This window comes from Anomaloglossus baeobatrachus, chromosome 4, assembly GCF_048569485.1.
Source record: "Anomaloglossus baeobatrachus isolate aAnoBae1 chromosome 4, aAnoBae1.hap1, whole genome shotgun sequence".
Classification (NCBI taxonomy): Eukaryota; Metazoa; Chordata; class Amphibia; order Anura; family Aromobatidae; genus Anomaloglossus; species Anomaloglossus baeobatrachus.
Window position 1 is genome coordinate 706392659 of NC_134356.1, and position 72089 is coordinate 706464747.

At 49.5% G+C, this 72089-nt stretch overlaps 1 protein-coding gene across 1 annotated transcript; it reads right to left on the reverse strand.

The window, feature by feature from the left end:
• Nucleotides 1-31178: 31178 nt before the first annotated feature.
• CLDN7 (claudin 7) lies at nucleotides 31179-42989 on the reverse strand. Its single transcript, XM_075346781.1, has 4 exons — nucleotides 42710-42989; nucleotides 32434-32598; nucleotides 32264-32348; nucleotides 31179-31734 (listed from the first exon to the last, which is right to left on the reverse strand). The coding sequence occupies exons 1-4, from the start codon at nucleotides 42930-42932 to the stop codon at nucleotides 31560-31562; spliced, it is 648 nt and encodes a 215-aa protein (XP_075202896.1). The 5' UTR covers nucleotides 42933-42989; the 3' UTR covers nucleotides 31179-31559.
• Nucleotides 42990-72089: the final 29100 nt, after the last annotated feature.

Sequence of the window (72089 nt, forward strand, 5' to 3'; positions counted from 1 at the left end):
AATGTCAGGAGGAAGAGCGGAAGATTCTGGGTACAAGTAACTGAGCAGCTCTCAATGTCAGGAGGAAGAGCGGAGGATTCTGGGTACAAGTAACTGAGCAGCAGCTCAATGTCAGGAGGAAGAGCGGAGGATTCTGGGTACAAGTAACTGAGCAGCAGCTCAATGTCAGGAGGAAGAGCGGAGGATTCTGGGTACAAGTAACTGAGCAGCAGCTCAATGTCAGGAGGAAGAGCGGAGGATTCTGGGTACAAGTAACTGAGCAGCAGCTCAATGTCAGGAGGAAGAGCGGAGGATTCTGGGTACAAGTAACTGAGCAGCAGCTCAATGTCAGGAGGAAGAGCGGAAGATTCTGGGTACAAGTAACCGAGCAGCAGCTCTCAATGTCAGGAGGAAGAGCGGAGGATTCTGGGTACAAGTAACCGAGCAGCAGCTCTCAATGTCAGGAGGAAGAGCGGAGGATTCTGGGTACAAGTAACTGAGCAGCAGCTCTCAATGTCAGGAGGAAGAGCGGAGGATTCTGGGTACAAGTAACTGAGCAGCAGCTCTCAATGTCAGGAGGAAGAGCGGGGGATTCTGGGTACAAGTAACTGAGCAGCAGCTCTCAATGTCAGGAGGAAGAGCCGAGGATTCTGGGTACAAGTAACTGAGCAGCAGCACTCAATGTCAGGAGGAAGAGCGGAGGATTCTGGGTACAAGTAACTGAGCAGCAGCTCTCAATGTCAGGAGGAAGAGCGGAGGATTCTGGGTACAAGTAACTGAGCAGCAGCACTCAATGTCAGGAGGAAGAGCGGAGGATTCTGGGTACAAGTAACTGAGCAGCAGCACTCAATGTCAGGAGGAAGAGCGGGGGATTCTGGGTACAAGTAACTGAGCAGCAGCACTCAATGTCAGGAGGAAGAGCGGAGGATTCTGGGTACAAGTAACTGAGCAGCAGCTCTCAATGTCAGGAGGAAGAGCGGAGGATTCTGGGTACAAGTAACCGAGCAGCAGCACTCAATGTCAGGAGGAAGAGCGGGGGATTCTGGGTACAAGTAACTGAGCAGCAGCTCTCAATGTCAGGAGGAAGAGCGGGGGATTCTGGGTACAAGTAACTGAGCAGCAGCTCTCAATGTCAGGAGGAAGAGCGGGGGATTCTGGGTACAAGTAACTGAGCAGCAGCTCTAAATGTCAGGAGGAAGAGCGGAAGATTCTGGGTACAAGTAACTGAGCAGCAGCTCAATGTCAGGAGGAAGAGCGGGGGATTCTGGGTACAAGTAACCGAGCAGCAGCTCAATGTCAGGAGGAAGAGCGGAGGATTCTGGGTACAAGTAACCGAGCAGCAGCTCAATGTCAGGAGGAAGAGCGGGGGATTCTGGGTACAAGTAACCGAGCAGCAGCTCAATGTCAGGAGGAAGAGCGGAGGATTCTGGGTACAAGTAACTGAGCAGCAGCTCTCAATGTCAGGAGGAAGAGCGGGGGATTCTGGGTACAAGTAACTGAGCAGCAGCTCTCAATGTCAGGAGGAAGAGCGGAGGATTCTGGGTACAAGTAACTGAGCAACAGCACTCAATGTCAGGAGGAAGAGCGGGGGATTCTGGGTACAAGTAACCGAGCAGCAGCTCAATGTCAGGAGGAAGAGCGGGGGATTCTGGGTACAAGTAACTGAGCAGCAGCTCTCAATGTCAGGAGGAAGAGCGGAGGATTCTGGGTACAAGTAACCGAGCAGCAGCTCTCAATGTCAGGAGGAAGAGCGGAGGATTCTGGGTACAAGTAACTGAGCAGCAGCTCTCAATGTCAGGAGGAAGAGCGGAGGATTCTGGGTACAAGTAACTGAGCAGCAGCTCTCAATGTCAGGAGGAAGAGCGGGGGATTCTGGGTACAAGTAACTGAGCAGCAGCTCTCAATGTCAGGAGGAAGAGCGGGGGATTCTGGGTACAAGTAACTGAGCAGCAGCTCTCAATGTCAGGAGGAAGAGCGGGGGATTCTGGGTACAAGTAACTGAGCAGCAGCTCTCAATGTCAGGAGGAAGAGCGGGGGATTCTGGGTACAAGTAACTGAGTAGCAGCTCTAAATGTCAGGAGGAAGAGCGGGGGATTCTGGGTACAAGTAACCGAGCAGCAGCTCTCAATGTCAGGAGGAAGAGCGGAGGATTCTGGGTACAAGTAACTGAGCAGCAGCTCTCAATGTCAGGAGGAAGAGCGGAGGATTCTGGGTACAAGTAACCGAGCAGCAGCTCTCAATGTCAGGAGGAAGAGCGGGGGATTCTGGGTACAAGTAACTGAGTAGCAGCTCTCAATGTCAGGAGGAAGAGCGGAGGATTCTGGGTACAAGTAACTGAGCAGCAGCTCTCAATGTCAGGAGGAAGAGCGGAGGATTCTGGGTACAAGTAACTGAGCAGCAGCTCTCAATGTCAGGAGGAAGAGCGGAGGATTCTGGGTACAAGTAACTGAGTAGCAGCTCTCAATGTCAGGAGGAAGAGCGGAGGATTCTGGGTACAAGTAACTGAGCAGCAGCTCAATGTCAGGAGGAAGAGCGGGGGATTCTGGGTACAAGTAACCGAGCAGCAGCTCTCAATGTCAGGAGGAAGAGCGGAGGATTCTGGGTACAAGTAACTGAGCAGCAGCTCTCAATGTCAGGAGGAAGAGCGGAGGATTCTGGGTACAAGTAACTGAGCAGCAGCTCTCAATGTCAGGAGGAAGAGCGGAGGATTCTGGGTACAAGTAACTGAGTAGCAGCTCTCAATGTCAGGAGGAAGAGCGGAGGATTCTGGGTACAAGTAACTGAGCAGCAGCTCTCAATGTCAGGAGGAAGAGCGGAGGATTCTGGGTACAAGTAACTGAGCAGCAGCTCTCAATGTCAGGAGGAAGAGCGGGGGATTCTGGGTACAAGTAACTGAGCAGCAGCTCTCAATGTCAGGAGGAAGAGCGGAGGATTCTGGGTACAAGTAACCGAGCAGCAGCTCTCAATGTCAGGAGGAAGAGCGGAGGATTCTGGGTACAAGTAACTGAGCAGCAGCACTCAATGTCAGGAGGAAGAGCGGAGGATTCTGGGTACAAGTAACTGAGCAGCAGCTCTCAATGTCAGGAGGAAGAGCGGAGGATTCTGGGTACAAGTAACTGAGTAGCAGCTCTCAATGTCAGGAGGAAGAGCGGAGGATTCTGGGTACAAGTAACTGAGCAGCAGCTCAATGTCAGGAGGAAGAGCGGGGGATTCTGGGTACAAGTAACCGAGCAGCAGCTCTCAATGTCAGGAGGAAGAGCAGAGGATTCTGGGTACAAGTAACTGAGCAGCAGCTCAATGTCAGGAGGAAGAGCAGGGGATTCTGGGTACAAGTAACTGAGCAGCAGCTCTCAATGTCAGGAGGAAGAGCGGAGGATTCTGGGTACAAGTAACTGAGCAGCAGCTCTCAATGTCAGGAGGAAGAGCGGGGGATTCTGGGTACAAGTAACTGAGCAGCAGCTCTCAATGTCAGGAGGAAGAGCGGAGGATTCTGGGTACAAGTAACCGAGCAGCAGCTCAATGTCAGGAGGAAGAGCGGAGGATTCTGGGTACAAGTAACTGAGCAGCAGCTCTCAATGTCAGGAGGAAGAGCGGAGGATTCTGGGTACAAGTAACTGAGCAGCAGCTCTCAATGTCAGGAGGAAGAGCGGGGGATTCTGGGTACAAGTAACCGAGCAGCAGCTCTCAATGTCAGGAGGAAGAGCGGGGGATTCTGGGTACAAGTAACCGAGCAGCAGCTCTCAATGTCAGGAGGAAGAGCGGAGGATTCTGGGTACAAGTAACTGAGCAGCAGCTCTCAATGTCAGGAGGAAGAGCAGGGGATTCTGGGTACAAGTAACTGAGCAGCAGCTCTCAATGTCAGGAGGAAGAGCGGAGGATTCTGGGTACAAGTAACCGAGCAGCAGCTCAATGTCAGGAGGAAGAGCGGAGGATTCTGGGTACAAGTAACTGAGCAGCAGCTCTCAATGTCAGGAGGAAGAGCGGAGGATTCTGGGTACAAGTAACTGAGCAGCAGCTCTCAATGTCAGGAGGAAGAGCGGGGGATTCTGGGTACAAGTAACCGAGCAGCAGCTCTCAATGTCAGGAGGAAGAGCGGAGGATTCTGGGTACAAGTAACTGAGCAGCAGCTCTCAATGTCAGGAGGAAGAGCGGAGGATTCTGGGTACAAGTAACCGAGCAGCAGCTCTCAATGTCAGGAGGAAGAGCGGAGGATTCTGGGTACAAGTAACTGAGCAGCAGCTCTCAATGTCAGGAGGAAGAGCGGAGGACTCTGGGTACAAGTAACTGAGCAGCAGCTCTCAATGTCAGGAGGAAGAGCGGGGGATTCTGGGTACAAGTAACTGAGCAGCAGCACTCAATGTCAGGAGGAAGAGCGGGGGATTCTGGGTACAAGTAACCGAGCAGCAGCTCTCAATGTCAGGAGGAAGAGCGGGGGATTCTGGGTACAAGTAACTGAGCAGCAGCTCTCAATGTCAGGAGGAAGAGCGGAGGACTCTGGGTACAAGTAACTGAGCAGCAGCTCTCAATGTCAGGAGGGAGAGCGGAGGATTCTGGGTACAAGTAACTGAGCAGCAGCTCTCAATGTCAGGAGGAAGAGCGGAGGATTCTGGGTACAAGTAACTGAGCAGCAGCTCTCAATGTCAGGAGGAAGAGCGGGGGATTCTGGGTACAAGTAACCGAGCAGCAGCTCTCAATGTCAGGAGGAAGAGCGGGGGATTCTGGGTACAAGTAACCGAGCAGCAGCTCTCAATGTCAGGAGGAAGAGCGGAGGACTCTGGGTACAAGTAACCGAGCAGCAGCTCTCAATGTCAGGAGGAAGAGCGGGGGATTCTGGGTACAAGTAACTGAGCAGCAGCTCTCAATGTCAGGAGGAAGAGCGGGGGATTCTGGGTACAAGTAACCGAGCAGCAGCACTCAATGTCAGGAGGAAGAGCGGGGGATTCTGGGTACAAGTAACTGAGCAGCAGCACTCAATGTCAGGAGGAAGAGCGGAGGATTCTGGGTACAAGTAACTGAGCAGCAGCTCTCAATGTCAGGAGGAAGAGCGGAGGATTCTGGGTACAAGTAACCGAGCAGCAGCTCTCAATGTCAGGAGGAAGAGCGGAGGATTCTGGGTACAAGTAACCGAGCAGCAGCTCTCAATGTCAGGAGGAAGAGCGGAGGATTCTGGGTACAAGTAACTGAGCAGCAGCTCTCAATGTCAGGAGGAAGAGCAGGGGATTCTGGGTACAAGTAACTGAGCAGCAGCTCTCAATGTCAGGGGGAAGAGCGGAGGATTCTGGGTACAAGTAACTGAGCAGCAGCTCTCAATGTCAGGGGGAAGAGCGGGGGATTCTGGGTACAAGTAACTGAGCAGCAGCACTCAATGTCAGGAGGAAGAGCGGGGGATTCTGGGTACAAGTAACCGAGCAGCAGCAGCTCTCAATGTCAGGAGGAAGAGCGGAGGATTCTGGGTACAAGTAACCGAGCAGCAGCTCTCAATGTCAGGAGGAAGAGCGGAGGATTCTGGGTACAAGTAACCGAGCAGCAGCACTCAATGTCAGGAGGAAGAGCGGAGGATTCTGGGTACAAGTAACTGAGCAGCAGCTCTCAATGTCAGGAGGAAGAGCAGGGGATTCTGGGTACAAGTAACTGAGCAGCAGCTCTCAATGTCAGGAGGAAGAGCGGGGGATTCTGGGTACAAGTAACTGAGCAGCAGCTCTCAATGTCAGGAGGAAGAGCGGGGGATTCTGGGTACAAGTAACTGAGCAGCAGCTCTCAATGTCAGGAGGAAGAGCGGGGGATTCTGGGTACAAGTAACTGAGCAGCAGCTCTCAATGTCAGGAGGAAGAGCGGAGGATTCTGGGTACAAGTAACTGAGCAGCAGCTCTCAATGTCAGGAGGAAGAGCGGAGGATTCTGGGTACAAGTAACTGAGCAGCAGCTCTCAATGTCAGGAGGAAGAGCGGGGGATTCTGGGTACAAGTAACTGAGCAGCAGCTCTCAATGTCAGGAGGAAGAGCGGAGGATTCTGGGTACAAGTAACTGAGCAGCAGCTCTCAATGTCAGGAGGAAGAGCGGAGGATTCTGGGTACAAGTAACTGAGCAGCAGCTCTCAATGTCAGGAGGAAGAGCGGGGGATTCTGGGTACAAGTAACTGAGCAGCAGCTCTCAATGTCAGGAGGAAGAGCGGGGGATTCTGGGTACAAGTAACTGAGCAGCAGCTCTCAATGTCAGGAGGAAGAGCGGAGGATTCTGGGTACAAGTAACTGAGCAGCAGCACTCAATGTCAGGAGGAAGAGCGGGGGATTCTGGGTACAAGTAACTGAGCAGCAGCTCTCAATGTCAGGAGGAAGAGCGGGGGATTCTGGGTACAAGTAACCGAGCAGCAGCTCTCAATGTCAGGAGGAAGAGCGGGGGATTCTGGGTACAAGTAACTGAGCAGCAGCTCTCAATGTCAGGAGGAAGAGCGGGGGATTCTGGGTACAAGTAACTGAGCAGCAGCTCTCAATGTCAGGAGGAAGAGCGGGGGATTCTGGGTACAAGTAACCGAGCAGCAGCACTCAATGTCAGGAGGAAGAGCGGAGGATTCTGGGTACAAGTAACCGAGCAGCAGCTCAATGTCAGGAGGAAGAGCGGGGGATTCTGGGTACAAGTAACTGAGCAGCAGCACTCAATGTCAGGAGGAAGAGCGGAGGATTCTGGGTACAAGTAACTGAGCAGCAGCACTCAATGTCAGGAGGAAGAGCGGAGGATTCTGGGTACAAGTAACTGAGCAGCAGCTCTCAATGTCAGGAGGAAGAGCGGGGGATTCTGGGTACAAGTAACTGAGCAGCAGCTCTCAATGTCAGGAGGAAGAGCGGAGGATTCTGGGTACAAGTAACTGAGCAGCAGCTCTCAATGTCAGGAGGAAGAGCGGAGGATTCTGGGTACAAGTAACCGAGCAGCAGCACTCAATGTCAGGAGGAAGAGCGGAGGATTCTGGGTACAAGTAACTGAGCAGCAGCACTCAATGTCAGGAGGAAGAGCGGAGGATTCTGGGTACAAGTAACTGAGCAGCAGCTCTCAATGTCAGGAGGAAGAGCGGAGGATTCTGGGTACAAGTAACTGAGCAGCAGCACTCAATGTCAGGAGGAAGAGCGGGGGATTCTGGGTACAAGTAACTGAGCAGCAGCTCTCAATGTCAGGAGGAAGAGCGGGGGATTCTGGGTACAAGTAACTGAGCAGCAGCTCTCAATGTCAGGAGGAAGAGCGGAGGATTCTGGGTACAAGTAACTGAGCAGCAGCACTCAATGTCAGGAGGAAGAGCGGGGGATTCTGGGTACAAGTAACTGAGCAGCAGCTCTCAATGTCAGGAGGAAGAGCGGGGGATTCTGGGTACAAGTAACTGAGCAGCAGCTCTCAATGTCAGGAGGAAGAGCGGAGGATTCTGGGTACAAGTAACTGAGCAGCAGCTCTCAATGTCAGGAGGAAGAGCGGGGGATTCTGGGTACAAGTAACTGAGCAGCAGCACTCAATGTCAGGAGGAAGAGCGGGGGATTCTGGGTACAAGTAACTGATCAGCACTCAATGTCAGGAGGAAGAGCGGGGGATTCTGGGTACAAGTAACTGAGCAGAAGCTCTCAATGTCAGGAGGAAGAGCGGAGGATTCTGGGTACAAGTAACTGAGCAGCAGCTCTCAATGTCAGGAGGAAGAGCGGGGGATTCTGGGTACAAGTAACCGAGCAGCAGCTCTCAATGTCAGGAGGAAGAGCGGAGGATTCTGGGTACAAGTAACTGAGCAGCAGCTCTCAATGTCAGGAGGAAGAGCGGAGGATTCTGGGTACAAGTAACTGAGCAGCAGCTCTCAATGTCAGGAGGAAGAGCGGGGGATTCTGGGTACAAGTAACTGAGCAGCAGCTCTCAATGTCAGGAGGAAGAGCGGGGGATTCTGGGTACAAGTAACTGAGCAGCAGCTCTCAATGTCAGGAGGAAGAGTGGAGGATTCTGGGTACAAGTAACCGAGCAGCAGTTCTCAATGTCAGGAGGAAGAGCGGGGGATTCTGGGTACAAGTAACTGAGCAGCAGCTCTCAATGTCAGGAGGAAGAGCGGGGGATTCTGGGTACAAGTAACTGAGCAGCAGCTCTCAATGTCAGGAGGAAGAGCGGAGGATTCTGGGTACAAGTAACTGAGCAGCAGCCCTCAATGTCAGGAGGAAGAGCGGAGGATTCTGGGTACAAGTAACCGAGCAGCAGCTCTCAATGTCAGGAGGAAGAGCGGGGGATTCTGGGTACAAGTAACTGAGCAGCAGCTCTCAATGTCAGGAGGAAGAGCGGAGGATTCTGGGTACAAGTAACTGAGCAGCAGCTCTCAATGTCAGGAGGAAGAGCGGAGGATTCTGGGTACAAGTAACTGAGCAGCAGCTCTCAATGTCAGGAGGAAGAGCGGAGGATTCTGGGTACAAGTAACTGAGCAGCAGCACTCAATGTCAGGAGGAAGAGCGGAGGATTCTGGGTACAAGTAACTGAGCAGCAGCTCAATGTCAGGAGGAAGAGCGGAGGATTCTGGGTACAAGTAACTGAGCAGCAGCTCTCAATGTCAGGAGGAAGAGCGGAGGATTCTGGGTACAAGTAACCGAGCAGCAGCTCTCAATGTCAGGAGGAAGAGCGGAGGATTCTGGGTACAAGTAACTGAGCAGCAGCTCTCAATGTCAGGAGGAAGAGCGGAGGATTCTGGGTACAAGTAACTGAGCAGCAGCTCTCAATGTCAGGAGGAAGAGCGGAGGATTCTGGGTACAAGTAACCGAGCAGCAGCTCAATGTCAGGAGGAAGAGCGGAGGATTCTGGGTACAAGTAACCGAGCAGCAGCACTCAATGTCAGGAGGAAGAGCGGAGGATTCTGGGTACAAGTAACTGAGCAGCAGCTCTCAATGTCAGGAGGAAGAGCGGAGGATTCTGGGTACAAGTAACTGAGCAGCAGCACTCAATGTCAGGAGGAAGAGCGGGGGATTCTGGGTACAAGTAACTGAGCAGCAGCTCTCAATGTCAGGAGGAAGAGCGGAGGATTCTGGGTACAAGTAACTGAGCAGCAGCTCTCAATGTCAGGAGGAAGAGCGGAGGATTCTGGGTACAAGTAACTGAGCAGCAGCTCTCAATGTCAGGAGGAAGAGCGGAGGATTCTGGGTACAAGTAACTGAGCAGCAGCACTCAATGTCAGGAGGAAGAGCGGGGGATTCTGGGTACAAGTAACTGAGCAGCAGCTCTCAATGTCAGGAGGAAGAGCGGGGGATTCTGGGTACAAGTAACCGAGCAGCAGCTCTCAATGTCAGGAGGAAGAGCGGGGGATTCTGGGTACAAGTAACTGAGCAGCAGCTCTCAATGTCAGGAGGAAGAGCGGGGGATTCTGGGTACAAGTAACTGAGCAGCAGCTCTCAATGTCAGGAGGAAGAGCGGGGGATTCTGGGTACAAGTAACCGAGCAGCAGCTCTCAATGTCAGGAGGAAGAGCGGGGGATTCTGGGTACAAGTAACCGAGCAGCAGCTCTCAATGTCAGGAGGAAGAGCGGAGGATTCTGGGTACAAGTAACTGAGCAGCAGCTCAATGTCAGGAGGAAGAGCGGAGGATTCTGGGTACAAGTAACTGAGCAGCAGCTCTCAATGTCAGGAGGAAGAGCGGGGGATTCTGGGTACAAGTAACTGAGCAGCAGCTCTCAATGTCAGGAGGAAGAGCGGAGGATTCTGGGTACAAGTAACTGAGCAGCAGCTCTCAATGTCAGGAGGAAGAGCGGAGGATTCTGGGTACAAGTAACTGAGCAGCAGCTCAATGTCAGGAGAGAGAGCGGGGGATTCTGGGTACAAGTAACTGAGCAGCAGCTCTCAATGTCAGGAGGAAGAGCGGAGGATTCTGGGTACAAGTAACTGAGCAGCAGCTCAATGTCAGGAGGAAGAGCGGGGGATTCTGGGTACAAGTAACTGAGCAGCAGCTCTCAATGTCAGGAGGAAGAGCGGGGGATTCTGGGTACAAGTAACCGAGCAGCAGCTCTCAATGTCAGGAGGAAGAGCGGAGGATTCTGGGTACAAGTAACCGAGCAGCAGCTCAATGTTAGGAGGAAGAGCGGGGGATTCTGGGTACAAGTAACTGAGCAGCAGCTCTCAATGTCAGGAGGAAGAGCGGAGGATTCTGGGTACAAGTAACTGAGCAGCAGCTCTCAATGTCAGGAGGAAGAGCGGGGGATTCTGGGTACAAGTAACTGAGCAGCAGCATCAATGTCAGGAGGAAGAGCGGAGGATTCTGGGTACAAGTAACTGAGCAGCAGCTCTCAATGTCAGGAGGAAGAGCGGGGGATTCTGGGTACAAGTAACCGAGCAGCAGCTCTCAATGTCAGGAGGAAGAGCGGGGGATTCTGGGTACAAGTAACTGAGCAGCACTCAATGTCAGGAGGAAGAGCGGAGGATTCTGGGTACAAGTAACTGAGCAGCAGCACTCAATGTCAGGAGGAAGAGCGGGGGATTCTGGGTACAAGTAACCGAGCAGCAGCACTCAATGTCAGGAGGAAGAGCGGAGGATTCTGGGTACAAGTAACCGAGCAGCAGTCAATGTCAGGAGGGAGAGCGGAGGATTCTGGGTACAAGTAACTGAGCAGCAGCTCAATGTCAGGAGGAAGAGCGGAGGATTCTGGGTACAAGTAACTGAGCAGCAGCTCTCAATGTCAGGAGGAAGAGCGGAGGATTCTGGGTACAAGTAACTGAGCAGCAGCTCAATGTCAGGAGGAAGAGCGGGGGATTCTGGGTACAAGTAACCGAGCAGCAGCTCTCAATGTCAGGAGGAAGAGCGGGGGATTCTGGGTACAAGTAACTGAGCAGCAGCTCTCAATGTCAGGAGGAAGAGCGGGGGATTCTGGGTACAAGTAACTGAGCAGCAGCTCTCAATGTCAGGAGGAAGAGCGGAGGATTCTGGGTACAAGTAACTGAGCAGCAGCTCTCAATGTCAGGAGGAAGAGCGGAGGATTCTGGGTACAAGTAACTGAGCAGCAGCTCTCAATGTCAGGAGGAAGAGCGGGGGATTCTGGGTACAAGTAACTGAGCAGCAGCACTCAATGTCAGGAGGAAGAGCGGAGGATTCTGGGTACAAGTAACTGAGCAGCAGCTCTCAATGTCAGGAGAGAGAGCGGAGGATTCTGGGTACAAGTAACTGAGCAGCAGCTCTCAATGTCAGGAGGAAGAGCGGGGGATTCTGGGTACAAGTAACTGAGCAGCAGCCCTCAATGTCAGGAGGAAGAGCGGGGGATTCTAGGTACAAGTAACTAAGCAGCAGCTCAATGTCAGGAGGAAGAGCGGAGGATTCTGGGTACAAGTAACTGAGCAGCAGCTCTCAATGTCAGGAGGAAGAGCGGAGGATTCTGGGTACAAGTAACTGAGCAGCAGCTCTCAATGTCAGGAGGAAGAGCGGAGGATTCTGGGTACAAGTAACTGAGCAGCAGCTCTCAATGTCAGGAGGAAGAGCGGAGGATTCTGGGTACAAGTAACTGAGCAGCAGCTAAATGTCAGGAGGAAGAGCGGAGGATTCTGGGTACAAGTAACTGAGCAGCAGCTCTCAATGTCAGGAGGAAGGGCGGGGGATTCTGGGTACAAGTAACCGAGCAGCAGCTCAATGTCAGGAGGAAGAGCGGAGGATTCTGGGTACAAGTAACTGAGCAGCAGCTCTCAATGTCAGGAGGGAGAGCGGGGGATTCTGGGTACAAGTAACTGAGCAGCAGCTCTCAATGTCAGGAGGAAGAGCAGGGGATTCTGGGTACAAGTAACCGAGCAGCAGCTCTCAATGTCAGGAGGAAGAGCGGAGGATTCTGGGTACAAGTAACCGAGCAACAGCTCTCAATGTCAGGAGGAAGAGCGGAGGATTCTGGGTACAAGTAACTGAGCAGCAGCTCTCAATGTCAGGAGGAAGAGCGGAGGATTCTGGGTACAAGTAACTGAGCAGCAGCACTCAATGTCAGGAGGAAGAGCGGGGGATTCTGGGTACAAGTAACTGAGCAGCAGCACTCAATGTCAAAAGGAAGAGCGGAGGATTCTGGGTACAAGTAACTGAGCAGCAGCTCTCAATGTCAGGAGGAAGAGCGGGGGATTCTGGGTACAAGTAACTGAGCAGCAGCTCAATGTCAGGAGGAAGAGCGGAGGATTCTGGGTACAAGTAACTGAGCAGCAGCTCTCAATGTCAGGAGGAAGAGCGGAGGATTCTGGGTACAAGTAACTGAGCAGCAGCTCTCAATGTCAGGAGAGAGAGCGGAGGATTCTGGGTACAAGTAACTGAGCAGCAGCTCTCAATGTCAGGAGGAAGAGCGGAGGATTCTGGGTACAAGTAACTGAGCAGCAGCTCTCAATGTCAGGAGGAAGAGCGGAGGATTCTGGGTACAAGTAACCGAGCAGCAGCACTCAATGTCAGGAGGAAGAGCGGAGGATTCTGGGTACAAGTAACCGAGCAGCAGCTCAATGTCAGGAGGAAGAGCGGAGGATTCTGGGTACAAGTAACTGAGCAGCAGCTCAATGTCAGGAGGAACAGCGGAGGATTCTGGGTACAAGTAACCGAGCAGCAGCTCTCAATGTCAGGAGGAAGAGCGGAGGATTCTGGGTACAAGTAACCGAGCAACAGCACTCAATGTCAGGAGGAAGAGCGGAGGATTCTGGGTACAAGTAACTGAGCAGCAGCTCAATGTCAGGAGGAAGAGCGGGGGATTCTGGGTACAAGTAACTGAGCAGCAGCTCTCAATGTCAGGAGGAAGAGCGGGGGATTCTGGGTACAAGTAACTGAGCAGCAGCTCTCAATGTCAGGAGGAAGAGCGGAGGATTCTGGGTACAAGTAACTGAGCAGCAGCTCTCAATGTCAGGAGGAAGAGCGGAGGATTCTGGGTACAAGTAACTGAGCAGCAGCTCTCAATGTCAGGAGGAAGAGCGGGGGATTCTGGGTACAAGTAACTGAGCAGCAGCTCTCAATGTCAGGAGGAAGAGCGGAGGATTCTGGGTACAAGTAACTGAGCAGCAGCTCAATGTCAGGAGGAAGAGCGGAGGATTCTGGGTACAAGTAACTGAGCAGCAGCTCTCAATGTCAGGAGGAAGAGTGGAGGATTCTGGGTACAAGTAACCGAGCAGCAGCACTCAATGTCAGGAGGAAGAGTGGGGGATTCTGGGTACAAGTAACTGAGCAGCAGCTCTCAATGTCAGGAGAGAGAGCGGGGGATTCTGGGTACAAGTAACCGAGCAGCAGCTCTCAATGTCAGGAGGAAGAGCGGGGGATTCTGGGTACAAGTAACTGAGCAGCAGCTCTCAATGTCAGGAGGAAGAGCGGAGGATTCTGGGTACAAGTAACTGAGCAGCACTCAATGTCAGGAGGAAGAGCGGAGGATTCTGGGTACAAGTAACCGAGCAGCAGCTCTCAATGTCAGGAGGAAGAGCGGAGGATTCTGGGTACAAGTAACTGAGCAGCAGCTCAATGTCAGGAGGAAGAGCGGAGGATTCTGGGTACAAGTAACTGAGCAGCAGCACTCAATGTCAGGAGGAAGAGCGGGGGATTCTGGGTACAAGTAACCGAGCAGCAGCTCTCAATGTCAGGAGGAAGAGCGGGGGATTCTGGGTACAAGTAACCGAGCAGCAGCTCTCAATGTCAGGAGGAAGAGCGGAGGATTCTGGGTACAAGTAACTGAGCAGCAGCTCTCAATGTCAGGAGGAAGAGCGGAGGATTCTGGGTACAAGTAACTGAGCAGCAGCTCTCAATGTCAGGAGGAAGAGCGGAGGATTCTGGGTACAAGTAACTGAGCAGCAGCTCTCAATGTCAGGAGGAAGAGCGGAGGATTCTGGGTACAAGTAACTGAGCAGCAGCTCTCAATGTCAGGAGGAAGAGCGGAGGATTCTGGGTACAAGTAACTGAGCAGCAGCTCTCAATGTCAGGAGGAAGAGCGGAGGATTCTGGGTACAAGTAACTGAGCAGCAGCTCTCAATGTCAGGAGGAAGAGCGGAGGATTCTGGGTACAAGTAACTGAGCAGCAGCTCTCAATGTCAGGAGGAAGAGCGGAGGATTCTGGGTACAAGTAACCGAGCAGCAGCTCAATGTCAGGAGGAAGAGCGGGGGATTCTGGGTACAAGTAACCGAGCAGCAGCTCTCAATGTCAGGAGGAAGAGCGGAGGATTCTGGGTACAAGTAACTGAGCAGCAGCACTCAATGTCAGGAGGAAGAGCGGAGGATTCTGGGTACAAGTAACTGAGCAGCAGCTCTCAATGTCAGGAGGAAGAGCAGGGGATTCTGGGTACAAGTAACCGAGCAGCAGCTCTCAATGTCAGGAGGAAGAGCGGAGGATTCTGGGTACAAGTAACCGAGCAGCAGCTCTCAATGTCAGGAGGAAGAGCGGAGGATTCTGGGTACAAGTAACCGAGCAGCAGCTCAATGTCAGGAGGAAGAGCGGGGGATTCTGGGTACAAGTAACTGAGCAGCAGCTCTCAATGTCAGGAGGAAGAGCGGAGGATTCTGGGTACAAGTAACTGAGCAGCAGCTCTCAATGTCAGGAGGAAGAGCGGAGGATTCTGGGTACAAGTAACCGAGCAGCAGCTCTCAATGTCAGGAGGAAGAGCGGAGGATTCTGGGTACAAGTAACCGAGCAGCAGCACTCAATGTCAGGAGGAAGAGCGGAGGATTCTGGGTACAAGTAACTGAGCAGCAGCTCTCAATGTCAGGAGGAAGAGCGGAGGATTCTGGGTACAAGTAACTGAGCAGCAGCTCTCAATGTCAGGAGGAAGAGCGGGGGATTCTGGGTACAAGTAACTGAGCAGCAGCTCTCAATGTCAGGAGGAAGAGCGGAGGATTCTGGGTACAAGTAACTGAGCAGCAGCTCTCAATGTCAGGAGGAAGAGCGGGGGATTCTGGGTACAAGTAACTGAGCAGCAGCACTCAATGTCAGGAGGAAGAGCGGAGGATTCTGGGTACAAGTAACCGAGCAGCAGCTCTCAATGTCAGGAGGAAGAGCGGAGGATTCTGGGTACAAGTAACCGAGCAGCAGCTCTCAATGTCAGGAGGAAGAGCGGAGGATTCTGGGTACAAGTAACTGAGCAGCAGCACTCAATGTCAGGAGAGAGAGCGGGGGATTCTGGGTACAAGTAACTGAGCAGCAGCTCAATGTCAGGAGGAAGAGCGGAGGATTCTGGGTACAAGTAACTGAGCAGCAGCTCTCAATGTCAGGAGGAAGAGCGGAGGATTCTGGGTACAAGTAACCGAGCAGCAGCTCAATGTCAGGAGGAAGAGCGGGGGATTCTGGGTACAAGTAACTGAGCAGCAGCTTTCAATGTCAGGAGGAAGAGCGGAGGATTCTGGGTACAAGTAACTGAGCAGCAGCTCAATGTCAGGAGGAAGAGCGGAGGATTCTGGGTACAAGTAACTGAGCAGCAGCTCTCAATGTCAGGAGGAAGAGCGGAGGATTCTGGGTACAAGTAACCGAGCAGCAGCTCAATGTCAGGAGGAAGAGCGGGGGATTCTGGGTACAAGTAACCGAGCAGCAGCTCAATGTCAGGAGGAAGAGCGGGGGATTCTGGGTACAAGTAACTGAGCAGCAGCTCTCAATGTCAGGAGGAAGAGCGGAGGATTCTGGGTACAAGTAACCGAGCAGCAGCTCAATGTCAGGAGGAAGAGCGGGGGATTCTGGGTACAAGTAACCGAGCAGCAGCTCAATGTCAGGAGGAAGAGCGGAGGATTCTGGGTACAAGTAACAGAGCAGCAGCTCTCAATGTCAGGAGGAAGAGCGGAGGATTCTGGGTACAAGTAACTGAGCAGCAGCTCTCAATGTCAGGAGGAAGAGCGGAGGATTCTGGGTACAAGTAACCGAGCAGCAGCTCTCAATGTCAGGAGGAAGAGCGGGGGATTCTGGGTACAAGTAACCGAGCAGCAGCACTCAATGTCAGGAGGAAGAGCGGGGGATTCTGGGTACAAGTAACTGAGCAGCAGCTCAATGTCAGGAGGAAGAGCGGGGGATTCTGGGTACAAGTAACCGAGCAGCAGCTCTCAATGTCAGGAGGAAGAGCGGGGGATTCTGGGTACAAGTAACCGAGCAGCAGCTCTCAATGTCAGGAGGAAGAGCGGAGGAATCTGGGTACAAGTAACTGAGGAGCAGCTCTCAATGTCAGGAGGAAGAGCGGAGGATTCTGGGTACAAGTAACTGAGCAGCAGCTCAATGTCAGGAGGAAGAGCAGGGGATTCTGGGTACAAGTAACTGAGCAGCAGCTCTCAATGTCAGGAGGAAGAGCGGGGGATTCTGGGTACAAGTAACTGAGCAGCAGCTCAATGTCAGGAGGAAGAGCGGAGGATTCTGGGTACAAGTAACTGAGCAGCAGCTCTCAATGTCAGGAGGAAGAGCGGAGGATTCTGGGTACAAGTAACTGAGCAGCAGCTCTCAATGTCAGGAGGAAGAGCGGAGGATTCTGGGTACAAGTAACTGAGCAGCAGCTCTCAATGTCAGGAGGAAGAGCGGAGGATTCTGGGTACAAGTAACTGAGCAGCAGCTCTCAATGTCAGGAGGAAGAGCGGAGGATTCTGGGTACAAGTAACTGAGCAGCAGCTCTCAATGTCAGGAGGAAGAGCGGAGGATTCTGGGTACAAGTAACTGAGCAGCAGCTCTCAATGTCAGGAGGAAGAGCGGAGGATTCTGGGTACAAGTAACCGAGCAGCAGCTCAATGTCAGGAGGAAGAGCGGAGGATTCTGGGTACAAGTAACTGAGCAGCAGCTCTCAATGTCAGGAGGAAGAGCGGAGGATTCTGGGTACAAGTAACCGAGCAGCAGCTCAATGTCAGGAGGAAGAGCGGGGGATTCTGGGTACAAGTAACCGAGCAGCAGCTCTCAATGTCAGGAGGAAGAGCGGAGGATTCTGGGTACAAGTAACTGAGCAGCAGCACTCAATGTCAGGAGGAAGAGCGGAGGATTCTGGGTACAAGTAACTGAGCAGCAGCTCTCAATGTCAGGAGGAAGAGCAGGGGATTCTGGGTACAAGTAACCGAGCAGCAGCTCTCAATGTCAGGAGGAAGAGCGGAGGATTCTGGGTACAAGTAACCGAGCAGCAGCTCTCAATGTCAGGAGGAAGAGCGGAGGATTCTGGGTACAAGTAACCGAGCAGCAGCTCAATGTCAGGAGGAAGAGCGGGGGATTCTGGGTACAAGTAACTGAGCAGCAGCTCTCAATGTCAGGAGGAAGAGCGGAGGATTCTGGGTACAAGTAACTGAGCAGCAGCTCTCAATGTCAGGAGGAAGAGCGGAGGATTCTGGGTACAAGTAACCGAGCAGCAGCTCTCAATGTCAGGAGGAAGAGCGGAGGATTCTGGGTACAAGTAACCGAGCAGCAGCACTCAATGTCAGGAGGAAGAGCGGAGGATTCTGGGTACAAGTAACTGAGCAGCAGCTCTCAATGTCAGGAGGAAGAGCGGAGGATTCTGGGTACAAGTAACTGAGCAGCAGCTCTCAATGTCAGGAGGAAGAGCGGGGGATTCTGGGTACAAGTAACTGAGCAGCAGCTCTCAATGTCAGGAGGAAGAGCGGAGGATTCTGGGTACAAGTAACTGAGCAGCAGCTCTCAATGTCAGGAGGAAGAGCGGGGGATTCTGGGTACAAGTAACTGAGCAGCAGCACTCAATGTCAGGAGGAAGAGCGGAGGATTCTGGGTACAAGTAACCGAGCAGCAGCTCTCAATGTCAGGAGGAAGAGCGGAGGATTCTGGGTACAAGTAACCGAGCAGCAGCTCTCAATGTCAGGAGGAAGAGCGGAGGATTCTGGGTACAAGTAACTGAGCAGCAGCACTCAATGTCAGGAGAGAGAGCGGGGGATTCTGGGTACAAGTAACTGAGCAGCAGCTCAATGTCAGGAGGAAGAGCGGAGGATTCTGGGTACAAGTAACTGAGCAGCAGCTCTCAATGTCAGGAGGAAGAGCGGAGGATTCTGGGTACAAGTAACCGAGCAGCAGCTCAATGTCAGGAGGAAGAGCGGGGGATTCTGGGTACAAGTAACTGAGCAGCAGCTTTCAATGTCAGGAGGAAGAGCGGAGGATTCTGGGTACAAGTAACTGAGCAGCAGCTCAATGTCAGGAGGAAGAGCGGAGGATTCTGGGTACAAGTAACTGAGCAGCAGCTCTCAATGTCAGGAGGAAGAGCGGAGGATTCTGGGTACAAGTAACCGAGCAGCAGCTCAATGTCAGGAGGAAGAGCGGGGGATTCTGGGTACAAGTAACCGAGCAGCAGCTCAATGTCAGGAGGAAGAGCGGGGGATTCTGGGTACAAGTAACTGAGCAGCAGCTCTCAATGTCAGGAGGAAGAGCGGAGGATTCTGGGTACAAGTAACCGAGCAGCAGCTCAATGTCAGGAGGAAGAGCGGGGGATTCTGGGTACAAGTAACCGAGCAGCAGCTCAATGTCAGGAGGAAGAGCGGAGGATTCTGGGTACAAGTAACAGAGCAGCAGCTCAATGTCAGGAGGAAGAGCGGAGGATTCTGGGTACAAGTAACTGAGCAGCAGCTCTCAATGTCAGGAGGAAGAGCGGAGGATTCTGGGTACAAGTAACCGAGCAGCAGCTCTCAATGTCAGGAGGAAGAGCGGGGGATTCTGGGTACAAGTAACCGAGCAGCAGCTCAATGTCAGGAGGAAGAGCGGGGGATTCTGGGTACAAGTAACCGAGCAGCAGCTCAATGTCAGGAGGAAGAGCGGGGGATTCTGGGTACAAGTAACCGAGCAGCAGCTCTCAATGTCAGGAGGAAGAGCGGGGGATTCTGGGTACAAGTAACCGAGCAGCAGCTCTCAATGTCAGGAGGAAGAGCGGAGGAATCTGGGTACAAGTAACTGAGGAGCAGCTCTCAATGTCAGGAGGAAGAGCGGAGGATTCTGGGTACAAGTAACTGAGCAGCAGCTCAATGTCAGGAGGAAGAGCAGGGGATTCTGGGTACAAGTAACCGAGCAGCAGCTCTCAATGTCAGGAGGAAGAGCGGAGGATTCTGGGTACAAGTAACTGAGCAGCAGCTCTCAATGTCAGGAGGAAGAGCGGGGGATTCTGGGTACAAGTAACTGAGCAGCAGCTCTCAATGTCAGGAGGAAGAGCGGGGGATTCTGGGTACAAGTAACTGAGCAGCAGCTCAATGTCAGGAGGAAGAGCGGAGGATTCTGGGTACAAGTAACTGAGCAGCAGCTCTCAATGTCAGGAGGAAGAGCGGAGGATTCTGGGTACAAGTAACTGAGTAGCAGCTCTCAATGTCAGGAGGAAGAGCGGGGGATTCTGGGTACAAGTAACTGAGCAGCAGCTCTCAATGTCAGGAGGAAGAGCGGAGGATTCTGGGTACAAGTAACTGAGCAGCAGCTCTCAATGTCAGGAGGAAGAGCGGAGGATTCTGGGTACAAGTAACTGAGCAGCAGCTCAATGTCAGGAGGAAGAGCGGAGGATTCTGGGTACAAGTAACTGAGCAGCAGCTCTCAATGTCAGGAGGAAGAGCGGGGGATTCTGGGTACAAGTAACTGAGCAGCAGCTCTCAATGTCAGGAGGAAGAGCGGAGGATTCTGGGTACAAGTAACTGAGCAGCAGCTCTCAATGTCAGGAGGAAGAGCGGAGGATTCTGGGTACAAGTAACTGAGCAGAAGCTCTCAATGTCAGGAGGAAGAGCGGAGGATTCTGGGTACAAGTAACTGAGCAGCAGCTCTCAATGTCAGGAGGAAGAGCGGAGGACTCTGGGTACAAGTAACCGAGCAGCAGCACTCAATGTCAAGAGGAAGAGCGGAGGATTCTGGGTACAAGTAACTGAGCAGCAGCTCTCAATGTCAGGAGGAAGAGCGGAGGATTCTGGGTACAAGTAACTGAGCAGCAGCTCTCAATGTCAGGAGGAAGAGCGGAGGATTCTGGGTACAAGTAACTGAGCAGCAGCTCTCAATGTCAGGAGGAAGAGCGGAGGATTCTGGGTACAAGTAACTGAGCAGAAGCTCAATGTCAAGAGGAAGAGCGGAGGATTCTGGGTACAAGTAACTGAGCAGCAGCTCTCAATGTCAGGAGGAAGAGCGGAGGATTCTGGGTACAAGTAACTGAGCAGCAGCTCTCAATGTCAGGAGGAAGAGCGGAGGATTCTGGGTACAAGTAACTGAGCAGCAGCTCTCAATGTCAGGAGGAAGAGCGGAGGATTCTGGGTACAAGTAACTGAGCAGCAGCTCTCAATGTCAGGAGGAAGAGCGGAGGATTCTGGGTACAAGTAACTGATCAGCACTCAATGTCAGGAGGAAGAGCGGGGGATTCTGGGTACAAGTAACCGAGCAGCAGCACTCAATGTCAGGAGGAAGAGCGGAGGATTCTGGGTACAAGTAACTGAGCAGCAGCATCAATGTCAGGAGGAAGAGCGGAGGATTCTGGGTACAAGTAACCGAGCAGCAGCTCAATGTCAGGAGGAAGAGCGGAGGATTCTGGGTACAAGTAACTGAGCAGCAGCTCTCAATGTCAGGAGGAAGAGCGGGGGATTCTGGGTACAAGTAACTGAGCAGCAGCTCTCAATGTCAGGAGGAAGAGCGGAGGATTCTGGGTACAAGTAACCGAGCAGCAGCACTCAATGTCAGGAGGAAGAGCGGAGGATTCTGGGTACAAGTAACCGAGCAGCAGCTCTCAATGTCAGGAGGAAGAGCGGAGGATTCTGGGTACAAGTAACTGAGCAGCAGCTCAATGTCAGGAGGAAGAGCGGAGGATTCTGGGTACAAGTAACTGAGCAGCAGCTCTCAATGTCAGGAGGAAGAGCGGGGGATTCTGGGTACAAGTAACTGAGCAGCAGCTCTCAATGTCAGGAGGAAGAGCGGAGGATTCTGTGTACAAGTAACTGAGCAGCAGCTCTCAATGTCAGGAGGAAGAGCGGGGGATTCTGGGTACAAGTAACTGAGCAGCAGCTCTCAATGTCAGGAGGAAGAGCGGGGGATTCTGGGTACAAGTAACTGAGCAGCAGCTCTCAATGTCAGGAGAGAGAGCGGAGGATTCTGGGTACAAGTAACTGAGCAGCAGCTCAATGTCAGGAGGAAGAGCGGAGGATTCTGGGTACAAGTAACCGAGCAGCAGCTCTCAATGTCAGGAGGAAGAGCGGAGGATTCTGGGTACAAGTAACCGAGCAGCAGCTCTCAATGTCAGGAGGAAGAGCGGGGGATTCTGGGTACAAGTAACCGAGCAGCAGCTCTCAATGTCAGGAGGAAGAGCGGGGGATTCTGGGTACAAGTAACTGAGCAGCAGCTCAATGTCAGGAGGAAGAGCGGAGGATTCTGGGTACAAGTAACCGAGCAGCAGCTCAATGTCAGGAGGAAGAGCGGAGGATTCTGGGTACAAGTAACTGAGCAGCAGCTCTCAATGTCAGGAGGAAGAGCGGAGGATTCTGGGTACAAGTAACTGAGCAGCAGCTCTCAATGTCAGGAGGAAGAGCGGAGGATTCTGGGTACAAGTAACTGAGCAGCAGCATCAATGTCAGGAGGGAGAGCGGAGGATTCTGGGTACAAGTAACTGAGCAGCAGCTCTCAATGTCAGGAGGAAGAGCGGAGGATTCTGGGTACAAGTAACTGAGCAGCAGCATCAATGTCAGGAGGGAGAGCGGAGGATTCTGGGTACAAGTAACTGAGCAGCAGCTCTCAATGTCAGGAGGAAGAGCGGAGGATTCTGGGTACAAGTAACCGAGCAGCAGCACTCAATGTCAGGAGGAAGAGCGGGGGATTCTGGGTACAAGTAACCGAGCAGCAGCTCTCAATGTCAGGAGGAAGAGCGGAGGATTCTGGGTACAAGTAACTGAGCAGCAGCTCTCAATGTCAGGAGGAAGAGCGGAGGATTCTGGGTACAAGTAACCGAGCAGCAGCACTCAATGTCAGGAGGAAGAGCGGGGGATTCTGGGTACAAGTAACTGAGCAGCAGCTCTCAATGTCAGGAGGAAGAGCGGAGGATTCTGGGTACAAGTAACTGAGCAGCAGCTCTCAATGTCAGGAGGAAGAGCGGGGGATTCTGGGTACAAGTAACTGAGCAGCAGCTCTCAATGTCAGGAGGAAGAGCGGAGGATTCTGGGTACAAGTAACTGAGCAGCAGCTCTCAATGTCAGGAGGAAGAGCGGAGGATTCTGGGTACAAGTAACTGAGCAGCAGCACTCAATGTCAGGAGGAAGAGCGGAGGATTCTGGGTACAAGTAACCGAGCAGCAGCTCAATGTCAGGAGGAAGAGTGGGGGATTCTGGGTACAAGTAACAGAGCAGCAGCGGCTCAATGTCAGGAGGAAGAGCGGAGGATTCTGGGTACAAGTAACTGAGCAGCAGCTCTCAATGTCAGGAGGAAGAGCGGAGGATTCTGGGTACAAGTAACTGAGCAGCAGCTCTCAATGTCAGGAGGAAGAGCGGGGGATTCTGGGTACAAGTAACCGAGCAGCAGCACTCAATGTCAGGAGGAAGAGCGGAGGATTCTGGGTACAAGTAACTGAGCAGCACTCAATGTCAGGAGGAAGAGCGGGGGATTCTGGGTACAAGTAACTGAGCAGCAGCTCTCAATGTCAGGAGGAAGAGCGGAGGATTCTGGGTACAAGTAACTGAGCAGCAGCTCAATGTCAGGAGGAAGAGCGGAGGATTCTGGGTACAAGTAACTGAGCAGCAGCTCTCAATGTCAGGAGGAAGAGCGGAGGATTCTGGGTACAAGTAACTGAGCAGCAGCTCTCAATGTCAGGAGGAAGAGCGGAGGATTCTGGGTACAAGTAACTGAGCAGCAGCTCTCAATGTCAGGAGGAAGAGCGGAGGATTCTGGGTACAAGTAACCGAGCAGCAGCTCAATGTCAGGAGGAAGAGCGGGGGATTCTGGGTACAAGTAACTGAGCAGCAGCTCTCAATGTCAGGAGGAAGAGCGGGGGATTCTGGGTACAAGTAACTGAGCAGCAGCTCTCAATGTCAGGAGGAAGAGCGGGGGATTCTGGGTACAAGTAACCGAGCAGCAGCTCTCAATGTCAGGAGGAAGAGCAGAGGATTCTGGGTACAAGTAACTGAGCAGCAGCTCTCAATGTCAGGAGGAAGAGCGGAGGATTCTGGGTACAAGTAACTGAGCAGCAGCTCAATGTCAGGAGGAAGAGCGGGGGATTCTGGGTACAAGTAACCGAGCAGCAGCTCTCAATGTCAGGAGGAAGAGCAGAGGATTCTGGGTACAAGTAACTGAGCAGCAGCTCAATGTCAGGAGGAAGAGCGGAGGATTCTGGGTACAAGTAACTGAGCAGCAGCTCTCAATGTCAGGAGGAAGAGCGGAGGATTCTGGGTACAAGTAACTGAGCAGCAGCACTCAATGTCAGGAGGAAGAGCGGGGGATTCTGGGTACAAGTAACCGAGCAGCAGCTCTCAATGTCAGGAGGAAGAGCGGAGGATTCTGGGTACAAGTAACTGAGCAGCAGCTCTCAATGTCAGGGGGAAGAGCGGAGGATTCTGGGTACAAGTAACTGAGCAGCAGCACTCAATGTCAGGAGGAAGAGCGGAGGATTCTGGGTACAAGTAACCGAGCAGCAGCTCAATGTCAGGAGGAAGAGCGGGGGATTCTGGGTACAAGTAACCGAGCAGCAGCTCTCAATGTCAGGAGGAAGAGCGGAGGATTCTGGGTACAAGTAACCGAGCAGCAGCTCTCAATGTCAGGAGGAAGAGCGGGGGATTCTGGGTACAAGTAACTGAGCAGCAGCTCTCAATGTCAGGAGGAAGAGCGGGGGATTCTGGGTACAAGTAACCGAGCAGCTCTCAATGTCAGGAGGAAGAGCGGGGGATTCTGGGTACAAGTAACCGAGCAGCAGCTCAATGTCAGGAGGAAGAGCGGAGGATTCTGGGTACAAGTAACTGAGCAGCAGCTCTCAATGTCAGGAGGAAGAGCGGAGGATTCTGGGTACAAGTAACTGAGCAGCAGCTCAATGTCAGGAGGAAGAGCGGAGGATTCTGGGTACAAGTAACTGAGCAGCAGCTCTCAATGTCAGGCAGCAGCTGCTAAAGGGAGGAGAAAAATGAAAAAAAAAAAAGAAATCTTTATTTTTATATAGCGCTAACATATTCCACAGCGCTTTACATACATCAGGAACTCTGTCCCTATTGGGGCTCAATCTAAATTCCCTATGTCTTTGGAGTGTGGGAGGAAACCGGAGAAAACCCACGCAAACACAGGGAGAACATACAAACTCCTCGCAGATGTTGTCCTTTGTGGGATTTGAACCCAGGAACCCAGCGCTGCAAGACTGCAGTGCTCACCACTGAGCCACCACAAGACTACAGTGCTCACCACTGAGCCACCACAAGACTGCAGTGCTCACCACTGAGCCACCACAAGACTGCAGTGCTCACCACTGAGCCACCACAAGACTGCAGTGCTCACCACTGAGCCACCACAAGACTGCAGTGCTCACCACTGAGCCACCACAAGACTGAAGTGCTCACCACTGAGCCACCACAAGACTGCAGTGCTCACCACTGAGCCACCACAAGACTGCAGTGCTCACCACTGAGCCACCACAAGACTGCAGTGCTCACCACTGAGCCACCACAAGACTGCAGTGCTAACCACTGAGCCACCACAAGACTGCAGTGCTAACCACTGAGCCACCCTGAGATCATGAGATCCCAGTGTATTGTGACTAGATCACTGGTAAGGCCACATCTTGAATATGGGATCCAGTTTTGGGCTCCATATTATAAAAAGGACCTTAAAGGGTGCTTTACACGCTGTGACATCACTACCGCTTTATCGTCCATGTCACGTTGTTAGTGACGCACATCCGGCGCCGGTAGCGACATCGCAGCGTGTAACACTAATAAGCGACGATCAACGATGGCAAAATCGTTCCAAAACGGTGATTGTTGACACGTCATTTATTTCCTTAAATCGCTGCGGTCACCGGTACGATGTTGTTCCTCGTTCCTGCAGCTCCGCACATCGCTGTGTGACACCGCAGGAGCGACGACCATCTCCTTACCTGCCTCCACCGGCTATGCGGAAGGAAGGAGGTGGGCAGCATGTTACGTCCCGCTCATCTCCGCCCCTCCTCTGCTATTGGGCGGCCGCTTAGTGACGCTGAACGCACCTCCCCCTTGAGGGAGGGATTGTTCGGCGGTCACAGCGACGTCGCCGAGCAGGTATGTATGACGCTGCCGTAGTGATAATGTTCACAACGGCATTGACCACCAAATGACGGGGGCGGGTGCAATCGCTAGTGATGTCGCAGCGTGTAGAGCGCCCTTAAGAAGTTAGTGAGTTAAAGGAAACAACTAATTACTACGGGTAACGGAGGCCGCCCGTGCGATGGGAGGTGGAAAGACATCGCCAAAGATCTCATATGTATAAATACACGTGTGGTCAATATAAAGGACGGCGCAGGACTTATTCCTTCCAAAGACAATACTAAGGACCAGGGGCAGTCACTGCGGGGGAAGACAATACTAAGGACCAGGGGCACTCACTGCGGGGGAAGACAATACTAAGGACCAGGGGCAGTCACTGCGGGGGAAGACAATACTAAGGACCAGGGGCAGTCACTGCGGGGGAAGACAATACTAAGGACCAGGGGCAGTCACTGCGGGGGAAGACAATACTAAGGACCAGGGGCAGTCACTGCGGGGGAAGACAATACTAAGGACCAGGGGCAGTCACTGCGGGGGGAAGACAATACTAAGGACCAGGGGCACTCACTGCGGGGGAAGACAATACTAAGGACCAGGGGGCAGTCACTGCGGGGAAAGACAATACTAAGGACCAGGGGCACTCACTGCGGGGGAAGACAATACTAAGGACCAGGGGCAGTCACTGCGGGGAAAGACAATACTAAGGACCAGGGGGCAGTCACTGCGGGGGAAGACAATACTAAGGACCAGGGGCACTCACTGCGGGGGGAAGACAATACTAAGGACCAGGGGCAGTCACTGCGGGGGGAAGACAATACTAAGGACCAGGGGCACTCACTGCGGGGGAAGACAATACTAAGGACCAGGGGGCAGTCACTGCGGGGAAAGACAATACTAAGGACCAGGGGCAGTCACTGCGGGGAAAGACAATACTAAGGACCAGGGGGCAGTCACTGCGGGGGAAGACAATACTAAGGACCAGGGGGCAGTCACTGCGGGGGAAGACAATACTAAGGACCAGGGGCAGTCACTGCGGGGGAAAGACAATACTAAGGACCAGGGGCACTCACTGCGGGGGAAGACAATACTAAGGACCAGGGGGCAGTCACTGCGGGGAAAGACAATACTAAGGACCAGGGGGCAGTCACTGCGGGGGAAGACAATACTAAGGACCAGGGGGCACTCACTGCGGGGGGAAGACAATACTAAGGACCAGGGGCAGTCACTGCGGGGGGAGACAATACTAAGGACCAGGGGGCACTCACTGCGGGGGAAGACAATACTAAGGACCAGGGGCAGTCACTGCGGGGGAAGACAATACTAAGGACCAGGGGCAGTCACTGCGGGGGAAAGACAATACTAAGGACCAGGGGCAGTCACTGCGGGGGAAGACAATACTAAGGACCAGGGGCACTCACTGCGGGGGAAGACAATACTAAGGACCAGGGGGCAGTCACTGCGGGGAAAGACAATACTAAGGACCAGGGGGCAGTCACTGCGGGGGAAGACAATACTAAGGACCAGGGGGCACTCACTGCGGGGGGAAGACAATACTAAGGACCAGGGGCAGTCACTGCGGGGGGAGACAATACTAAGGACCAGGGGGCACTCACTGCGGGGGAAGACAATACTAAGGACCAGGGGCACTCACTGCGGGGGAAGACAATACTAAGGACCAGGGGCAGTCACTGCGGGGGGAAGACAATACTAAGGACCAGGGGCAGTCACTGCGGGGAAAGACAATACTAAGGACCAGGGGGCAGTCACTGCGGGGGAAGACAATACTAAGGACCAGGGGCAGTCACTGCGGGGGAAGACAATACTAAGGACCAGGGGCACTCACTGCGGGGGAAGACAATACTAAGGACCAGGGGCAGTCACTGCGGGGAAAGACAATACTAAGGACCAGGGGGCAGTCACTGCGGGGGAAGACAATACTAAGGACCAGGGGCACTCACTGCGGGGGAAGACAATACTAAGGACCAGGGGCAGTCACTGCGGGGAAAGACAATACTAAGGACCAGGGGGCAGTCACTGCGGGGGAAGACAATACTAAGGACCAGGGGGCACTCACTGCGGGGGGAAGACAATACTAAGGACCAGGGGCAGTCACTGCGGGGAAAGACAATACTAAGGACCAGGGGGCAGTCACTGCGGGGGAAGACAATACTAAGGACCAGGGGCACTCACTGCGGGGGGAAGACAATACTAAGGACCAGGGGCAGTCACTGCGGGGGGAAGACAATACTAAGGACCAGGGGCAGTCACTGCGGGGGAAGACAATACTAAGGACCAGGGGCAGTCACTGCGGGGGAAGACAATACTAAGGACCAGGGGCACTCACTGCGGGGGGAAGACAATACTAAGGACCAGGGGGCAGTCACTGCGGGGGGAAGACAATACTAAGGACCAGGGGGCAGTCACTGCGGGGGGAAGACAATACTAAGGACCAGGGGGCAGTCACTGCGGGGGGGAAGACAATACTAAGGACCAGGGGGCAGTCACTGCGGGGGAAGACAATACTAAGGACCAGGGGCAGTCACTGCGGGGGAAGACAATACTAAGGACCAGGGGCAGTCACTGCGGGGGAAGACAATACTAAGGACCAGGGGCAGTCACTGCGGGGGAAGACAATACTAAGGACCAGGGGCAGTCACTGCGGGGGGAGACAATACTAAGGACCAGGGGGCAGTCACTGCGGGGGAAGACAATACTAAGGACCAGGGGGCAGTCACTGCGGGGGAAGACAATACTAAGGACCAGGGGCAGTCACTGCGGGGGGGAAGACAATACTAAGGACCAGGGGCAGTCACTGGGGGGGGAAGACAATACTAAGGACCAGGGGCAGTCACTGCGGGGGGAAGACAATACTAAGGACCAGGGGCAGTCACTGCGGGGGAAGACAATACTAAGGACCAGGGGCAGTCACTGCGGGGGGGGGAAGACAATACTAAGGACCAGGGGCAGTCACTGCGGGGGAAGACAATACTAAGGACCAGGGGCAGTCACTGCGGGGGAAGACAATACTAAGGACCAGGGGCACTCACTGCGGGGGGGAAGACAATACTAAGGACCAGGGGCAGTCACTGCGGGGGGAAGACAATACTAAGGACCAGGGGCAGTCACTGCGGGGGGAAGACAATACTAAGGACCAGGGGCAGTCACTGCGGGGGAAGACAGTACTAAGGACCAGGGGCAGTCACTGCGGGGGAAGACAATACTAAGGACCAGGGGCAGTCACTGCAGGGGAAGATAATACTAAGGACCAGGGGCACTCACTGCGGAGGAAGACAATACTAAGGACCAGGGGCAGTCACTGCGGGGGAAGACAATACTAAGGACCAGGGGCAGTCACTGCGGGAGGGGGCGGATGATTCCTAGGTACAACATTGTGGGTTATAGAGGATTTAGTGATGAAATTTATAATGGTGGAGGAAGGTGACCAGGATGGAGCGGGGGCTTCATTCACCTATGTAACGGCCAGCAATATGTCACCCTGGAGGCTCTGGAGAGGCAGCATCTGCAGAAAGCTTATGGGTGCCTGGGAGCCCCACAGCCGCCATGGATTGGGGGGGTGCCACCGTCTCTAGGCCCCACAGCCGCCATGGATGGGGGGGGGGTGCCACCGTCTCTAGGCCCCACAGCCGCCATGGATGGGGGGGGGTGCCACCGTCTCTAGGCCCCACAGCCGCCATGGATGGGGGGGGGTGCCACCGTCTCTAGGCCCCACAGCCGCCATGGATGGGGGGGGGTGCCACCGTCTCTAGGCCCCACAGCCGCCATGGGGGGGGGGTGCCACCGTCTCTAGGCCCCACAGCCGCCATGGATGGGGGGGGTGCCACCGTCTCTAGGCCCCACAGCCGCCATGGATGGGGGGGGTGCCACCGTCTCTAGGCCCCACAGCCGCCATGGATGGGGGGGGTGCCACCGTCTCTAGGCCCCACAGCCGCCATGGATGGGGGGGGGTGCCACCGTCTCTAGGCCCCACAGCCGCCATGGATGGGGGGGGTGCCACCGTCTCTAGGCCCCACAGCCGCCATGGATGGGGGGGGGTGCCACCGTCTCTAGGCCCCACAGCCGCCATGGATGGGGGGGGTGCCACCGTCTCTAGGCCCCACAGCCGCCATGGATGGGGGGGGGTGCCACCGTCTCTAGGCCCCACAGCCGCCATGGATGGGGGGGGGTGCCACCGTCTCTAGGCCCCACAGCCGCCATGGATGGGGGGGGTGCCACCGTCTCTAGGCCCCACAGCCGCCATGGATGGGGGGGGTGCCACCGTCTCTAGGCCCCACAGCCGCCATGGATGGGGGGGGTGCCACCGTCTCTAGGCCCCACAGCCGCCATGGATGGGGGGGGTGCCACCGTCTCTAGGCCCCACAGCCGCCATGGATGGGGGGGGTGCCACCGTCTCTAGGCCCCACAGCCGCCATGGATGGGGGGGGTGCCACCGTCTCTAGGCCCCACAGCCGCCATGGATGGGGGGGGTGCCACCGTCTCTACAGTAATGGCCAAAAGTTTTGCGAATGCTACAAATATTAATTTTTACAAAGTCGACTGCTTACGTTTTTCTAATGGCAATTTGCACACACTCCAAAATGTCATAAAGAGTGATCAGCTTAACAGCAATTACTTGCAAAGTCAATATTGGTAAGAAAATGAACTTTAACCCCCCAAAAACATTTCATCATTGCAGTCCTGCCTTAAAAGGAGCAGCTAACATTGTTTTAGTGATTGTTCCAGTAACACAGGTGTGGGTGTTGATGAGGACAGGGCTGGCGATCAGTCATGATTAAGTAAGAATGACACCACTGGACACTTTAAAAGGAGGCTGGTGCTTGGTATCATTGTTTCTCTTCAGTTAACCATGGTTATCTAAAGAAACACGTGCAGCCATCATTGCTCTGCACAAAACTGGCCTAACAGGGAAGAGTATCGCAGCTACAAAGATTGCACCTCAGTCACCAATCTATCGCATCATCAAGAACTTCAAGGAGAGAGCTTCCGCCGTTGTTGCCAAAAAGGCTCCAGGGCGCCCAAGAAGGACCAGCAAACGCCAGGACCGTATCTTACAACGGTTTCAGCTGCGGGATGGGACCACCAGCAGTGGCGAGCTAGCGCAGCAATGGCAGCAGGCTGGTGTGAGGGCTTCTGCACGCACTGTGAGGCGGACACTGCTGGAGCAAGGCCTGGTTTCAAGGAGGGCAGCAAAGAAGCCACTTCTCTCCAGAAAAAACATCAGGGACTGACTGATATTCTGCAAAAGGTACAGGGAGTGGACTGCTGAGGACCAGGGTAAAGTCATTTTCTCAGATGAATCCCCTTTTTGATTGTTTGGGACATCTGGAAAACAGCTTATTAGGAGAAGAAGAGGTGAGCGCTACCACCAGTCTTGTCTCATGCCAACTGTTAAGCATCCGGAAACCATTCATGTGTGGGGTTGCTTCTCAGCCAAGGGAATCGGCTCACTCATAGTCTTGCCTAAAAACACAGCCATGAATAAAGAATGGCACCAGAATGTCCTCCAAGAGCAACTTCTCCCAACTGTCCAAGAGCAGTTTGGCGCCCAACAATGCCTTTTCCAGCATGATGGAGCACCTTGCCATAAAGCAAAGGGGATCACTAAATGGCTCATGGAACAAAACAGAGATTTTGGGTCCATGGCCTGGAAACTCCCCAGATCTTAATCCCATTGAGAACTTGTGGGCAATCAAGAGACTGGTGGACAAACAAAAACCAAGAAATTCTGGCAAAATGCAAGCATTGCCTATGCAAGAATGGACAGCGATCAGTCAGGATTTGCTCCAGAAGATGATTGACAGCTGCCCGGGAGAATTGCAGAGGTCCTGAAGAAGAAGGGTCAACACTGCAAATATTCACTTGCTGCAGTAACTCATTCTAACTGTCAATAGAACCTTCTGGTCTCAGAATATGATTGCAATTATATTTCTGTATGTGACATAAACATCAGACAAACACAATTAAAAACCAGAGGGCAACAGATCATTGTGGTGTCATTCTCAAAACTTTTGGCCATGACTGTACACCCCACAGCCGCCATGGATGGGGGGGTGCCGCCCTCTCTAGGCCCCAGGTGTTGCTGCTGCACATGAAGGATGTCCAGACGATGAATTTCTACTCAAAACATTTATTTACAAAAACTTTTCTAATAAAAATACAATCATGAAGACGGCAATAAGGCACCGAGCCCCCACTAGAGCGTGGACCCTCACAGTAACATCTACCCCTCCCCCACCCGGCCCCAATATTACATACAATAAAGTTACACTGCAAAAAATCTTGTAGAGTCTGGAGAAAAATTAAAAAATAAAAAAAGTGCAAAACCAGTCCTGCTCCTCCGCCGGAACAGCCACAGTCACAGTCACGTTCAGTCTCTCCCTGGCTCAAGGAGACAGTATGGCCGCCCATGGTGTCCTCTGCATCTATAGACAAGATCCCGGTGCAGGCGGCTGGAAACAGACTCCGGAGAGGAGCCGAGCACGTGCCGCGCCATCAGACGTAATCCTTGCCACTTGAGGGGGCTTTGGTTCTTGCTCCTCCGCTCTTGGGGTAACCGCGGTTGCCATAGTTCTTTTTACGAGGACATGAGCAGGACAAGAGGGCACCGCCAAGAATTACAAGGAGAGAGCCGGCCCAGCCAAGGAACACGCCAGCTCCAAACTCGTACCTGCAAGACAGAGCAGACCCTGGTTAGACAAGACCTCCAAGACCGTAGTATGTATCTACCAGCACCCCCACCGCTCATCTAAACTACAAGCCACCCCACCACCACCGGTCACCTAAGCTACGAGCCGCCATCACCCTGCCACCTAAGCTACGAGCCGCCATCACTGGTCACCTGAGCTACGAGCCGCCATCACCCCTCCACCGGACAACTAAGCTATGAGCCGCCATCATCCCCCCCCCGGTCCCCCAAAGCTGTCCAAGCTATGAGTCAGTCTGCAGTATCCACCTTGGGTCACCTCAGCTATGAGTCACCAGCACACTTCCTGAAAACCTGCACTATGAGTCATGGCAGCTACCACCACATCTACCTCAGTCATTAGGCTACAGCCACCATCTTTTCTACAAGTACAGAGGTGCTTTACACCCCCCCCCCCCTCCCAGTGACCCCCATTATACGATATATGGTGGACTGGTGGCACAGTGTAGCCAGTCCAGACGCCGCGTGCAGAGGTCGTGTGGCAGGAACTCACTTTGTGTTGATTGGTGTGAGAGGGTTGTAGAAGTCCCGGATGATCTGATTGCCGTACCACGAGCAGGCGATGAGGGCGGCCAGACCTGGAAGACAAGATGACAGTGTCAGGACTAGAGATAAGGGGGCACCACCAGGGGAGCCAGCACACTCACAATGATGGCCACTCACCAGCCAGAAGGAAGACAAAGCCACCAGTCATCGCAATCCGGGCCTTCTTCACATTGTCATCACCGCCACATTTGGTGCATTTCATACCAGTGGCAGAAACCGCGATACCGAAGAGGCCAACCACAATGGAGACCACCATGAGGGCGCGTGTGGCCTGGAGGGCAGCTGGTGGGGGCAAGAGGAAAAGTCAAATGAGACCACCACAGTAGTAAAACAGACAACCTATTTGCAGAAGTGTGCCCGGACACACATCCCACCCAACCACTGCCCACCAGAAGTGTGCCCGGACACACATCCCACCCAACCACTGCCCACCAGAAGTGTGCCCGGACACACATCCCACCCAACCACTGCCCACCAGAAGTGTGCCCGGACACACATCCCACCCAACCACTGCCCACCAGAAGTGTGCCCGGACACACATCCCACCCAACCACTGCCCACCAGAAGTGTGCCCGGACACACATCCCACCCAACCACTGCCCACCAGAAGTGTGCCCGGACACACATCCCACCCAACCACTGCCCACCAGAAGTGTGCCCGGACACACATCCCACCCAACCACTGCCCACCAGAAGTGTGCCCGGACACACATCCCACCCAACCACTGCCCACCAGAAGTGTGCCCGGACACACATCCCACCCAACCACTGCCCACCAGAAGTGTGCCCGGACACACATCCCACCCAACCACTGCCCACCAGAAGTGTGCCCGGACACACATCCCACCCAACCACTGCCCACCAGAAGTGTGCCCGGACACACATCCCACCCAACCACTGCCCACCAGAAGTGTGCCCGGACACACATCCCACCCAACCACTGCCCACCAGAAGTGTGCCCGGACACACATCCCACCCAACCACTGCCCACCAGAAGTGTGCCCGGACACACATCCCACCCAACCACTGCCCACCAGAAGTGTGCCCGGACACACATCCCACCCAACCACTGCCCACCAGAAGTGTGCCCGGACACACATCCCACCCAACCACTGCCCACCAGAAGTGTGCCCGGACACACATCCCACCCAACCACTGCCCACCAGAAGTGTGCCCGGACACACATCCCACCCAACCACTGCCCACCAGAAGTGTGCCCGGTCTCATCTACAGTCATACACGCGTCCCCCAACCCCTGCCCACCAGAAGTGTGCCCGGTCTCATCTACAGTCATACACGCGTCCCCCAACCCCTGCCCACCAGAAGTGTGCCCGGTCTCATCTACAGTCATACACGCGTCCCCCAACCCCTGCCCACCAGAAGTGTGCTCGGACACACACGCTGGAGTAATCTTCACTGCACAGCTCCGGCCTCACCATTTTCATTAGCCGGCTCTTTACAAGCCTCTGCTGCCCCTACAGCCAAACGTGTCACAACAGCCCCAACATTCCTCCCTGGAGAGAGGACGCAGGGTCCACAAGGAGCGGAGCGACTGCAGCCAAGCTATTGTGACATTACTGGCGCCAGTGACTCTACTCAGGGTCTGGGTCCGAGACCCTTACCCACTGGTCAAACACCAGCACAGGGAAGGGGGACCCTAAACAGCCCCACCACCACAGGGGAGGTGACAGCCGTGCCACCGCCGGCAGCATAGTGACAGCAGCTCCGCTCAGTCCCTCAGACCGGACACCAGAGACCTTAGAAGTCAATAATCCGGCACTCGCAATATACAAGAGGTTTTACTAGAAATTGCATCAGACTTGTCACATGGCGCGGTGTCCTGTCCGGGCCCCATAGTGTCAGTGCCGTGTACTTCACCTATAGACCCCAGAGGCCCTGCGCCCCCTCCCCAGTATCGGCTGCTCATTGTGACTCCCTCAGGACACTATGGCAGGTGAGTCAGCCCCATGTGAGGAGGACGAGGCGACACTTCCGTGTGCTGAGACACCTGGGTGTGACACGGGGGAGGGGGTGAGGAGTTTCACAGAAACTGGAGTCACAGTGAGCGAGCGGGAGAATGAGGAGTCAGCCTCCCCTCCCCCAACACAGGTACATTCCGAGGTCCTATATCTCCACTGCGTGACCCGGCTCCATAGAGGAAACACCATCCCATACATGAAGGGACATTCCGAGGTCCTATACCTCCACTGCGTGACCCGGCTCCATAGAGGAACTGCCAACCCATACATGAGGGGACATCCCGAGGTCATACCTCCACTGCGTGACCCTGCTCCACAGAGGAACCACCATCCCATACATGAAGGGACATCCCGAGGTCATATACCACCACTGCATGACCCCGCTCCACAGAGGAACTGCCATCCCATACATGAAGGGACATTCCGAGGTCATATACCTCCACTGCGTGACCCGGCTCCATAGAGGAACCACCATCCCATACATGAAGGGATATTCCGAGGTCCTATACCTCCACTGCGTGACCCCGCTCCATAGAGGAACCACCATCCCATACATGAAGGGATATTCCGAGGTCCTATACCTCCACTGCGTGACCCCGCTCCATAGAGGAACCCCCATCCCATACATGAAGGGATATTCCGAGGTCATATACCTCCACTGCGTGACCCCGCTCCATAGAGGAACCACCATCCCATACATGAAGGGATATTCTGAGGTCATACCTCCACTGCGTGACCCCGCTCCATAGAGGAACCACCATCCCATACATGAAGGGATATTCTGAGGTCATATACCTCCACTGCGTGACCCCGCTCCATAGAGGAACCACCATCCCATACATGAAGGGATATTCTGAGGTCATATATCTCCACTGCGTGACCCCGCTCCATAGAGGAACCACCATCCCATACATGAAGGGACAACCCGAGGTCATATACCTCCACTGCGTGACCCCGCTCCATAGAGGAACCACCATCCCATACATGAAGGGACATTCCGAGGTCATATACCTCCACTGCGTGACCCCGCTCCATAGAGGAACCACCATCCCATACATGAAGGGACATTCCGAGGTCATATACCTCCACTGCGTGACCCCGCTCCATAGAGGAACCACCATCCCATACATGAAGGGACATCCCGAGGTCATATACCTCCACTGCGTGACCCGGCTCCATAGAGGAACCACCATCCCATACATGAAGGGATATTCCGAGGTCCTATACCTCCACTGCGTGACCGCGCTCCATAGAGGAACCACCATCCCATACATGAAGGGATATTCCGAGGTCCTATACCTCCACTGCGTGACCCCGCTCCGTAGAGGAACCCCCATCCCATACATGAAGGGATATTCCGAGGTCATATACCTCCACTGCGTGACCCAGCTCCATAGAGTAACTGCCACCCCATACATGAAGGGACATTCCGAGGTCATATACCTCCACTGCGTGACCCCGCTCCATAGAGGAACCACCATCCCATACATGAAGGGATATTCTGAGGTCATATACCTCCACTGCGTGACCCCGCTCCATAGAGGAACCCCCATCCCATACATGAAGGGATATTCCGAGGTCATATACCTCCACTGCGTGACCCCGCTCCATAGAGGAACCACCATCCCATACATGAAGGGATATTCTGAGGTCATACCTCCACTGCGTGACCCCGCTCCATAGAGGAACCACCATCCCATACATGAAGGGATATTCTGAGGTCATATACCTCCACTGCGTGACCCCGCTCCATAGAGGAACCACCATCCCATACATGAAGGGATATTCTGAGGTCATATATCTCCACTGCGTGACCCCGCTCCATAGAGGAACCACCATCCCATACATGAAGGGACATCCCGAGGTCATATACCTCCACTGCGTGACCCCGCTCCATAGAGGAACCACCATCCCATACATGAAGGGATATTCTGAGGTCATATCTCCACTGCGTGACCCCGCTCCATAGAGGAACCACCATCCCATACATGAGGGGACATTCCGATGTCATATACCTCCACTGCGTGACCCTGCTCCATAGAGGAACCACCATCCCATACATGAAGGGACATTCCGAGGTCATATACCTCCACTGTGACCCCGCTCCATAGAGGAACTGCCATCCCATACATGAGGGGACATCCCGAGGTCATATACCTCCACTGCGTGACCCCGCTCCATAGAGGAACTGCCATCCCATACATGAGGGGACATCCCGAGGTCATATACCTCCACTGCGTGACCCCGCTCCATAGAGGAACCACCATCCCAGATGGCAGGTACACAACTGACTGTACCCCACATGACAACCTATAGCGGTATTACACAGCATTGTTATGTGCACAAGTTTATGGCGGCATTACATAGGCCTGTCCAGCCTGCATCTCCATATAGCGGCATTACACAGGCCACAGTCTTGTACAGCCTGCATCTCCATATAGCAGTATTACACAAGCCACAGTCCTGTCCAGCCTGCATCTCCATATAGTGGCATTACACAGGGCACAGTCCTGTCCAGCCTGCATCTCCATATAGCGGCATTACACAGGGCACAGTCCTGTACAGCCTGCATCTCCATATAGCGGCATTACACAGGGCACAGTCCTGTACAGCCTGCATCTCCATATAGCGGCATTACACAGGGCACAGTCCTGTACAGCCTGCATCTCCATATAGCAGTATTACACAAGCCACAGTCCTGTCCAGCCTGCATCTCCATATAGTGGCATTACACAGGCCACAGTCCTGTACAGCCTGCATCTCCATATAGCGGCATTACACAGGCCACAGTCCTGTACAGCCTGCATCTCCATATAGCAGTATTACACAGGGCACAGTCCTGTCCAGCCTGCATCTCCATATAGTGGCATTACACAGGCCACAGTCCTGTACAGCCTGCATCTCCATATAGCGGCATTACACAGGCCACAGTCCTGTACAGCCTGCATCTCCATATAGCAGTATTACACAAGCCACAGTCCTGTCCAGCCTGCATCTCCATATAGTGGCATTACACAGGCCACAGTCCTGTACAGCCTGCATCTCCATATAGTGGCATTACACAGGGCACAGTCCTGTACAGCCTGCATCTCCATATAGTGGCATTACACAGGGCACACTCCTGTACAGCCTGCATCTCCATATAGCGGCATTACACAGGGCACAGTCCTGTCCAGCCTGCATCTCCATATAGCGGCATTACACAGGCCACAGTCCTGTCCAGCCTGCATCTCCATATAGCGGCATTACACAGGCCACAGTCCTGTACAGCCTGCATCTCCATATAGCGGCATTACACAGGCCACAGTCCTGTACAGCCTGCATCGCCATATAGCCGCATTACACAGGCCAGTCCTGTACAGCCTGCATCTCCATATAGTGGTATTACACAGGGCACAGTCCTGTACAGCCTGCATCTCCATATAGCGGCATTACACAGGCCACAGTCCTGTCCAGCCTGCATCTCCATATAGCGGTATTACACAGGCCACAGTCCTGTACAGCCTGCATCTCAATATAGCGGCATTACACAGGCCACAGTCCTGTACAGCCTGCATCTCCATATAGCAGTATTACACAGGCCACAGTCCTGTACAGCCTGCATCTCCATATAGCGGTATTACACAGGCCACAGTCCTGTCCAGCCTGCATCTCCATATAGTGGCATTACACAGGCCACAGTCCTGTACAGCCTGCATCTCCATATAGCGGCATTACACAGGCCACAGTCCTGTACAGCCTGCATCTCCATATAGCAGTATTACACAGGCCAGTCCTGTCCAGCCTGCATCTCCATATAGTGGCATTACACAGGCCACAGTCCTGTACAGCCTGCATCTCCATATAGCGGCATTACACAGGCCACAGTCCTGTACAGCCTGCATCTCCATATAGCAGTATTACACAGGCCAGTCCTGTCCAGCCTGCATCTCCATATAGCGGCATTACACAGGCCACAGTCCTGTACAGCCTGCATCTCCATATATCAGCATTACACAGGGCACAGTCCTGTACAGCCTGCATCTCCATATAGCGGCATTACACAGGCCACAGTCCTGTCCAGCCTGCATCTCCATATAGCGGTATTACACAGGCCACAGTCCTGTACAGCCTGCATCTCAATATAGCGGCATTACACAGGCCACAGTCCTGTCCAGCCTGCATCTCCATATAGCAGTATTACACAGGCCAGTCCTGTCCAGCCTGCATCTCCATATAGTGGTATTACACAGGCCACAGTCCTGTACAGCCTGCATCTCCATATAGCGGCATTACACAGGCCACAGTCCTGTACAGCCTGCATCTCCATATAGCGGTATTACACAGGGCACAGTCCTGTACAGCCTGCATCTCCATATAGCGGCATTACACAGGGCACAGTCCTGTACAGCCTGCATCTCCATATAGCGGCATTACACAGGGCACAGTCCTGTCCAGCCTGCATCTCCATATAGCGGCATTACACAGGCCAGTCTTGTACAGCCTGCATCTCCATATAGCAGCATTACACAGGGCACAGTCCTGTCCAGCCTGCATCTCCATATAGCGGTATTACACAGGTCACAGGCCTGTCCAGCCTGCATCTCCATATAGCGGCATTACACAGGCCACAGTCCTGTCCAGCCTGCATCGCCATATAGCCGCAGTACACAGGGCACAGTCCTGTACAGCCTGCATCTCCATATAGCGGTATTACACAGGCCACAGTCCTGTCCAGCCTGCATCTCCATATAGCCGCATTACACAGGGCACAGTCCTGTACAGCCTGCATCTCCATATAGCGGTATTACACAGGCCACAGTCTTTTACAGCCTGCATCTCCATATAGCCGCATTACACAGGCCACAGTCCTGTCCAGCCTGCATCTCCATATAGCGGCATTACACAGGGCACAGTCCTGTACAGCCTGCATCTCCATATAGCGGCATTACACAGGGCACAGTCCTGTCCAGCCTGTATCTCCATACAGCGGCATTACACAGGCCACAGTCCTGTACAGCCTGCATCTCCATATAGCGGCATTACACAGGCCAGTCCTGTCCAGCCTGCATCTCCATATAGCGGTATTACACAGGCCACAGTCCTGTCCAGCCTGCATCTCCATATAGTGGCATTACACAGGCCACAGTCCTGTACAGCCTGCATCTCCATATAGCGGTATTACACAGGCCAAAGTCCTGTCCAGCCTGCATCTCCATATAGCGGCATTACACAGGCCAGTCCTGTCCAGCCTGCATCTCCATATAGCGGCATTACACAGGGCACAGTCCTGTACAGCCTGCATCTCCATATAGCGGCATTACACAGGCCAGTCCTGTCCAGCCTGCATCTCCATATAGCCGCATTACACAGGCCACAGTCCTGTCCAGCCTGCATCTCCATATAGCAGTATTACACAGGCCAGTCCTGTCCAGCCTGCATCTCCATATAGCGGCATTACACAGGGCACAGTCCTGTACAGCCTGCATCTCCATATAGCAGTATTACACAGGCCAGTCCTGTACAGCCTGCATCTCCATATAGCGGCATTACACAGGCCACAGTCCTGTCCAGCCTGCATCTCCATATAGCGGCATTACACAGGGCACAGTCCTGTCCAGCCTGCATCTCCATATAGCGGTATTACGCAGGCCACAGTCTTGTACAGCCAGATGCCAGTACACGGCGGTATTACACTGCATTGATCCCAGGGCGATGTGCGGCACATATCGCGCCCTCAGATAACCTCTTATCAATCCTGCGCCTGACTTATCAGCCACAGATAAGGAATAACGGGCGCTCGCTGGCAGGTGCCGCTGCTGCTGTGGAGGAGAGTGCCAGGGGTGCCGGAGGGTGCGGCGGGGCACAATACCACCATTCCCAGCTGGCCCCAGCTCAGCTCTGGTGTCAGTGGGGGAGGGGAGAAGCTCCATTACACAACCAGTCTGACTGGTTCCAGACTTCACAAGGAAACAGCCGCTCCCAGAAACAAACAACCGCACTCCTACACCCCGGCCACTGCAGGGAAAAGGGCAACAACCCCCGCCACAGCCAAATCTACACCCCGGCCACTGCAGGGAAAAGGAAACAACCCCCGCCACAGCCAAATCTACACCCCGGCCACTGCTGGGAAAAGGAAACTACCCCCGCCACAGCCAAATCTACACCCCGGCCACTGCTGGGAAAAGGAAACTACCCCCGCCACAGCCAAATCTACACCCTGGCCACTGCAGGGAAAAGGAAACTACCCCCGCCACAGCCAAATCTACACCCCGGCCACTGCAGGGAAAAGGAAACTACCCCCGCCACAGCCAAATCTACACCCCGGCCACTGCTGGGAAAAGGAAACTACCCCCGCCACAGCCAAATCTACACCCTGGCCACTGCAGGGAAAAGGAAACTACCCCCGCCACAGCCAAATCTACACCCCGGCCACTGCTGGGAAAAGGAAACAACCCCCGCCACAGCCAAATCTACACCCCGGCCACTGCAGGGAAAAGGGCAACAACCCCCGCCACAGCCAAATCTACACCCCGGCCACTGCAGGGAAAAGGGCAACAACCCCCGCCACAGCCAAATCTACACCCCGGCCACTGCAGGAAAAAAGGAGACAACCCCCGACACCACACCAGGCACAAAGCTACCCCCACAACTACATCCCCTGCCACTGCAGGAAGAGGAGACAACCCCTTCCACATAATGAGAACCCCCCCAACTCAACATCTACACCCCCCCCTCCTTAAGCAGCACCACCACATCTACATGCCACAGCACCACCATATCAAGCACCCCCCTCCCAGCCACAAAACACCACATTCGGCACCTGCTACAGCTGACACCGCACAACCACTCAGCAGTTTACACACACACACACAGTTTCTCCCTTCTGCCCCCCCCTTCCCCCCCCACAGGCCCCTTCTGCCTCCCCCAGTGCCCCCTTCCTCCATGCCTCAGGTTCCTCATCCCCCCATACCCCCCCCAGATCCCCCCCCTTCCTCATCCCTCCTCAGTCCCCCCCTTCCTGCCCCTCCGGTGCCAACCCTCACCTCCCCCAGTTCCCCCCTTCCTCCCCAGTTTCCCCCTCCGTCTCCCCCAGTTCCCCCCCCCTTCCTCCCCAGTTTCCCCCTCCGTCTCCCCCAGTTCCCCCCCCTTCCTCCCCAGTTTCCCCCTCCGTCTCCCCCAGTTCCCCCCCTTCCTCCCCAGTTTCCCCCTCCGTCTCCCCCAGTTCCCCCCCTTCCTCCCCAGTTTCCCCCTCCGTCTCCCCCAGTTCCCCCCCCCCTTCCTCCCCAGTTTCCCCCTCCGTCTCCCTCAGTTCCCCCCCTTCCTCCCCAGTTTCCCCCTCCGTCTCCCCCAGTTCCCCCCCCCCTTCCTCCCCAGTTTCCCCCTCCGTCTCCCTCAGTTCCCCCCCCTTCCTCCCCAGTTTCCCCCTCCGTCTCCCCCAGTTCCCCCCCCCTTCCTCCCCAGTTTCCCCCTCCGTCTCCCCCAGTTCCCCCCCCCCTTCCTCCCCAGTTTCCCCCTCCGTCTCCCTCAGTTCCCCCCCTTCCTCCCCAGTTTCCCCCTCCGTCTCCCCCAGTTCCCCCCCCCTTCCTCCCCAGTTTCCCCCTCTGTCTCCCCCAGTTCCCCCCCCCTTCCTCCCCAGTTTCCCCCTCTGTCTCCCCCAGTTCCCCCCCCCTTCCTCCCCAGTTTCCCCCTCCGTCTTCCTCAGTTCCCCCCCTTCCTCCCCAGTTTCCCCCTCTGTCTCCCCCAGTTCCCCCCCCCCTTCCTCCCCAGTTTCCCCCTCTGTCTCCCCCAGTTCCCCCCCCCCTTCCTCCCCAGTTTCCCCCTCCGTCTTCCTCAGTTCCCCCCCCCTTCCTCCCCAGTTTCCCCCTCCGTCTTCCTCAGTTCCCCCCCCCTTCCTCCCCAGTTTCCCCCTCTGTCTCCCCCAGTTCCCCCCCCCTTCCTCCCCAGTTTCCCCCTCCGTCTTCCTCAGTTCCCCCCCTTCCTCCCCAGTTTCCCCCTCTGTCTCCCCCAGTTCCCCCCCCCTTCCTCCCCAGTTTCCCCCTCTGTCTCCCCCAGTTCCCCCCCCCTTCCTCCCCAGTTTCCCCCTCTGTCTCCCCCAGTTCCCCCCCCCTTCCTCCCCAGTTTCCCCCTCCGTCTTCCTCAGTTCCCCCCCCCTTCCTCCCCAGTTTCCCCCTCCGTCTTCCTCAGTTCCCCCCCCCTTCCTCCCCAGTTTCCCCCTCCGTCTTCCTCAGTTCCCCCCCTTCCTCCCCAGTTTCCCTCTCTGTCTCCCCCAGTTCCCCCCCCCCTTCCTCCCCAGTTTCCCCCTCCGTCTCCCTCAGTTCCCCCCCTTCCTCCCCAGTTTCCCCCTCCGTCTCCCCCAGTTCCCCCCCCCTTCCTCCCCAGTTTCCCCCTCCTCAGTCCCCCTCCCCCTCAGTTGCCGCCCCTCCCCCGCTCACCGTCCAGCTGCAGCATGGAGTCGTACACCTTGCACTGGATCTGCCCCGTGCTCTGGATGGCGCAGGACATCCACAGTCCCTGGTAGATGGCGATGGCGGTGATGATGGAGTCTCCGGCGTACGAGGACATCCTCCACTGCGGCATGATGGTGGCGGCGATCAGCCCGATCCACCCGATCAGCGCCATCATGAAGCCCAAGATCTGCAGCCCGGAGTTCGCCATCGTCTGCGACAAAGATCCCAGCACTGAGCTCACCTGCGCCAGGTGCGGCGCTTTATACCGCGCCCCGCCCCCTGCTGACGTCACCGCCCGAGACTGCCGCAAGTATCCAGAGAGAAACTGCTGACGTCACCACCGAGAGCGGAAACGAGAGAGCGCGGCCTGTGCTCTCTGTTATCAGCCGCAGGGACCGAGATGACTGCAGTCACTGGTATCACTACAACAACACCGATATCACCTCAATAACCCCGAAATCACCTCAATAACCCCGATATCACCACAATAACACCGATATCACACAATAACACCGATATCACCTCAATAACCCCGATATCACCACAATAACCCCGATATCACCTCAATAACCCCGATATCACCTCAATAACCCCGATATCCCTACAATAACACCGATATCACCTCAATAACCCCGATATCACCTCAATAACCCCGATATCACCACAATAACCCCGATATCACCTCAATAACCCCGATATCACCTCAATAACCCCGATATCACCTCAATAACCCCGATATCACCTCAATAACACCGATATCACCACAATAACCCCGATATCACCACAATAACACCGATATCACCACAATAACCCCGATATCACCTCAATAACCCCTATATCACCACAATAACCCCGATATCACCACAATAACCCCGATATCACCACAATAACCCCGATATCACCACAATAACCCCGATATCACCTCAATAACACCGATATCACTACAATAACACCGATATCACCTCAATAACCCCGATATCACCTCAATAACCCCGATATCACCTCAATAACACCGATATCACCTCAATAACCCCGATTATCACCTCAATAACCCCGATATCACTACAATAACACCGATATCACCTCAATAACCCCGATATCACCTCAATAACACCGATATCACCTCAATAACACCGATATCACCTCAATAACCCCGATATCACCTCAATAACACCGATATCACCTCAATAACCCCGATATCACCTCAATAACACCGATATCACCTCAATAACCCCGATATCACCTCAATAACACCGATATCACCTCAATAACACCGATATCACCTCAATAACCCCGATATCACCTCAATAACCCCGATATCACCTCAATAACACCGATATCACCTCAACAACCCCGATATCACCTCAATAACCCCGATATCACCTCAATAACCCCGATATCACCTCAATAACCCCGATATCACCACAATAACCCCGATATCACCACAATAACCCCGATATCACCTCAATAACACCGATATCACCTCAATAACACCGATATCACCTCAATAACACCGATATCACCTCAACAACCCCGATATCACCTCAATAACCCCGATATCACTACAATAACACCGATATCACCACAATAACCCCGATATCACCACAATAACCCCGATATCACCTCAATAACCCCGATATCACCTCAATAACACCGATATCACCACAATAACCCCGATATCACCTCAATAACCCCGATATCACCTCAATAACCCCGATATCACCTCAATAACCCCGATATCACCTCAATATCACCGATATCACCTCAATAACCCCGATATCACCTCAATAACCCCGATATCACCTCAATAACCCCGATATCACCACAATAACCCCGATATCACCACAATAACCCCGATATCACCTCAATAACCCCGATATCACCACAATAACCCCGATATCACCACAATAACCCCGATATCACCACAATAACACCGATATCACCTCAATAACACCGATATCACCACAATAACCCCGATATCACCACAATAACCCCGATATCACCACAATAACCCCGATATCACCTCAATAACCCCGATATCACCACAATAACCCCGATATCACCACAATAACCCCGATATCACCTCAATAACCCCGATATCACCACAATAACCCCGATATCACCACAATAACCCCGATATCACCACAATAACCCCGATATCACCACAATAACCCCGATATCACCTCAATAACACCGATATCACCTCAATAACACCGATATCAGCACAATAACCCCGATATCACCTCAATAACACCGATATCACTACAATAACCCCGATATCACCTCAATAACCCCGATATCACTACAATAACCCCGATATCACCACAATAACACCGATATCACCACAATAACCCCGATATCACCACAATAACACCGATATCACCACAATAACCCCGATATCACCTCAATAACACCGATATCACCACAATAACCCCGATATCACCTCAATAACCCCGATATCACCACAATAACCCCGATATCACCTCAATAACCCCGATATCACCTCAATAACCCCGATATCACCACAATAACACCGATATCACTACAATAACCCCGATATCACCTCAATAACACCGATATCACCACAATAACCCCGATATCACCTCAATAACCCCGATATCACCTCAATAACACCGATATCACCTCAATAACCCCGATATCACCACAATAACCCCGATATCACCACAATAACCCCGATATCACCTCAATAACCCCGATATCACCTCAATAACCCCGATATCACCACAATAACCCCGATATCACCTCAATAACCCCGATATCACCTCAATAACCCCGATATCACCTCAATAACCCCGATATCACCTCAATAACCCCGATATCCCTACAATAACCCCGATATCACCACAATAACCCCGATATCACCTCAATAACCCCGATATCACCTCAATAACCCCGATATCACCACAATAACCCCGATATCACCTCAATAACCCCGATATCACCTCAATAACCCCGATATCACCTCAATAACCCCGATATCACCTCAATAACCCCGATATCCCTACAATAACCCCGATATCACCACAATAACCCCGATATCACCTCAATAACCCCGATATCACCACAATAACCCCGATATCACCACAATAACCCCGATATCACCACAATAACCCCGATATCACCTCAATAACCCCGATATCACCTCAATAACCCCGATATCACCTCAATAACCCCGATATCACCTCAATAACCCCGATATCCCTACAATAACCCCGATATCACCTCAATAACCCCGATATCACCTCAATAACCCCGATATCACCACAATAACCCCGATATCACCTCAATAACCCCGATATCACCTCAATAACCCCGATATCACCTCAATAACCCCGATATCACCTCAATAACCCCGATATCACCTCAATAACCCCGATATCCCTACAATAACCCCGATATCACCACAATAACCCAGATATCACCTCAATAACCCCGATATCACCTCAATAACCCCGATATCACCACAATAACCCCGATATCACCTCAATAACCCCGATATCACCTCAATAACCCCGATATCACCTCAATAACCCCGATATCACCTCAATAACCCGATATCCCTACAATAACCCCGATATCGACCACAATAACCCCCCACCCGATATCACCTCAATAACCCCGATATCACCACAATAACCCCGATATCACCACAATAACCCCGATATCACCACAATAACCCCGATATCACCTCATAACCCGATATCACCTCAATAACCCCGATATCCCTACAATAACCCCGATATCACCACAATAACCCCGATATCACCTCAATAACCCCGATATCACCTCAATAACCCCGATATCACCACAATAACCCCGATATCACCTCAATAACCCCGATATCACCTCAATAACCCCGATATCACCTCAATAACCCCGATATCACCTCAATAACCCCGATATCCCTACAATAACCCCGATATCACCACAATAACCCCGATATCACCTCAATAACCCCGATATCACCACAATAACCCCGATATCACCACAATAACCCCGATATCACCACAATAACCCCGATATCACCACAATAACCCCGATATCACCTCAATAACCCCGATATCACCTAATAACCCCGATATCACCACAATAACCCCCGATATCACCTCAATAACCCCGATATCACCTCAATAACCCCGATATCACCACAATAACCCCGATATCACCTCAATAACCCCGATATCACCTCAATAACCCCGATATCACCTCAATAACCCCGATATCACCTCAATAACCCCGATATCACCTCAATAACCCCGATATCACCTCAATAACCCCGATATCACCACAATAACCCCGATATCACCTCAATAACCCCGATATCACCCAATAACCCCGATATCACCTCAATAACCCCGATATCACCACAATAACCCCGATATCACCTCAATAACCCCGATATCACCTCAATAACACCGATATCACCTCAATAACCCGATATCACCTCAATAACCCCGATATCACCACAATAACCCCGATATCACCTCAATAACCCCGATATCACCACAATAACCCCGATATCACCTCAATAACCCCGATATCACCTCAATAACCCCGATATCACCTCAATAACCCCGATATCACACTCAATAACCCCGATATCACCACAATAACCCCGATATCACCTCAATAACCCCGATATCACCACAATAACCCCGATATCACCACAATAACCCCGATATCACCTCAATAACCCCGATATCACCTCAATAACCCCGATATCACCTCAATAACCCGATATCACCTCAATAACCCCGATATCACCACAATAACCCCGATATCACCACAATAACCCCGATATCACCTCAATAACCCCGATATCACCTCAATAACCCCGATATCACCTCAATAACCCCGATATCACCTCAATAACCCCGATATCACCACAATAACCCCGATATCACCTCAATAACCCCGATATCACCACAATAACCCCGATATCACCACAATAACCCCGATATCACCTCAATAACCCCGATATCACCCTCAATAACCCCGATATCACCTCAATAACCCCGATATCACCACAATAACCCCGATATCACCACAATAACCCCGATATCACCTCAATAACCCGATATCACCACAATACACCCGATATCACCTCAATAACCCCGATATCACCACAATAACCCCGATATCACCTCAATAACCCCGATATCACCTCAATAACACCGATATCACCACAATAACCCGATATCACCACAATAACCCCGATATCACCTCAATAACCCCGATATCACCACAATAACACCGATATCACCTCAATAACACCGATATCACCTCAATAACACCGATATCACCTCAATAACACCGATATCACCTCAATAACCCCGATATCACCACAATAACCCCGATATCACCTCAATAACACCGATATCAGCACAATAACACCGATATCACCACAATAACACCGATATCAGCACAATAACCCCGATATCACCTCAATAACCCCGATATCACCACAATAACCCCGATATCACCTCAATAACCCCGATATCACCTCAATAACCCCGATATCACCTCAATAACCCCGATATCACCTCAATAACCCCGATATCACCACAATAACCCCGATATCACCTCAATAACCCCGATATCACCTCAATAACCCCGATATCACCTCAATAACCCCGATATCACCTCAATAACCCCGATATCACCACAATAACCCCGATATCACCTCAATAAACCCCGATATCACCACAATAACCCCGATATCACCACAATAACCCCGATATCACCTCAATAACCCCGATATCACCACAATAACACCGATATCACTACAATAACACCGATATCAGCACAATAACCCCGATATCACCACAATAACCCCGATATCACCTCAATAACCCCGATATCACCACAATAACACCGATATCAGCACAATAACCCCGATATCACCACAATAACCCCGATATCACCACAATAACCCCGATATCACCTCAATAACACCGATATCAGCACAATAACCCCGATATCACCTCAATAACCCCGATATCACCACAATAACCCCGATATCACCTCAATAACCCCGATATCACCTCAATAACCCCGATATCACCTCAATAACCCCGATATCACCACAATAACCCCGATATCACCTCAATAACCCCGATATCACCTCAATAACCCCGATATCACCTCAATAACCCCGATATCACCTCAATAACCCCGATATCACCACAATAACCCCGATATCACCTCAATAACCCCGATATCACCACAATAACCCCGATATCACCACAATAACCCCGATATCACCTCAATAACCCCGATATCACCTCAATAACCCCGATATCACCTCAATAACCCCGATATCACCACAATAACCCCGATATCACCTCAATAACCCCGATATCACCACAATAACCCCGATATCACCACAATAACCCCGATATCACCTCAATAACCCCGATATCACCTCAATAACCCCGATATCACCTCAATAACCCCGATATCACCACAATAACCCCGATATCACCACAATAACCCCGATATCACCTCAATAACCCCGATATCACCTCAATAACACCGATATCACCACAATAACCCCGATATCACCACAATAACCCCGATATCACCTCAATAACCCCGATATCACCTCAATAACCCCGATATCACCTCAATAACCCCGATATCACCTCAATAACCCCGATATCACCACAATAACCCCGATATCACCTCAATAACCCCGATATCACTACAATAACCCCGATATCACCTCAATAACCCCGATATCACCTCAATAACCCCGATATCACCACAATAACCCCGATATCACCACAATAACCCCGATATCACCACAATAACACCGATATCACCTCAATAACCCCGATATCACCTCAATAACACCGATATCACTACAATAACCCCGATATCACTACAATAACCCCGATATCACCTCAATAACCCCGATATCACCTCAATAACCCCGATATCACCACAATAACCCCGATATCACCACAATAACCCCGATATCACCTCAATAACCCCGATATCACTACAATAACACCGATATCACCTCAATAACACCGATATCACCTCAATAACCCCGATATCACCTCAATAACACCGATATCACCTCAATAACCCCGATATCACCACAATAACACCGATATCACCTCAATAACCCCGATATCACCTCAATAACCCCAATATCACCACAATAACACTGATATCACTACAATAACACCGATATCACTACAATAACCCCGATATCACCTCAATAACCCCGATATCACCTCAATAACACCGATATCACCTCAATAACCCCGATATCACCAAAATAACCCCGATATCACCTCAATAACACCGATATCACCACAATAACACCGATATCACCTCAATAACCCCGATATCACCACAATAACACCGATATCACCTCAATAACACCGATATCACCTCAATAACCCCGATATCACCACAATAACCCCGATATCACTACAATAACCCCGATATCACCACAATAACACCGATATCACCTCAATAACACCGATATCACCTCAATAACCCCGATATCACCTCAATAACCCCGATATCACCACAATAACCCCGATATCACCTCAATAACACCGACATCACTACAATAACCCCGATATCACTACAATAACCCCGATATCACCACAATAACCCCGATATCACTACAATAACCCCGATATCACCACAATAACCCCGATATCACCTCAATAACCCCGATATCACCACAATAACACCGATATCACCACAATAACCCCGATATCACCTCAATAACCCCGATATCACTACAATAACCCCGATATCACCTCAATAACCCCGATATCACCACAATAACACCGATATCACTACAATAACCCCGATATCACCACAATAACCCCGATATCACCACAATAACACCGATATCACCACAATAACCCCGATATCACCTCAATAACACCGATATCACTACAACAACCCCGATATCACCACAATAACACCGATATCACTACAATAACCCCGATATCACCTCAATAACCCCGATATCACCACAATAACCCCGATATCACCTCAATAACCCCGATATCACCACAATAACACCGATATCACCTCAATAACCCCGATATCACCACAATAACCCCGATATCACCTCAATAACCCCGATATCACTACAATAACCCCAATATCACCTCAATAACCCTGATATCACCACAATAACACCGATTTCACCTCAATAACCCCGATATCACCACAATAACCCCGATATCACCTCAATAACCCCGATATCACTACAATAACCCCAATATCACCTCAATAACCCTGATATCACCACAATAACACCGATTTCACCTCAATAACCCCGATATCACCACAATAACCCCGATATCACCTCAATAACCCCGATATCACCACAATAACCCCGATATCACCACAATAACCCCGATATCACCACAATAACCCCGATATCACTACAATAACACCGATATCACTACAATAACCCCGATATCACCACAATAACCCCGATATCACCACAATAACCCCGATATCACTACAATAACCCCGATATCACCACAATAACACCGATATCACCACCATAACCCCGATATCACCTCAATAACCCCGATATCACCTCAATAACACCGATATCACCACAATAACACCGATATCACCTCAATAACCCCGATATCACCTCAATAACACCGATATCACCTCAATAACCCCGATATCACCACAATAACCCCGATATCACTACAATAACCCTGATATCACCACAATAACCCCGATATCACCTCAATAACCCCGATATCACCACAATAACCCCGATATCACTACAATAACACCAATATCACTACAATAACACCGATATCACTACAATAACCCCGATATCACCTCAATAACCCCGATATCACCACAATAACACTGATATCACCTCAATAACCCCGATATCACCACAATAACACCGATATCACCTCAATAACCCCGATATCACCACAATAACCCCGATATCACCACAATAACACCGATATCACCTCAATAACCCCGATATCACCACAATAACACCGATATCACTACAATAACACCGATATCACCTCAATAACCCCGATATCACCTCAATAACCCCGATATCACCTCAATAACCCCGATATAACTACAATAACCCCGATATCACCACAATAACACCGATATCACCTCAATAACCCCGATATCACTACAATAACCCCGATATCACTACAATAACCCCAATATCACTACAACAACCCCGATATCACCTCAATAACCCCGATATCACCACAATAACACCGATATCACCTCAATAACCCCGATATCACCACAATAACACCGATATCACCTCAATAACCCCGATATCACTACAATAACCCCGATATCACTACAATAACCCCAATATCACTACGATAACCCCAATATCACTACAACAACCCCGATATCACCTCAATAACCCCGATATCCCTACAATAACCCCGATATCACCACAATAACCCCGATATCACCACAATAACCCCGATATCACCACAATAACACCGATATCACCTCAATAACCCCGATATCACCACAATAACCCCGATATCACCACAATAACACCGATATCACCTCATTAACCCCGATATCACCTCAATAACACCGATATCACTACAATAACACCGATATCACCTCAATAACACCGATATCACCTCAATAACACCGATATCACTACAATAACCCCGATATCACCACAATAACCCCGATATCACCACAATAACCCCGATATCACCACAATAACACCGATATCACCTCAATAACCCCGATATCACCTCAATAACACCGATATCACTACAATAACCCCGATATCACCACAATAACACCGATATCACCTCAATAACCCCGATATAACTACAATAACCCCGATATCACCACAATAACACCGATATCACCTCAATAACCCCGATATAACTACAATAACCCCGATATCACCACAATAACACCGATATCACCTCAATAACCCCGATATCACTACAATAACCCCGATATCACTACAATAACCCCAATATCACTACAATAACCCCAATATCACTACAACAACCCCGATATCACCTCAATAACCCCGATATCACCACAATAACCCCGATATCACCACAATAACCCCGATATCACCACAATAACCCCGATATCACCTCAATAACCCCGATATCACCTCAATAACACCGATATCACCACAATAACCCCGATATCACCTCAATAACACCGATATCACCTCAATAACACCGATATCACCTCAATAACCCCGATATCACCTCAATAACCCTGATATCACCACAATAACCCCAATATCACCACAATAACCCCGATATCACCTCAATAACCCCGATATCACCACAATAACCCCGATATCACTACAATAACCCCGATATCACTACAATAACACCGATATCACTACAATAACACCGATATCACCACAATAACACCGATATCACCTCAATAACACCGATATCACTACAATAACACCGATATCACTACAATAACACCAATATCACCTCAATATCACCGATATCACCTCAATAACCCCGATATCACCTCAATAACACGGATATCACCACAATAACCCTGATATCACCTCAATAACACCGATATCACCACAATAACCCCGATATCACCTCAATAACACCGATATCACCTCAATAACCCCGATATCACCTCAATAACACCGATATCACCACAATAACCCCGATATCACCTCAATAACACCGATATCACCTCAATAACCCCGATATCACCTCAATAACCCCGATATCACCTCAATAACCCCGATATCACCTCAATAACACCGATATCACCTCAATAACACCGATATCACCTCAATAACCCCGATATCACCTCAATAACCCCGATATCACCAAAATAACCCCGATATCACCTCAATAACCCCGATATCACCTCAATAACCCCGATATCACTACAATAACCCCGATATCACCTCAATAACCCCGATATCACCACAATAACCCCGATATCACCTCAATAACCCCGATATCACCTCAATAACCCCGATATCACCTCAATAACCCCGATATCACCACAATAACCCCGATATCACCTCAATAACCCCGATATCACCTCAATAACCCCGATATCACTACAATAACACCGATATCACCTCAATAACCCCGATATCACCTCAATAACACCGATATCACCTCAATAACACCGATATCACCTCAATAACCCCGATATCACCTCAATAACCCCGATATCACCAAAATAACCCCGATATCACCTCAATAACCCCGATATCACCTCAATAACCCCGATATCACCAAAATAACCCCGATATCACCTCAATAACACCGATATCAGCACAATAACCCCGATATCACCTCAATAACCCCGATATCACCTCAATAACCCCGATATCACCACAATAACCCCGATATCACCTCAATAACCACGATATCACCTCAATAACCCCGATATCACCACAATAACCCCGATATCACCTCAATAACCCCGATATCACCTCAATAACCCCGATATCACCACAATAACCCCGATATCACCTCAATAACCCCGATATCACCTCAATAACCCCGATATCACCACAATAACCCCGATATCACATCAATAACCCCGATATCACCTAAATAACCCCGATATCACCACAATAACCCCGATATCACCTCAATAACCCCGATAACACCTCAATAACACCGATATCACCTCAATAACACCGATATCACCTCAATAACACCGATATCACCTCAATAACCCCGATATCACCTCAATAACCCCGATATCACTACAATAACACCGATATCACCACAATAACCCCGATATCACCACAATAACATCGATATCACCTCAATAACCCCGATATAACTACAATAACACCGATATCACCTCAATAACACCGATATCACCACAATAACCCCGATATCACCACAATAACACCGATATCACTACAATAACCCCGATATCACCTCAATAACCCCGATATCACCAAAATAACACCGATATCACCAAAATAACACCGATATCACCTCAATAACCCCGATATCACCTCAATAACCCCGATATCACCTCAATAGCACCGATATCACCTCAATAACACCAATATCACCTCAATAACCCCGATATCACCTCAATAACCCCGATATCACCTCAATAATCCCGATATCACCTCAATAACACCGATATCACCTCAATAACCCCGATATCACCACAATAACCCCGATATCACCACAATAACACCGATATCACCTCAATAACCCCGATATCACCACAATAACACCGATATCACTACAATAACACCGATATCACCTCAATAACCCCGATATCACCTCAATAACCCCGATATCACCTCAATAACCCCGATATAACTACAATAACCCCGATATCACCACAATAACACCGATATCACCTCAATAACCCCGATATCACCTCAATAACCCCGATATCACCTCAATATCCCCGATATCACCACAATAACCCCGATATCACTACAATAACCCCAATATCACTACAATAACCCCAATATCACTACAACAACCCCGATATCACCTCAATAACCCCGATATCCCTACAATAACCCCGATATCACCACAATAACACCGATATCACCTCAATAACCCCGATATCACCACAATAACACCGATATCACCTCAATAACCCCGATATCACTACAATAACCCCGATATCACTACAATAACCCCAATATCACTACGATAACCCCAATATCACTACAACAACCCCGATATCACCTCAATAACCCCGATATCCCTACAATAACCCCGATATCACCACAATAACCCCGATATCACCACAATAACCCCGATATCACCACAATAACACCGATATCACCTCAATAACCCCGATATCACCACAATAACCCCGATATCACCACAATAACACCGATATCACCTCATTAACCCCGATATCACCTCAATAACACCGATATCACTACAATAACACCGATATCACCTCAATAACACCGATATCACCTCAATAACACCGATATCACTACAATAACCCCGATATCACCACAATAACCCCGATATCACCACAATAACCCCGATATCACCACAATAACACCGATATCACCTCAATAACCCCGATATCACCTCAATAACACCGATATCACTACAATAACCCCGATATCACCACAATAACACCGATATCACCTCAATAACCCCGATATAACTACAATAACCCCGATATCACCACAATAACACCGATATCACCTCAATAACCCCGATATAACTACAATAACCCCGATATCACCACAATAACACCGATATCACCTCAATAACCCCGATATCACTACAATAACCCCGATATCACTACAATAACCCCAATATCACTACAATAACCCCAATATCACTACAACAACCCCGATATCACCTCAATAACCCCGATATCACCACAATAACCCCGATATCACCACAATAACCCCGATATCACCACAATAACCCCGATATCACCACAATAACCCCGATATCACCTCAATAACCCCGATATCACCTCAATAACACCGATATCACCACAATAACCCCGATATCACCTCAATAACACCGATATCACCTCAATAACCCCGATATCACCTCAATAACCCCGATATCACCACAATAACCCCAATATCACCACAATAACCCCGATATCACCTCAATAACCCCGATATCACCACAATAACCCCGATATCACTACAATAACCCCGATATCACTACAATAACACCGATATCACTACAATAACACCGATATCACCACAATACCACCGATATCACCTCAATAACCCCGATATCACCTCAATAACACCGATATCACTACAATAACACCGATATCACTACAATAACACCAATATCACCTCAATATCACCGATATCACCTCAATAACCCCGATATCACCTCAATAACACCGATATCACCACAATAACCCCGATATCACCTCAATAACACCGATATCACCACAATAACCCCGATATCACCTCAATAACACCGATATCACCTCAATAACCCCGATATCACCTCAATAACACCGATATCACCACAATAACCCCGATATCACCTCAATAACACCGATATCACCTCAATAACCCCGATATCACCTCAATAACCCCGATATCACCTCAATAACCCCGATATCACCTCAATAACACCGATATCACCTCAATAACCCCGATATCACCTCAATAACCCCGATATCACCAAAATAACCCCGATATCACCTCAATAACCCCGATATCACCTCAATAACCCCGATATCACTACAATAACCCCGATATCACCTCAATAACCCCGATATCACCACAATAACCCCGATATCACCTCAATAACCCCGATATCACCTCAATAACCCCGATATCACCTCAATAACCCCGATATCACCACAATAACCCCGATATCACCTCAATAACCCCGATATCACCTCAATAACCCCGATATCACTACAATAACACCGATATCACCACAATAACCCCGATATCACCTCAATAACCCCGATATCACCTCAATAACACCGATATCACCTCAATAACCCCGATATCACCTCAATAACCCCGATATCACCTCAATAACCCCGATATCACCAAAATAACCCCGATATCACCTCAATAACCCCGATATCACCTCAATAACCCCGATATCACCAAAATAACCCCGATATCACCTCAATAACACCGATATCAGCACAATAACCCCGATATCACCTCAATAACCCCGATATCACCTCAATAACCCCGATATCACCACAATAACCCCGATATCACCTCAATAACCCCGATATCACCTCAATAACCCCGATATCACCACAATAACCCCGATATCACCTCAATAAACCCGATATCACCTCAATAACCCCGATATCACCACAATAACCCCGATATCACCTCAATAACCCCGATATCACCTCAATAACCCCGATATCACCACAATAACCCCGATATCACCTCAATAACCCCGATATCACCTAAATAACCCCGATATCACCACAATAACCCCGATATCACCTCAATAACCCCGATATCACTATAATAACACCGATATCACCACAATAACCCCGATATCACCTCAATAACCCCGATAACACCTCAATAACACCGATATCACCTCAATAACACCGATATCACCTCAATAACACCGATATCACCTCAATAACCCCGATATCACCTCAATAACCCCGATATCACCTCAATAACCCCGATATCACTACAATAACACCGATATCACCACAATAACCCCGATATCACCACAATAACATCGATATCACCTCAATAACCCCGATATAACTACAATAACACCGATATTACCTCAATAACACCGATATCACCACAATAACCCCGATATCACCACAATAACACCGATATCACTACAATAACCCCGATATCACCTCAATAACCCCGATATCACCAAAATAACACCGATATCACCAAAATAACACCGATATCACCTCAATAACCCCGATATCACCTCAATAACCCCGATATCACCTCAATAGCACCGATATCACCTCAATAACACCAATATCACCTCAATAACCCCGATATCACCTCAATAACCCCGATATCACCTCAATAATCCCGATATCACCTCAATAACACCGATATCACCTCAATAACCCCGATATCACCACAATAACCCCGATATCACCACAATAACACCGATATCACCTCAATAACCCCGATATCACCACAATAACACCGATATCACTACAATAACACCGATATCACCTCAATAACCCCGATATCACCTCAATAACCCCGATATCACCTCAATAACCCCGATATAACTACAATAACCCCGATATCACCACAATAACACCGATATCACCTCAATAACCCCGATATCACCTCAATAACCCCGATATCACCTCAATATCCCCGATATCACCACAATAACCCCGATATCACTACAATAACCCCAATATCACTACAATAACCCCAATATCACTACAACAACCCCGATATCACCTCAATAACCCCGATATCCCTACAATAACCCCGATATCACCACAATAACACCGATATCACCTCAATAACCCCGATATCACCACAATAACACCGATATCACCTCAATAACCCCGATATCACTACAATAACCCCGATATCACTACAATAACCCCAATATCACTACGATAACCCCAATATCACTACAACAACCCCGATATCACCTCAATAACCCCGATATCCCTACAATAACCCCGATATCACCACAATAACCCCGATATCACCACAATAACCCCGATATCACCACAATAACACCGATATCACCTTAATAACCCCGATATCACCACAATAACCCCGATATCACCACAATAACACCGATATCACCTCATTAACCCCGATATCACCTCAATAACACCGATATCACTACAATAACACCGATATCACCTCAATAACACCGATATCACCTCAATAACACCGATATCACTACAATAACCCCGATATCACCACAATAACCCCGATATCACCACAATAACCCCGATATCACCACAATAACACCGATATCACCTCAATAACCCCGATATCACCTCAATAACACCGATATCACTACAATAACCCCGATATCACCACAATAACACCGATATCACCTCAATAACCCCGATATAACTACAATAACCCCGATATCACCACAATAACACCGATATCACCTCAATAACCCCGATATAACTACAATAACCCCGATATCACCACAATAACACCGATATCACCTCAATAACCCCGATATCACTACAATAACCCCGATATCACTACAATAACCCCAATATCACTACAACAACCCCGATATCACCTCAATAACCCCGATATCACCACAATAACCCCGATATCACCACAATAACCCCGATATCACCACAATAACCCCGATATCACCTCAATAACCCCGATATCACCTCAATAACACCGATATCACCACAATAACCCCGATATCACCTCAATAACACCGATATCACCTCAATAACACCGATATCACCTCAATAACCCCGATATCACCTCAACAACCCCGATATCACCACAATAACCCCAATATCACCACAATAACCCCGATATCACCTCAATAACCCCGATATCACCACAATAACCCCGATATCACTACAATAACCCCGATATCACTACAATAACACCGATATCACTACAATAACACCGATATCACCACAATAACACCGATATCACCTCAATAACACCGATATCACTACAATAACACCGATATCACTACAATAACACCAATATCACCTCAATATCACCGATATCACCTCAATAACCCCGATATCACCTCAATAACACCGATATCACCACAATAACCCCGATATCACCTCAATAACACCGATATCACCACAATAACCCCGATATCACCTCAATAACACCAATATCACCACAATAACCCCGATATCACCTCAATAACCCCGATATCACTACAATAACCCCGATATCACCAAAATAACACCGATATCACCACAATAACCCCGATATCACCTCACTAACACCGATATCACCTCAATAACCCCGATATCACCTCAATAACACCGATATCACCACAATAACCCCGATATCACCTCAATAACACCGATATTACCTCAATAACCCCGATATCACCTCAATAACCCCGATATCACCTCAATAACCCCGATATCACCTCAATAACACCGATATCACCTCAATAACACCGATATCACCTCAATAACCCCGATATCACCAAAATAACCCCGATATCACCTCAATAACCCCGATATCACCAAAATAACCCCGATATCACCTCAATAACCCCGATATCACCTCAATAACCCCGATATCAGTACAATAACCCCGATATCACCTCAATAACCCCGATATCACCACAATAACCCCGATATCACCTCAATAACCCCGATATCACCTCAATAACCCCGATATCACCTCAATAACCCCGATATCACCACAATAACCCCGATATCACCTCAATAACCCCGATATCACCTCAATAACCCCGATATCACTACAATAACACCGATATCACCACAATAACCCCGATATCACCTCAATAACCCCGATATCACCTCAATAACACCGATATCACCTCAATAACACCGATATCACCTCAATAACCCCGATATCACTTCAATAACCCCGATATCACCAAAATAACCCCGATATCACCTCAATAACCCCGATATCACCTCAATAACCCCGATATCACCAAAATAACCCCGATATCACCTCAATAACACCGATATCAGCACAATAACCCCGATATCACCTCAATAACACCGATATCACCAAAATAACCCCGATATCACCTCAATAACCCCGATATCACCTCAATAACCCCGATATCACTACAATAACCCCGATATCACCTCAATAACCCCGATATCACCTCAATAACCCCGATATCACCACAATAACCCCGATATCACCTCAATAACCCCGATATCACCTCAATAACCCCGATATCACCTCAATAACCCCGATATCACCACAATAACCCCGATATCACCTCAATAACCCCGATATCACCTCAATAACCCCGATATCACTACAATAACACCGATATCACCACAATAACCCCGATATCACCTCAATAACCCCGATATCACCTCAATAACACCGATATCACCTCAATAACACCGATATCACCTCAATAACCCCGATATCACTTCAATAACCCCGATATCACCAAAATAACCCCGATATCACCTCAATAACCCCGATATCACCTCAATAACCCCGATATCACCAAAATAACCCCGATATCACCTCAATAACACCGATATCAGCACAATAACCCCGATATCACCTCAATAACCCCGATATCACTACAATAACCCCGATATCACCTCAATAACCCCGATATCACCACAATAACCCCGATATCACCTCAATAACCCCGATATCACCTCAATAACCCCGATATCACCACAATAACCCCGATATCACCTCAATAACCCCGATATCACTACAATAACACCGATATCACCACAATAACCCCGATATCACCTCAATAACCCCGATAACACCTCAATAACACCGATATTACCTCAATAACACCGATATCACCTCAATAACCCCGATATCACCTCAATAACCCCGATATCACTACAATAACACCGATATCACCACAATAACCCCGATATCACCACAATAACACCGATATCACCTCAATAACCCCGATATAACTACAATAACACCGATATCACCTCAATAACACCGATATCACCACAATAACCCCGATATCACCACAATAACACCGATATCACTACAATAACCCCGATATCACCTCAATAACCCCGATATCACCAAAATAACACCGATATCACCTCAATAACCCCGATATCACCTCAATAACCCCGATATCACCTCAATAGCACCGATATCACCTCAATAACACCAATATCACCTCAATAACCCCGATATCACCTCAATAACCCCGATATCACCTCAATAACCCCGATATCACCTCAATAACACCGATATCACCTCAATAACCCCGATATCACCTCAATAACCCCGATATCACCACAATAACCCCGATATCACCACAATAACACCAATATCACTACAATAACACCGATATCACTACAATAACCCCGATATCACCACAATAACACCGATATCACTACAATAACACCGATATCACCTCAATAACACCGATATCACCTCAATAACACCGATATCACCACAATAACACCGATATCACTACAATAACCCCGATATCACTACAATAACCCCGATATCACCACAATAACCCCGATATCACTACAATAACCCCGATATCACCACAATAACACCGATATCACCACAATAACCCCGATATCACCTCAATAACACCGATATCACCACAATAACCCCGATATCACCTCAATAACCCCGATATCACCTCAATAACCCCGATATCACCTCAATAACCCCGATATCACCTCAATAACCCCGATATCACCAAAATAACCACGATATCACCTCAATAACCCCGATATCACCTCAATAACACCAATATCACTACAATAACCCCGATATCACCACAGTAACCCCGATATCACCACAGTAACCCCGATATCACTACAATAACCCCGATATCACCACAATAACCCCGATATCACTACAATAACACCGATATCACTACAATAACCCCGATATCACCTCAATAACCCCGATATCACCTGAATAACCCCGATATCACCTCAATAACACCGATATCACCTCAATAACCCCGATATCACCTCAATAACCCCAATATCACTACAATAACACCGATATCACTACAATAACCCCGATATCACCTCAATAACACCGATATCACCACAATAACACCGATATCACCTCAATAACCCCGATATCACCTCAATAACCCCGATATCACCAAAATAACCACGATATCACCTCAATAACCCCGATATCACCTCAATAACACCAATATCACTACAATAACCCCGATATCACCACAGTAACCCCGATATCACCACAATAACCCCGATATCACTACAATAACCCCGATATCACCACAATAACCCCGATATCACTACAATAACACCGATATCACCACAATAACACCCATATCACCACAATAACACCGATATCACTACAATAACCCCGATATCACCTCAATAACCCCGATATCACCTCAATAACCCCGATATCACCACAATAACACCGATATCACTACAATAACACCAATATCACCACAATAACCCCGATATCACCTCAATAACCCCGATATCACCTCAATAACCCCGATATCACCTCAATAACACCGATATCACTACAATAACACCGATATCACCTCAATAACACCGATATCACTACAATAACCCCGATATCACCTCAATAACACCGATATCACTACAATAACACCAATATCACCACAATAACACCGATATCACTACAATAACACCGATATCACCACAATAACACCGATATCACTACAATAACACCGATATCACTACAATAACCCCGATATCACCTCAATAACCCCGATATCACCTCAATAACCCCGATATCACCTCAATAACCCCGATATCACCTCAATAACACCGATATCACCAAAATAACCCCGATATCACCACAATAACACCGATATCACCACAATAACACCGATATCACCACAATAACCCCGATATCACCTCAATAACACCGATATCACCACAATAACCCCGATATCACCTCAATAACCCCGATATCACCTCAATAACACCGATATCACCACAATAACCCCGATATCACCTCAATAACCCCGATATCACCTCAATAACCCCGCTATCACCTCAATAACCCCGATATCACCAAAATAACCCCAATAACACCTCAATAACCCCGATATCACCAAAATAACCCCGATATCACCTCAATAACCCCGATATCACCTCAATAACACCGATATCACCTCAATAACACCGATATCACCACAATAACCCCGATATCACCTCAATAACACCGATATCACTACAATAACACCGATATCACCACAATAACCCCGATATCACCTCAATAACACCAATATCACCACAATAACCCCGTTATCACTACAATAACCCCGATATCACCTCAATAACCCCGATATCACCACAATAACACCGATATCACCTCAATAACCCCGATATCACCTCAATAACCCCGATATCACCTCAATAACCCCGATATCACCTCAATAACACCGATATCACCTCAATAACACCGATATCACTACAATAACCCCGATATCACCACAATAACCCCGATATCACCTCAATAACCCCGATATCACCACAATAACACCGATATCACCTCAATAACCCCGATATCACCTCAATAACACCGATATCACCTCAACAACCCCGATATCACCTCAATAACACCGATATCACCTCAATAACCCCGATATCACCTCAATAACCCCGATATCACCTCAATAACCCCGATATCACCTCAATAACCCCGATAGCACCAAAATAACCCCAATAACACCTCAATAACCCCGATATCACCAAAATAACCCCGATATCACCTCAATAACCCCGATATCACCTCAATAACACTGATATCACCTCAATAACACCGATATCACCTCAATAACACTGATATCACCACAATAACCCCGATATCACCTCAATAACACCGATATCACTACAATAACACCGATATCACCACAATAACCCCGATATCACCTCAATAACACCAATATCACCACAATAACCCCGATATCACCACAATAACCCCGATATCACCTCAATAACACCGATATCACTACAATAACACCGATATCACCACAATAACACCGATATCACCACAATAACACCGATATCACCACAATAGCACCGATATCACCACAATAAGCCCGATATCACTTCAATAACCCCGATATCACCAAAATAACCCTGATATCACCTCAATAACCCCGATATCACCACAATAACACCGATATCACTACAATAACCCCAATATAACCTCAATAACACCGATATCACCTCAATAACACCGATATCACCTCAATAACACCGATATCACCACAATAACACCGATATCACCACAATAACACCGATATCACCACAATAACACCGATATCACCACAATAACACCGATATCACCTCAATAACACCGATATCACCTCAATAACACCGATATCACCTCAATAACACCGATATCACTACAATACCACCGATATCACCTCAATAACACCGATATCACCACAATAACACCGATATCACCACAATAACACCGATATCACCACAATAACCCCGATACCACCTCAATAACCCCGATATCACCAAAATAACCCCGATATCACCTCAATAACCCCGATATCACCACAATAACACAGATATCACTACAATAACCCCGATATCACCTCAATAACACCGATATCACCACAATAACCCCGATATCACCTCAATAACCCCGATATCACCTCAATAACCCCGATATCACCAAAATAACCACGATATCACCTCAATAACCCCGATATCACCTCAATAACACCAATATCACTACAATAACCCCGATATCACCACAGTAACCCCGATATCACCACAATAACCCCGATATCACTACAATAACCCCGATATCACCACAATAACACCGATATCACCACAATAACACCGATATCACCACAATAACACCGATATCACTACAATAACACCGATATCACCACAATAACACCGATATCACTACAATAACACCGATATCACCACAATAACACCGATATCACTACAATAACACCGATATCACCACAATAACACCGATATCACTACAATAACACCGATATCACCTCAATAACCCCGATCTCACCTCAATAACACCGATATCACCACAATAACCCCGATATCACCTCAATAACCCCGATATCACCTCAATAACCCCGATATCACCTCAATAACACCGATATCACCTCAATAACCCCGATATCACCTCAATAACCCCAATATCACTACAATAACACCGATATCACCACAATAACACCGATATCACTACAATAACACCGATATCACTACAATAACCCCGATATCACTACAATAACCCTGATATCACCACAATAACCCCGATATCACTACAATAACACCGATATCACCACAATAACCCCGATATCACCTCAATAACACCGATATCACTACAATAACCCCGATATCACCTCAATAACCCCGATATCACCACAATAACACCGATATCACTACAATAACCCCGATATCACTACAATAACCCCGATATCACCACAATAACCCCAATATCACTACAATAACACCGATATCACCACAATAACACCGATATCACTACAATAACCCCGATATCACTACAATAACCCCGATATCACCACAATAACCCCGATATCACTACAATAACCCCGATATCACCACAATAACACCGATATCACCACAATAACCCCGATATCACCACAATAACCCCGATATCACCTCAATAACCCCGATATCACCTCAATAACCCCGATATCACCAAAATAACCACGATATCACCTCAATAACCCCGATATCACCTCAATAACACCAATATCACTACAATAACCCCGATATCACCACAGTAACCCCGATATCACCACAATAACCCCGATATCACTACAATAACCCCGATATCACCACAATAACCCCGATATCACTACAATAACACCGATATCACTACAATAACCCCGATATCACCTGAATAACCCCGATATCACCACAATAACACCGATATCACTACAATAACACCGATATCACCACAATAACACCGATATCACTACAATAACACCGATATCACCTCAATAACACCGATATCACCTCAATAACCCCGATATCACCTCAATAACACCGATATCACCTCAATAACCCCGATATCACCTCAATAACACCGATATCACTACAATAACCCCGATATCACCTCAATAACCCCGATATCACCTCAATAACACCGATATCACCTCAATAACCCCGATATCACCTCAATAACCCCAATATCACTACAATAACACCGATATCACTACAATAACCCCGATATCACCTCAATAACACCGATATCACCACAATAACACCGATATCACCTCACTAACCCCGATATCACCTCAATAACACCGATATCACCTCAATAACACCGATATCACCTCAATAACACCGATATCACTACAATAACACCGATATCACCTCAGTAACCCCGATATCACCTCAATAACCCCAATATCACTACAATAACACCGATATCACCACAATAACACCGATATCACCTCAATAACCCCGATATCACCTCAATAACCCCGATATCACCAAAATAACCCCGATATCACCTCAATAACCCCGATATCACCACAATAACACCAATATCACTACAATAACCCCGATAGCACTACAATAACCCCGATATCACCACAATAACCCCAATATCACTACAATAACACCGATATCACCACAATAACACCGATATCACTACAATAACCCCGATATCACTACAATAACCTCGATATCACCACAATAACCCCGATATCACTACAATAACACCGATATCACCACAATAACACCGATATCACTACAATAACCCCAATATCACCTCAATAACCCCGATATCACCTCAATAACCCCGATATCACCAAAATAACCCCGATATCACCTCAATAACCCCGATATCACCACAATAACACCGATATCACCACAATAACCCCGATATCACCTCAATAACACCGATATCACCACAATAACCCCGATATCACCTCAATAACCCCAATATCACCTCAATAAACCCCGATATCACCAAAATAACCATGATATCACCTCAATAACCCCGATATCACCTCAATAACACCAATATCACTACAATAACCCCGATATCACCACAGTAACCCCGATATCACCACAATAACCCCGATATCACTACAATAACCCCGATATCACCACAATAACCCCGATATCACTACAATAACCCCGATATCACCTCAATAACCCCGATATCACCTGAATAACCCCGATATCACCACAATAACACCGATATCACCACAATAACACCGATATCACCACAATAACACCGATATCACTACAATAACACCGATATCACCTCAATAACCCCGATATCACCTCAATAACACCAATATCACCACAATAACCCCGATATCACCACAATAACACCGATATCACTACAATAACCCCGATATCACTACAATAACCCCGATATCACCACAATAACCCCGATATCACTACAATAACACCGATATCACCACAATAACACCGATATCACTACAATAACCCCGATATCACCACAATAACCCCGATATCACCTCAATAACCCCGATATCACCTCAATAACCCCGATATCACCTCAATAACCCCGATATCACCAAAATAACCACGATATCACCTCAATAACCCCGATATCACCTCAATAACACCAATATCACTACAATAACCCCGATATCACCACAGTAACCCCGATATCACCACAGTAACCCCGATATCACCACAATAACCCCGATATCACTACAATAACCCCGATATCACCACAATAACCCCGATATCACTACATTAACACCGATATCACTACAATAACACCCATATCACCACAATAACACCGATATCACTACAATAACCCCGATATCACCTCAATAACACCGATATCACTACAATAACACCAATATCACCACAATAACACCGATATCACTACAATAACACCGATATCACCACAATAACACCGATATCACTACAATAACACCGATATCACCTCAATAACCCCGATATCACCTCAATAACACCGATATCACTACAATAACCCCGATATCACCTCAATAACCCCGATATCACCTCAATAACACCGATATCACCAAAATAACCCCGATATCACCACAATAACACCGATATCACCACAATAACCCCGATATCACCTCAATAACACCGATATCACCACAATAACCCCGATATCACCTCAATAACCCCGATATCACCTCAATAACACCGATATCACCACAATAACCCCGATATCACCACAATAACACCGATATCACTACAATAACACCGATATCACCACAATAACCCCGATATCACCTCAATAACACCGATATCACTACAATAACCCCGATATCACCTCAATAACCCCGATATCACCTCAATAACCCCGATATCACCTCAATAACCCCGATATCACCTCAATAACCCCGATATCACCACAATAACACCGATATCACTACAATAACACCGATATCACCACAATAACCCCGATATCACCTCAATAACACCGATATCACTACAATAACCCCGATATCACCTCAATAACACCGATATCACCACAATAACCCCGATATCACCTCAATAACACCAATATCACTACAATAACCCCGATATCACCTCAATAACCCCGATATCACCTCAATAACACCGATATCACCTCAATAACACCGATATCACTACAATAACACCGAGATCACCACAATAACACCGATATCACTACAATAACCCCGATATCACTACAATAACCCCAATATCACTACAATAACACCGATATCACCTCAATAACACCGATATCACCACAATAACACCGATATCACCTCAATAACACCGATATCACTACAATACCACCGATATCACCTCAATAACACCGATATCACCACAATAACACCGATATCACCACAATAACCCCGATATCACCTCAATAACACCGATATCACCTCAATAACACCGATATCACCACAATAACACCGATATCACCACAATAACCTCGATGTCACCTCAATAACACCGATATCACTACAATAACCGCAATATCACCTCAATAACCCCGATATCACCTCAATAACCCCGATATCACCACAATAACACCGATATCACCACAATAACACCGATATCACCACAATAACCCCGATATCACCTCAATAACAACGATATCACTACAATAATCCCGATATCACCTCAATATCCCCGATATCACCTCAATAACACCGATATCACCACAATAACCCCGATATCACCTCAATAACCCCGATATCACCTCAATAACCCCGATATCACCACAATAACACCGATATCACCACAATAACACCAATATCACTACAATAACCCCGATATCACCTCAATAACCCCGATATCACCTCAATAACACCAATATCACTACAATAACCCCGATATCACTACAATAACACCAATATCACTACAATAACCCCGATATCACTATAATAACCACGATATCACCTCAATAACATCGATATCACCTCAATAACACCGATATCACCACAATAACACCGATATCACCTCAATAACACCGATATCACCACAATAACCCCGATATCACCTCAATAACCCCGATATCACCTCAATAACACCGATATCACTACAATAACACCGATATCACCACAATAACACCGATATCACTACAATAACCCCGATATCACTACAATAACCACGATATCACCTCAATAACATCGATATCACCTCAATAACACCGATATCACCACAATAACACCGACATCACCTCAATAACACCGATATCACTACAATAACACCGATATCACCTCAATAACACCGATATCACCACAATAACACCGATATCACCTCAATAACACCGATATCACCTCAATAACACCGATATCACCTCAATAACACCGATATCACCACAATAACACCGATATCACCTCAATAACCCCGATATCACCACAATAACCCCGATATCACCAAAATCACCCCGATATCACCTGAATAACACCGATATCACCACAATAACCCCGATATCACCTCAATAACACCGATATCACCTCAATAACACCGATATCACCTCAATAACCCCGATATCACTACAATAACCCCGATATCACCACAATAACCCCGATATCACCACAATAACACCGATATCACTACAATAACCCAGATATCACTACAATAAACCCGATATCACCACAATAACCCCAATCTCACTACAATAACACCGATATCACCTCAATAACACCGATATCACCACAATAACACCGATATCACCTCAATTACACCGATATCACCTCAATAACACCGATATCACCTCAATAACACCGATATCACCACAATAACACTGATATCACTACAATAACACCGATATCACTACAATAACCCCGATATCACCTCAATAACACCGATATCACCACAATAACACTGATATTACCTCAATAACCCCGATATCACCACAATAACCCCGATATCATGACAATAACCCCAATATCACTACAATAACACCGATATCACCTCAATAACACCAATATCACTACAATAACCGCAATATCACCTCAATAACCCCGATATCACCTCAATAACACCGATATCACCACAATAACCCCGATATCACCTCAATAACACCGATATCACTACAATAACCCCGATATCACCACAATAACACCAATATCACTACAATAACCCCGATATCACTACAATAACCACGATATCACCTCAATAACATCGATATCACCTCAATAACACCGATATCACCACAATAACACCGATATCACCTCAATAACACCGATATCACCACAATAACCCCGATATCACCTCAATAACCCCGATATCACCTCAATAACACCGATATCACTACAATAACACCGATATCACCACAATAACACCAATATCACTACAATAACCCCGATATCACCTCAATAACATCGATATCACCTCAATAACACCGATATCTCCACAATAACACCGACATCACCTCAATAACACCGATATCACTACAATACCACCGATATCACCTCAATAACACCGATATCACCACAATAACACCGATATCACCTCAATAACACCGATATCACCTCAATAACACCGATATCACCTCAATAACACCGATATCACCACAATAACACCGATATCACCTCAATATCCCCGATATCACCACAATAACCCCGATATCACCTCAATAACACCGATATCACTACAATAACCCCGATATCACCACAATAACACCAATATCACTACAATAACCCCGATATCACTACAATAACCACGATATCACCTCAATAACATCGATATCACCTCAATAACACCGATATCA

Bases quoted from the DNA above. Each gene is read 5' to 3' on its own strand.
- CLDN7 (XM_075346781.1), bottom strand. From the start codon at position 42,932: ATGGCGAACTCCGGGCTGCAGATCTTGGGCTTCATGATGGCGCTGATC. The intron at 32,599-42,709 runs GTGAGCGGGGGA...TGCCCCCACCAG, and splicing joins CTCCATGCTGCAGCTGGACG to CTGCCCTCCAGGCCACACGC. The intron at 32,349-32,433 runs GTGAGTGGCCAT...CTTGTCTTCCAG, and splicing joins CTTTGTCTTCCTTCTGGCTG to GTCTGGCCGCCCTCATCGCC.